Consider the following 72,089-nt stretch of genomic DNA (forward strand, 5'->3'; position numbering starts at 1 on the left):
AAAATATATGTTACACATGAAAGCAGAAGTGAAGAATATATATAGAAGATGAGACTGGAGGATGATGATCAACAAGAAGAAAATATATATAAAAATATAATTGGTCCTTTCAATATATTACATTATATATGTTTTTATTCAGACAAATCATATGAAGAAATGACCCTAAAGTACAGAAATAAAATAGTTTACATAAAAAATAAGGTATCAGTGTAAGAAGGAGATCAAAGAAACAAAGCACACTGAATTGATTATGGTAAGTGATAGAGATACCTAAGTAACTCACACAAAAGAACTTTAGAATAAAAATAGATTTTACTGTGCTATGTGATTTTTGTCTCTAACAGTCAGGAAGAATGCCCAGCAAATGTATTTCACCAATGCCAGGTCTGATTAGCCCACAATACCCTATGATAACTGGAGGATTTGTTTTGTTTAATGCCTATATTAATGAGGAAGTGATTGTGAGATTTTTGAATGACAGCTTTCAACTAACATTAAGCCATGCTTAATGAATAGTGAGGCTATAATTCATTCTTTGATCATTATTGGCAAACAACTTGGTTTTTCCCAGGAGTTATCAGTATGCTGCAGTGATATTCTCACAAGGAGTTCAAAATTTCTTTCTTGTTAGTGATTTTCTTGTAGAAAAACCACTCTACAATTTGCCGGGTATAATTTAAAGTGTTATGTAAAGAGTCTATAAGTAACTAACAAAATTTTACTTCAGTGTTAATCTTAGGCAATAATTTCTTCTGCTGCCAGGGGAATTTCACACTTCACTGTGTTGTTAGAGATTTCTTTTGTTCAGATCTTTGAAACTCAGCAGAGTTCTAGTCATTATAAAGGTTTTTCATGAGGATATAGAAGTATCTAATAAGGCTCTTTTTCCCACAATATTGCTATCAGAGGGAGTCTAGTTGAAATAGCTCTGTAGTACATCAGATTTTTATGCCTATATTCAGCACCTTTCAGTAGCTAAAGATCAATCACACTATAAAATATCTTTTGTCTTATGCATACTCAAAAATATCTCAGAGAAAAGTATTCACAAAACTGTGTCATAATTGTGTCTACCCATTATGACTTAAAGAGAGATATATATTGTGACAGTTTACGTAATCCTATTTTATTTTTTTCTTTAAAAGAAAAATGTATTTTAGGATAAAAAAATGTGTCCTTCACAAATAAACTGCAATTCATGGTAGCCAAAGTGAAATCTAATTTGCTAATCTCATTAACATAGCATTGTAATTAATTATGTAAGATCATGCATTTGGACCTAAACAGCAACTTAAATTTTGTAATTATATAAAACAATATGAATTAATATTTCCTACAATTTGAATGTCTAGCATGCATGTTACCCTCCCAGATGTATAGGGAAGATACAATAAGAATAAAATAGGGAACTTTAAGAATCAAACACTCCCACCACACTCTTCCTTCCTAAAATAATTGGTGCACAATTTTTCATAATGAGCTCAAAGAGTTTCAAGGCCTTTCTTATCTTGTCTTAAGAATGGAAGAGAACATACATGGTATGTACTCATTGATAAGTAGATATTAGGCAAAAAAAAAAAAAAAAAAAAAAAAACCTCAGAATACCAATGATACAACTCAGAGTGTTTGAAGCCTAGCAAGAAGGAAGGCCAAAGTGTGGGTGCTTCAATCCTACTTAGAAAGGGGAACAAAATAATCATGGGAGGCAAAGGGAGGGAGGGATCTGGAAGTGAGAGGGGAAAGGAAAGTAAAAAGGGAGGCAGGATCAGATTTCAGAAGAGACAGGAGAGAAGTAAAGAGGGCCAGGAGAATAAATAGAAATATGTAGCAGTGGTGATTGGGAGCAGCGGGTCCTCTAGAAAGTCCCAGACACCAGGGATGTGAGAAGTTCCCATGACCCAATGGGTACGCCTTTCATCTAAATACCCAACAAAGGGGAGCTAGAGCCTGCAGAGACCATATCCAGTAGACAATCATGATGGACAGTTGAGGGAAGTGGACACTCACCCATCTCAAAAAATTTAACCCAGAATTGTTCCTCTCTAAAGAAATGCAGGAAAAAAAATAGAGCAGAAACTAAAGAAAAGGCAATCCAGAGACTGCCCTTGTTTGTGAATCATCCTATCCACAGATATCAAACCCTGACATTATTGCTGATGCCAAGAACTGCTTGCTGACAGGAGTCTCATAGGGCTCTCACAGATTCTGATTAAAACAGATGCAGACACATACAGGCAACTATTGGCATGAGCCATAGGACCCCAAATGAAGAGACAGGGAAGGACTCAAGGAGCTGATAAAGATTGCAACTCCATATGAAGAAAAACAATATCAACTAACTGGACCCCTTCAAGCTCCCAGGAACTTAATAACCCACCTGAGAGTATACATGAGTGGGTCCATGGCTATGTTGCAGAGGATTGCCTTATCTGGCATCGGTGGAAGGGGAAGTCCTTGGTCTTGTGGAGGCTTGTTGCCCTAGTGAAAGGGGATGCTAGAGGGGTAAGTTGGGAGTGAGTGGGTGGGTGTGTCAGTACTTTTTTAGAGACAAAGGGGAGGATGAATGGGAAGGGGATTTGCAGAGAGGACACCTGGAATGGGGGCTACATTTAAAATGTAAATGAATATAATAATAATAATAATAATAATAATAATAATAATAATAATAATAATAATAATAAAAAAGAAATAATGGAAGGAAGCCTTGGGTTACACTTTCTTTTCTTAGTTTTATCTTGAACAAGTCCCAGGTTTTTCAAGTATACTTTTCTGTCATTGTTTGTCTGCCTAAAATGTGAAGTAGGATCAGGACAAATAGGTTCCCATGGGCTTGGGTAAAAGAGGTTTGGGTGACCTGTGCAAGGCTGGTAGCTGTGGTCCTGGGTCTCTCATATACACCAGCAGTGGTGGAGGAGGTTGCTGTATGAGCCTGACCAGCCAGGGAACTCCATGTTCCAGCAATAAAAACTTCAGGAGAGAGAACACTTCTCCAAGTGCTACATCTCAGTAAAAACAGCCACTCTCAGAGGATTCTTCCTGAAATAACTTGTGTTCTTTATTGCATGTGGGTAGGAACTTTGAGAAATTGGGTGAATTTTAGGGTTCGGTGCTTCTTATTGGCTCAGTTTGGGATGTTAGTGAGGCTCTGTTTCCATGTGGAAGGACTCCAGGTATTTTCATTACATAATTGATTTCTAAGGTCCTATCAGTGGGGTGTCATGGTTATGTGTTCCAGACAGGTACAGAAATGGATAGGGAGCAGCTCAACTCTTGCTAATCTCAAGTCTCAGAGATTACTGGGGTCTGAGGTCACTCAACCTTACCAATTCTTTTGCCTCTGTAGTTACATTCTCTGCCACGTCTCTACGTTTGAGAAATAATAGTCTATGGTCCAGTAACAATAATATTGAATTTGGAGAAACTGTAGTATCAATTTAAATTAGCAAACAAAGGTATCTGGACACTTTTATTTCTGATATATATTTTCACGATTTTTTTTTTTTTTTACTTCACTCATGAGAGAAAATGGCAAGTATTTCATAATGGTTAAGGACATGGACTCTGGAGATTGAGTTTTATTAAGCTCTCTACTACTTCAGTGATTTTTCTATACCACAGTGGAACAATTTAACAATTGTAAGTGATGATGTGCCCATAAAGAACATAATATTGGGAAGTAAATGGTGTGAAATTACTAAGGAGCACCAGTGGGAGATAGAAATTGATGGATATGATCAAATGCATTGTATGAATAGATGCAAATTTGACATAATAAAATTATTATTTTTATGAAGTGGATACCCAAATAAGTTCAATAGCATATGTGTGAATGAAATTAAATGAGGGCTAAAGAAAGAACTTAAAAATTTGAATAGCCCAACTTTCCCATTTCTATTTGATGGAAAACATAATGCACACATACAAGATCAGTGAGCTTAAATAAAAAGAACTCATGGAGATTCACCTTTAGGTAAATTGTAGTCAAATTATTGAAAGTAAAAGACAATGACAAAGAGAAACTTGAAAGTATTTTTAAAAAATCTTGTCATAAGTGGAATCCTAAAGTAAACAGACAATTCAAGTACCAAGGCAACTAGAAGACAGTGAATTGATATATTCAAAATTGTGGCAGGAAAAAAGAAAAGAATACCTTAATCTTATATAATATTAGTTTAAAAATCGAACTGTATTGTGGTGATTTGGTTAAGATTGCCTCCCAAAGGACGATATACTTGCATCCTTGGTTCACAGTTGTTGGACTTTTGGGAAGGATCAGGGGGTTTGCCCTTCTTGGAGGACTTGTGTCCTGGGGGAGTGGAGGGGGTTTTGAGGTTTCATAAGCCTTCACTATGTCTGTTCTCTCTCTCCCTCCCTACTCTCTCTCTCTCTCTCTCTCTCTCTCTCTCTCTCTCTCTCTCTCTCTCTCTCTCTCTCTCCCCTCTGTCTCTCTCCCTCTCTTTCTCTCTCCCTGTCTGTGCTTTAATGCTTCCTTGCCCTGATGATAATGGACTAACCTTCTGAAACTGCAAGAAAGCCCCATATTGAGTACTTTTATGTAGCATGTAATATTAAGGAACAACACATGCTAACATCAGCTAGGACTGTGCCAGTGGTCTCGGTCTGTTCCCAGCCTGGCACATAGGCTGAGACTGCCTGTTTTCCCTTTTGCCCAAGCCTGTTCCACCAAAGTTTGCTCAGCCTCTTCACAGCCCCAAAATTGCCTTCTTCTTCCCAAAGCTGGCTGCTGCCAAACCCCCTCAGTACCCCCAATTTACTGCAGCTAGCTGTGGCATGCTCTTGCTGTGATTACCTTTACTTGAAGCTCAGTAGAATTGCTGCAAGAAAGAAAATCCCAGACAATCTACATTTAGAATCAACAGATAATACTATTACAGAATCCTAATTTTACCAGCTATTCTAAGTTAGAAATCTTCCAGTGGAATCCTGGTGGATCGACCACCTAAACTAACAGCTTCTGGCCCATGTTTGTCTCCTTGCTCCTGAAGTCCAAACAAACCATCCCCTCCCCTTTCTCTCTCGGGACAGGAAGTCCTAACTTCTCCCCCAGTTATTGGATTCTTGTATTTACTATTTTAATCAATTAGGGTAAAATTCCACTACACTTTCTTTTATAAAAGTTTCTGTGGTCATAGACATTTTTATAGCAATATAACACTAAGACAAGTAATTACATTGTATCTATCTTACATATAATACTGAAGCCAGTTCTTCACTCAGAAATGAATGGATACAGGGATAAAGATATTGGGCACAGCTTAAGTAGGCTTGTTGTCATCCAAGAAGAGCTGAACTTGGTTCCCAGAATCCATATCAGATGTATCACTACTGCCTGTAAGTACAGCTCCAAAGTTAACTGATTTCTACTCTGGACTCTGTGGACAGCTATCCATGTGTGTATTCTCACATAAATACTAGTGAAGAAAATAAAGTAAATATTACAAAGTAAATTTGTGAAAAATAATGGATATTTAGAAATAAATAAACAAAAGAAACTAGTAAACATAATTTCATAAGCACATTTAAAGAACTACTAAAGAAATGTTCCCTTAGTCACATTTTTACTATTTAAATTAAGATAGCACTGCAGAAAAAAAAAAACTCACTGCTTATAAATATTCAATAATAGGTAAAACATGCATAGATATTTAGTTTCTGATAATAGCACACAGAATCAAGAGGTAAAGCTAAATTAAATCATACTTTTAACTTTTAAACTATTTTAGTAACATTAAATGATTGATATGAACAAATACGTTAAATATACATCCCATGACAACTACAAATGCAATACATATAAAATGTATAGTACAGAGGAAACTTTTTTTTGTTTGTTTGTTTGTTTTTTTGTCCTGGAACTCACTTTGTAGAGCATGCTGGCCTCAAACTCAGAAATCTGCCTGCCTCTGCCTCTCAAGTGCTGGGATTAAAGGCATGAGCCACCACTGCCCGGCGAGGAAAAGGTTTTTAAAAATGCACAATATATTTATCTAATACAAAGTATAACAACAATAATGGAATGGAGGAAAAACAAGGATTATAGTCTAAAAAAACTTAATAAGTTTGCCTTATGAGTCACTTTATTTAATATAAATAGCATTTGCCCTCTAACAGAAAAGTTTCACTTAGTGGACAGAAGGATAAGCAAGTAGAGATGATACAACAATTTGGAGTCAAGGCACATTTAGGTTGATCATAATATTATTGGAATGGTTTATCATGCAAATAATAAACAGGAAAGATAAAATAGAATTCCATACAAATGCTCTTCAGCTAAATTAATATATAAAAGATAGGAGAACTTTATAAGGATAAAAATATTGCTTTCTGTTAGAAAAAGTTTATCCATATGCTATGACAATCAATATGATTGTCTCTTTACAATTTCAAAATGCATAGATTGTGACATTGAAAACTGGGTAAAGGAACTTGATGCAAATCCTGACAATATAAGTTAGGTCCCTGGAATCTACATAAGGTTGGAAGTAGATAATTTCTAGTAAAAGTATCCTTGGAACTATACACCATAACTATACCATATGCCACCCCATAATAATAAGCTAAAAAAAAATTGAAACCTAAAATGTAGTAAAAACTACAAATACCACAAGATCTAGCTATATTAATACACACCATGTAAGTGAATATCTTTAAGATATTTTCACATAAGATTTACTTTTGCAGTCTTCATAACAGCTTTGGAATGGAAAAGGCACACATAAACTGCTTAATGTATATGGAGCATTTGATTAAGTCATTAAAATAAAAGCACAAAATTTGCAAGACTCTCAGTCAAAACTGTAAAATACAAATGCCACATGGTTTCTGCTATCTGTAAAATTTGGTTGATATTTGTATATATAATCCTGGATTATGGTATGTGTGTGTGTGATAAAAAAGAAAGTGTAATATGAGAGTAGGAAGAGATTTGTGGAAGAGAGGGCAATGGGATATATGTCATAATTCCTCCTTTTCCTTTCTTTCTATCTCCTTCCCTATTTAACATCTTTGTTCTAGTTTTACTTTAGTCTCTCCATAACAATATACTCTATATGCCTTTCCTTGAGAGATCCTCCATCATTTTTTTTTTCTTTTAAGAACTGTTCTCATCTTTATGAGTGTGGTCTCAAACTCACTGGGGGTAGAAACAAGGACATCATACATCCTAGCCAGAAATTCTACCTGATGAACTTCACCTGTAGCACTGTAGTTTCTTTTTTATTTGTACTTTTTAACACTTTAGAATTTTATTTACTTTTACACGATCTTGAGTTTATTTTCCATAAAAGTATTAGAATATATTTTACATGTTTGCACCCACACACACAAACATACATACATACATACATACACACACACACACACACACACACACACACACACACACACACACACACACGGATGCCACAGAACAATTTACAGATCATTATTCTTTCCACCATGTGGGCTTCATAGATTATACAGGTTGTGATATTGCCACCTAGAAACAAATACCTACTTAGCCATCTCTCCATGACAAGGGCTTTGTTTGTTTTGTTTTGTTTGTTTGTTTGTTTGAATCAAATATTTTTCTATATCATCATAAGATCATGTGTTTTTAAATTTGCAAGAGCTTGGAAAGGTATACAACACTAATTGTTATAAAAGAACCAAAACCAACCCTCAAATTCTTGAAAGATGTCATTATTTTAAGGACATGTACAATCAAACAAATGTGTTCATAGATCCAAAAAATAAAATTAAGATGATTTATTTAGTCATATTTTAGAAATACATTGCTGTGTAATATATTCATTCTCTTGATACTTTTAGCATATGTCTAAAATCAAATAATGGTGCAATACACTTTCTTTCCTACTTGGATTTTGGAAGCATTTGTGGGTTATTGGTAAAAAGGCAATATTAAAACATTTTTCCTGGGCCTCTGCTTTTTTACTATACTTTTGAGTTTAGAACACCCTTAATAAACACTATTCATATATTAAGGGTTTCTATATTTTTAATTATTTTGATAGGTTTTATACACTCTTCTCAATGATACCTTGGTCAAGGAAGGAATAAAGAAAGAAATTAAAGACTTTTTAGAGTTTAATGAAAATGAAGCCACAACGTACCCAAACCTATGGGACACAATGAAAGCATTTCTAAGAGGGAAACTCATAGCTCTGAGTGCCTCCAAGAAGAAACGGGAGAGAGCACATACTAGCAGCTTGACAACACATCTAAAAGCTCTAGAAAAAAAGGAAGCAAATTCACCCAAGAGGAGTAGACGGCAGGAAATAATCAAACTCAGGGGTGAAATCAACCAAGTGGAAACAAAAAGAACTATTCAAAGAATTAACCAAACGAGGAGTTGGTTCTTTGAGAAAATCAACAAGATAGATAAACCCTTAGCTAGACTCACTAGAGGGCACAGGGACAAAATCCTAATTAACAAAATCAGAACTGAAAAGGGAGACATAACAACAGATCCTGAAGAAATCCAAAACACCATCAGATCCTTCTACAAAAGGCTATACTCAACAAAACTGAAAAACCTGGACGAAATGGACAAATTTCTGGACAGATACCAGCTATCAAAGTTGAATCAGGATCAAGTTGACCATCTAAACAGTCCCATATCCCCTAAAGAAATAGAAGCAGTTATTAATAGTCTCCCAGCCAAAAAAAGCCCAGGACCAGATGGGTTTAGTGCAGAGTTCTATCAGACCTTCAAAGAAGACCTAATTCCAGTTCTTCACAAACTATTCCACAAAATAGAAACGGCAGGTACTCTACCCAACTCATTCTATGAAGCCACAATTACTCTGATACCTAAATCACAAAAAGACCCAACAAAGATAGAGAACTTCAGAACAATTTCCCTTATGAATATCGATGCAAAAATCCTCAATAAAGTTCTTGCTAACCGAATCCAAGAACACATCAAAACAATCATCCATCCTGGCCAAGTAGGTTTCATCCCAGGGATCCAGGAATGGTTTAATATATGGAAATCCATCAATATAATCCAGTATATAAGCAAACTCAAAGACAAAAAAACACATGATCATCTCATTAGATGCATAAAAAACATTTGAAAAGATCCAACACCCATTCATGATAAAAGTCTTTGAAAGATCAGGAATTCAAGGCCCATACCTAAACATGATAAAAGCAATCTACAGCAAACCAGTAGCCAACATCAAAGTAAATGGAGAGAAGCTGGAAGCAATCCCACTAAAATCAGGGACTAGACAAGGCTGCCCACTTTCTCCCTACCTTTTCAACATAGTACTTGAAGTATTAGCCAGAGCAATTCGACAACAAAACGAGATCAAGGGGATACAAATTGGAAAAGAGGAAGTCAAAATATCACTTTTTGCAGATGATATGATAGTATATATAAGTGACCCTAAAAATTCCACCAGAGAACTCCTAAACCTGATAAACAGCTTCGGTGAAGTAGCTGGATATAAAATAAACTCAAAGTCAATGGTCTTTCTCTATACAAAGAATAAACAGGCTGAGAAAGAAATTAGGGAAACAACACCCTTCTCAATAGTCACAAATAATATAAAATATCTCGGCGTGACTCTAACTAAGGAAGTGAAAGATCTGTATGGTAAAAACTTCAAATCTCTGAAGAAAGAAATTAAAGAAGATCTCAGAAGATGGAAAGATCTCCCATGCTCATGGATTGGCAGGATCAACATTGTAAAAATGGCTATCTTGCCAAAAGCAATCTACAGATTCAATGCAATCCCCATCAAAATTCCAACTCAATTCTTCAACGAATTAGAAGGAGAAATTTGCAAATTTATCTGGAATAACAAAAAACCTAGGATAGCAAAAACTCTTCTCAAGGATAAAAGAACCTTTGCTGGAATCACCATGCCTGTCCTAAAGCTTTACTACAGAGCAATTGTGATAAAAACTGCATGGTACTGGTATAGAGACAGACAAGTAGACCAATGGAACAGAATTGAAGACCCAGAAATGAACCCACACACCTATGGTCACTTGATCTTCGACAAGGGAGCTAAAACCATCCAGTGGAAGAAAGACAGCATTTTCAACAGCAGGGATGGTTTAATATACAAAAATCCATCAATGTAATCCATTATGTAAACAAACTCAAAGACAAAAAAACACATGATCATCTCATTAGATGCAGAAAAAGCATTTGAAAAGATCCAACACCCATTCATGATAACAGTCTTGGAAAGATCAAGAATTCAAGGCCCATACCTAAACATGATAAAAGCAATCTACAGCAAACCAGTAGCCAACATCAAAGTAAACGGAGAGAAGCTGGAAGCAATCCCACTAAAATCAGGACTAGACAAGGCTGCCCACTTTCTCCCTACCTTTTCAACATAGTACTTGAAGTATTAGCCAGAGCAATTTGACAACAAAAGGAGATCAAGGGGATACAAATTGGAAAAGAGGAAGTCAAAATATCACTTTTTGCAGATGATATGATAGTATATATAAGTGACCCTAAAAATTCCACCAGAGAACTCCTAAACCTGATAAACAGCTTCGGTGAAGTAGCTGGATATAAAATAAACTCAAACAAGTCAATGGCCTTTCTCTATACAAAGAATAAACAGGCTGAGAAAGAAATTAGGGAAACAACACCCTTCTCAATAGTCACAAATAATATAAAATATCTCGGCGTGACTCTAACTAAGGAAGTGAAAGATCTGTATGATAAAAACTTCAAGTCTCTGAAGAAAGAAATTAAAGAAGATCTCAGAAGATGGAAAGATCTCCCATGCTCATGGATTGGCAGGATCAACATTGTAAAAATGGCTATCTTGCCAAAAGCAATCTACAGATTCAAAGCTTCTCTCCATTTACTTTGATGTTGGCTACTGGTTTGCTGTAGATTGCTTTTATCATGTTTAGGTATGGGCTGGCACAACTGGTAACTGCGAATCGATCCATACTTATCTCTTTCTACTAAGGTCAAATCTAAGTGGATCAAGGAACTTCACTTAAAACCAGAGACACTGAAACTTATAGAGGAGAAAGTGGGGAAAAGCCTTGAAGATATGGGCACAGGGGAAAAATTCCTGAACAGAACAGCAATGGCTTGTGCTGTAAGATTGAGAATTGACAAATGGGACCTAATGAAACTCCAAAGTTTCTGCAAGGCAAAAGACTCCGTCAGTAAGACAAAAAGGCCACCAACAGATTGGGAAAGGATCTTTACCTATCCTAAATCAGATAGGGGACTAATATCCAACATATATAAAGAACTCAAGAAGGTGGACTTCAGAAAAGCAAATAACCCCATTAAAAAATGGGGCTCAGAACTGAACAAAGAATTCTTACCTGAGGAATACCGAATGGCAGAGAAGCACCTGAAAAAATGTTCAACATCCTTAATCATCAGGGAAATGCAAATCAAAACAACCCTGAGATTCCACCTCACACCAGTCAGAATGGCTAAGATCAAAAATTCAGGTGACAGCAGATGCTGGCGTGGATGTGGAGAAAGAGGAACACTCCTCCATCATTGGTGGGATTGCAGGCTTGTACAACCACTCTGGAAATCAGTCTGACGGTTCCTCAGAAAATTGGACATAGTACTACCGGAGGATCCAGCAATACCTCTCCTGGGCATATATTCAGAAGCTGCCCCAAGTGGTAAGAAGGACACATGCTCCACTATGTTCATAGCAGCCTTATTTATAATATCCAGAAGCTGGAAAGAACCTAGATGCCCCTCAACAGAGGAATGGATACAGAAAATGTGGTACATCTACACAATGGAGTACTACTCAGCTATTAAAAAGAATGAATTTATGAAATTCCTAGCCAAATGGATGAACCTGGAGGACATCATCCTGAGTGAGGTAACACATTCACAAAGGAACTCACACAATATGTACTCACTGATAAGTGGATATTAGCCCAAAACCTAGGATACCCAAGATATAAGATACAATTTCCTAAACACATGAAACTCAAGAAAAATGAAGACTGCAGTGTGGACACTATGCCCCTCCTTAGAAGTGGGAACAAAACACCCATGGAAGGAGTTACAGAGACAAAGTTTGGAGCTGAGATGAAAGGATGGACCATGTAGAGACTGCCATATCCAGGGATCCACCCCATAATCAGTATCCAAACGCTGACACCATTGCATACACTAGCAAGATTTTATCGAAAGCAACCAGATGTAGCTGTCACTTGTGAGACTATACCGGGGCCTAGCAAACACAGAAGTCAATGCTCACAGTCAGCTAATGGATGGATCACAGGGCTCCCAATGGAGGAGCTAGAGAAAGTACCCAAGGAGCTAAAGGGATCTGCAACCCTAAAGGTGGAACAACATTATGAACTAACCAGTACCCCGGAGCTCTTGACTCTAGCTGCATATGTATCAAAAGATGGCCTAGTCGGCCATCACTGGAAAGAGAGGCCCATTGGATACACAAACTTTATATGCCCCAGTACAGGGGAATGCCAGGGCCAAAAAGGGGAAGTGGGTGGGTAGGGGAGTGGGGGTGGGTGGGTATGGTGGACTTTTGGTATAGCATTAGAAATGTAAATGAGCTAAATACCTAATAAAAATGGAAAAAAAATAATAGGGTAAGATAATTTTTTTTTTTTTTTATGTATCTCCTCCACTTCTGTTCTCATGTCTCCCTTTTCATTTCTGATTTCATTAATTTGATACTGCCTCTTGGCCCTTTGCTTAGTTTTGGTAGGGGGTTTATCTATCTTGTTGATTCTCTCAAAGAATCAGCTTTTTTGTTTTGCTGATTCTTTTACTGCTTTCTTTGTTCCTATTTAGTTGATTTCAGTACTAAGTTTAATTATTTCCTGTCTTTCACTCCTCTTGGCTGAGTTTGCTTCTTTTTGTTCTAGAGTTCTCAGGTGTATTGTTACGTTGTTAGTATAAGGTCTCTCCAGTTTCTTTACCAGGGTGCATAGTGATATGAACTTTCCTCTTAGCACTGCTTTCATTGTGTCACATAAGTTTTGGTATGATGTGCTAACATTTTCACTAAATTCTAGGAAGTCTTTACTTTCTTTATTTCTTTTGTGATCAAGGTGTCACTGAGTAGAGAATTGTTCACTTTCCAGGGGTATGTGGACTTTCTGTAGGTTTTGCTGTTATTGAAAGCCAGCCTTTGGTCATGGTGATCTGATAGGATGCATGGTATTAATTCAATCTTCTTGTATCTGTTCAGGATAGTTTTTTGACAAATTGTATGGTTGATTTTGGAGAAAGTAGCATGAGGTGCTGAGAAGAAGGTATATTCTTTCCTTTTACAGTGAAATGTTCTGTAGATATATGTTAACTCCATTTGCTGCATATCCTCTCTTAGTTTCACTAAGTCTTTGTTTATTTTCGGTTTCGATGACCTGTCCAATGGTGAGTGTGGAGTGTTGATATCACCCACTATTATTGTGTGGGTGTCAATGTGGGTTTTTTTTGTTTGTTTTTGTTTTTGCTTGTTTGTTTGTTTGTTTGTTTGTTTTTTATTGAGTTTTAGTAAAGTTTCTTTTATGGATTTAGGTGCTTTTACATTTGGGGCATAGATGTTCAGAATTGAGATTTTCTTTTGGTAGATTTTCCCCTTGATGGATATGAAGTGTCTTTCATCATGTTTGATAACATTTTGTTTCAAGTCTATTTTATTTGATATTAGAATGACAACTCCTGCTTGTTTCCTGAGGCCATTTGCTTGGAATAACTTTTCCCGTATTTTCCTCTGAGATAGTGTCTGTCTTTGTTATTGAGGTGTGTTTCTTGTATGCAGCAAAATGCTGGATCTTGTTTGTGTATCCAGTTAGCTTGTGTCTTTTTTTAGATGAGTTGAGTTCATCATTGTTGAGAGATATTAAAGAAAGATGACTATTGGTTCCTGATGTTTGTTTTTATAGGTGGCTTTATGTGCTTGTGACTCTCTGCTTTTGACTTTGTTATGAGATGCTTAATATCTTGTCTTTTCTTTGGTGCAGATATATTCCTTGTGTTGGAGTTTTCCTTCCAGGATCTTCTGTATGGCTGGGTTGGTAGATAGATACTGTTTGAATTTAGTTTTCTCCTGGAATATTGTGGTTTCTCCATCTATGTTGATTGAGAGATTAGCTGGGTAAAATAGGCTGGGCTGGCATTTGTGTTCTCTTAGTGTCTGCATAAACTCTGACTAGTCTCTTCTGCTTTCATAGTCTTTTGAGATGTCTGGATTAATTTTGATAGGTCTACCTTCTACCTTTGTATGTTACTTGACATTTTTCCCTGGAAGCTTTTAACATTTTTTTCTTTTCTCTGTGTATTTAGTGTTTTGATAATTATATGATGAGAAGATTTTCTTTTCTGATTCCATTTATTTGGTGTTCTATAGGTTTTGTGAGGAGCGGGTGTGGCCGCGGCCCCAAGATGGTGCTCCAGGACTGCTGCCAAGTCTTATGACTGGCACCTGACTTCCTCATATCCCTCAAGATAGCCATGTACCTTGAGCTGCATTGCACAGATTCAACATGACACAACATCAGATGATGTGACAAATGTAGTCCTGAGCCAATGAACTGTGCCTACGTGGACTGGGGTGATGGGGAGTGGACGAGAGGGGATAAAGGGGGATGGCTGAGAGAGGTCAGGCATTCTTTTTTCCTGCACATTGAAAAGTTCCTGAATAAACTGCCTTGAGAAGGACATCAGTTTCGTCGCTTCTTTTCTGCTGGTCGGAGATGGTAGCAACAAGTTGTGGAACCCATACAGGGACATGACAAGTCCAGAACTCTAGGCAGTCAGGGTAAGCTCCCAGGTAAGTGGGATGATTCAAGTTCTCGGTTAGAGACTATTAGGTTCCCAGATTAGGGACTAGTCTCTTCTGCTTTCATAGTCTTTTGAGATGTCTGGATTAATTTTCTCTGTGTATTTAGCGCAGGGCTAGACCTCAGTTCTGCTACCCAACTCGTATTAACCTCCCATGGGGGTCCAACTGGTGGATTCAGATTTCAAAGGCTCTCTACCAACAGATACAGTAGGGTTGATATTAGGAAGGAGCTCTGTAACAATGCAGGGCCTGATAGTCCATCCTGGAGTTATAGATTCAGATTATACAGGACAAGTCAAGATCATGGTCTCTTCACCTAGGGGCATAGTAGCCATCTCCCCTGGAGATCACATAGCTCAGTTGCTTTTATTACCTAGTTGTCATTCTCCATTCCCAGCTGAGGAGGAAGAAAGAGGAGACAAGGGATTTGGCTCTACTGGCACTTCTGCCATTTTTTGCTCCCTAGATTAGATGAAAGACCTTTATTGCAGATTATAATAGAGGGAAAATCTATTTCTCGGCTGTTGGACACTGGTGCAGTCTTAATAGCGTTCTCACGCGACCGGCCAGGAAAGACGCAACAAACCAAAATCTTTTGCGGCAAAACTTTATTGCTTACATCTTTGGGAGCCAGGAGGGCAAGCGCCCAGCGCCCAGCCCCAAAAACGAAAGCCCCTTCAATAATGAAACCGAAACCCCTTCCCTATTTAGGAGAGTTATATTTCGCCTAGGACGCATCACTCCCTGATTGGCTGCAGCCCATGGCCGAGCTGACGTTCACGGGAAAGGCAGAGTACAAGTAGTCATAAAATACCCTTGGCACATGCGCAGATTATTTGTTTACCACTTAGAACACAGGATGTCAGCGCCATCTTGTGACGGCGAATGTGGGGGCGGCTCCCAACATCTCCCCCTTTTCTTTTAATAAGAGAAAATAGGCCACCCATATTAATGAGAGTGGAGATAGAGGTCAAATCCCCAGTGTGTAGGTAAAGGAGCCGTACACATAACCTCCTCCCAGGCTCATCACCCAGAGGGGTCCTGGTCTGGTCCCGTGTTGTTTTTCCTGGGGGAAGGACACTTGAACACTCAACCTTCTTGAAAGATGACATGTCTCCCTAGAATAGGCTCATATATGCCGCAGAGCCTTTCTACTGCAGTGCTTAGCCGTGCAACTCTCTCGGGCTGCTGAAGCACACTCACTCTATCCCGTGCAATGAGTCTAGCCTCGTGAGATGTAAGAGCTGAGTGGCCAGCGACCTATTGCCTAAGCATAGATATATCAGGGGAAGCTCCATGTTCTAGTCCTGCAAGCGCCTGGGCAATAACCACCTTGTCTCTCCTAGTTTGGGCCTTAAGCTTACAGACCAATCAAAGAAGCAACACTAATCCACAGCAAAGTGTATCTCCAAATAATATCAATCCCACCCATTCTTTAAAGAAAGAAAATGCTGAGGAGATCCAATTGGGTAATCCTTTGGTCAGGGACAGGTCCAAGCGCGTGGAGTTGACCTGAAGTCTCAATTCCCGAAGGATCTGTTCAAATTCAGCCGTCCAATTCTGTAACATATACTGAAAAAGACTTTTTGACAAATTAGCTGCTCTAGTAAATTTAACATACTGAATGGAAATAACACACAATCCCGGAAACTTTTGTTCACATCCCTGCTGAGTTATTTGTCATAATACATCTAGTTGTATCTGGACAAGATCTATGAGTTGATTAACCAGCATGAGACCTCTCTGTATCTTGACATTAGCTGAGGCCTGTTTATCTATGACTGTAGTCACTGAGGCTGACAAAGTGTTAATGGTGTCAGTCATCTGGACCTGTCCAGACAGAGCCAAGGCTGTCTGAATTAAGGCCAAACCCAGTTCCCAGTTAGTGGTAAAAAAGCAGGAGAATACTTGAGCATTATACATCACCGTCATTGGGAGTGGAAATGTCGACATTATCCCCCAACGCTGCTCTCTTTTTATTATTGACGCCCTGGACATCACCAAGACGAGGGACATTAGTATTCTCTTGGTCAGTCTGGATTTTTCGGGTGAGTCTTTCTGGTATCCAAAATGGGTTGTCTTCATTCTGTGGGAAAACACAGATAGCTCCCCTGGATCTTATCAAAATAGGATTCGGGCCATACCATTTATTATCAAGGACATTTTTCCATTTAACCATCTCATTGGGCCTATCTGGCTCTGTACAATGACGTTCAGCCGCAGTATGGCCGTGAGCATCAATATTTAAAAAATTGAGTGTAAAGAGTGTCAAAGACACAGACACTCTTGGTGCTCGGGGTAAAATCTCTTCAATTCCCCTCTTCTGTTTTATAAGATAGGTTTTGAGGGTGCGATGCGCACGCTCAACAATACCCTGTCCTTGAGGGTTGTATGGAAGTCCAGTCAGGTGGGTCACGTCCATCTGACGGCAGAACTGTTGGAATTTTTGAGACGTATAAGCTGGTCCATTATCAGTCTTAAGGAGTCTGGGTTTCTCCCAAGCACTCCATGCCTCAAGACAATGTTGAATCACATGTGAGGCTTTTTCTCCGGTTAACGGAGAAGCAAACATGATGCCAGAACATGTGTCAATGGACACATGGAGATATTGAAGTTTTCCAAAGGAAGAAACATGTGTAACATCCATTTGCCAGACCTGTAGAGGTCGAATACCACGTGGGTTAATTCCCACATGAGGAACTGGCAAGAACTCACAGCAGCTTTGACATTGAGTAACAATGTCACGGGCTTCTTTTCTTGTCAAGGAGAAACGACTGCGTAATGTTTCAGCCGTCACATGAAAATTGTTATGAAAATTTCTTGCAGCCTCTACCGGGGATGATAGGGCAGCAGCCACCACTTTAGTGGCCTTATCTGCCAAATCATTTCCCAGAGCCATGGGGCCAGGTAGGCCTGAATGGGCTCTAACATGAGTAATATAAACAGGAAATCTTCTAGATAACAAAACTAATTGTATTTGCTGAAAAATATTGGCAACTCTACTGGAAGGCTTAATCACTCCAGCCACTTCTAAAAGATTTACTGCATTAACCACATAACAGGAATCTGACACAATATTAAGGGGTTCTAAAAAGGTTTTTAAAACTTCTAAGACCACTAAACATTCTACCACTTGAGGTGAATTTTCATTATATTGTTTGGATACCACTTTACCATTAGCCACATAGGCACCTATGCCAGTTTTTGATCCATCAGTATATACCACAATCCCATTTTTAAGTGGGTTTCTTACTGTTATTTGTGGAAAAACAACAGATTGATTTTGGGCAAACTGTAAAATTGGATGTTTTGGATAATGGTTATCTATTTGTCCTGAAAAGGAGGTAACTAAAACTGCCCAATCATTAGATGTGGCTGCCAAGGTTTGAACCTGTGTAGCGGTATAAGGTACAATTAAAAGATATGGACTTCGCCCAAAGTGGGTGATTGCTGCTTTTAGGCCTTTAAGGGCAAGCTGTGCAATTGCATCAGGATACCAATCTATTATTTTAGCTGGGGATACGTTTGGATGGATCCACAACAATGGCCCATTCTGCCACAAAACTGCGGTTGGCAATTGTGCTGTCTTAAAGACACACAAACTGAAAGGCTGCGAATCCTCAATACGTTGTAATTGTGCATTCTGTAAGGCTTTTTCCACCTTTTGTAAGGCCTGGTTAGCAGCTAGAGTAAGAGTCCTAGGGGAGGAGATATGAGGATCTCCTTCTAAAATACCAAACAAAGGCCTTAACTCAGCAGAAGGAATCTTTAAAAAAGGTCTGAGCCAATTAATATCTCCCAACAGCTTTTGAAAATCATTTAAGGTATGGAGGTGATCTCTTCTTATATCTACCTTTTGGGGCACAATCTTATCTGGGGACACCACAGAGCCCAAGAATTGTCCTGTATCAGAAATTTGGACCTTTTCTGTGGCTATCTGTAAACCCCACTGACTTAAAGTTTTAAGTAGAAAAGGATATGCCTTTTGTAGCATGGTAAGGTCTTTATGGCACAGGAGGATGTCATCCATGTAAAGGAGCAAAATTAAAGAGGGGAATTGTTCCCTTACTGGCAAAAGAGCTTCTTGTACATAAAGTTGACACATAGTAGGACTATTGGACATTCCCTGTGGTAAGACCTTTCATTGATACCTCTTATCAGGTTCCATGTGATTAATAGAGGGGATGGTAAAGGCAAATCTGGGCCTATCCCTTGGACACAAAGGTATAGAAAAGAAACAATCTTTAATATCTATAATAATTAAATTCCAGCCACGTGGTAAGGTGGAAAGTACAGGGAGACCCCTCTGTACTGGGCCAAATAAGTTCATTTGCTCATTAATGGCTCTGAGGTCATGGAGCAGTCTCCACTTTCCTGACTTTTTCTTAATTACAAAAATTGGAGTATTCCAAGGTGAGGTAGAGGGTTCAATATGGCCTAGTTTTAATTGTTCCTCTACCAGTTGAATCACAGCTTCTAGTTTTTCAGAGGATAGGGGCCATTGAGGAACCCACACTGGGTCCCCTGTTTTCTATGGTATGGGCCGTACTGCCCCAATGGCCACTAAGGAAAACCCAGACCCTGTCTGTCTTGGTTTCCATTAGGTGAGATGGGCTCTATCCTTCCCTGTTCTTGATGTCCTAACCCTTTTTCTTCTTTATAACCCATCTTTGCCATGATATTTTTTGCTTTAGCTGAATACCCTCCCGATGGGGCGTTTTCATTGGACAAAATAAGGCCCAAATGCTGCATAATATCCCTTTCCCAGAGGTTAACCGGGAGTGGGAGCACATAAGGTATGAATTTCCCTTGCTGCCCTTCAGAGGATTCCCACGTCAAGGCAATGGAGCTTATAGTGGGACATGATTGATAACCTAGGCCCTGTAATGAATGAGATGACTCTGTGGTGGGCCATGCTTTGGGCCACCAATGTGTAGAAATTATACTTTTATCTGCTCCAGTATCAAGGATGCCTTCAAACTCTTTTCCGTTGATCTTAAGGCGGAGCTTAGGTCTATCATTCAAAGATACAACCAAATAGGCAGAATCATTTCCTGAGGAGCCCATTTTCTTTATCTCAGGTCCTGCAAATTTCTCCCTGGTATTATCAGGGAGGAGCAGCAGCTGAGCTATCCTATCTCCTTTACTAATAGAAAAAACGCCTTTAGGGCTTGAGCACAGGACCTGTATTTCAGGGGAATGTTGACAATCCATAACTCCAGGGTGGACTACTAAGCCCTGTAAGGTGAGTGAACCCCGGCCGAGAATAAGGCCCATGGTTCCCGGGGGCAAGGATGGTATAGGCTCCACTGGCACCGGCTGAATACTCATTTGAGGCATTAATAGGAAGTCGGAGGCGGCACGCAGGTCCACCCTTGTGGGTCTTCCTGGGTCGCCTCTCTGACTGCTTCCTGGGTCCTGACAAACCGGTTCCCATATCTTTGAGGGCCCTGGGACCGAGGGCCCGATGACCCGTTTTTTGGCACATAAGCTGATTGACTATCAGGTGGGGGAAGAATTCTGCCCTTTATATCCCTCACAGAGCGACACTGGTCGGCTCTATGATAACCCTTGCCACACTTAGAGCAAAGAGTGAGAGTCCCTCCCTGTTTATCTGGAGCTCTGCAATCTTTCTTAAAATGCCCAGGCTTTCCACAGTTAAAACATGTCCTCTGATTATTTCTGCCCATGGAGCGGTTTTGGGATTGAAGGATGGCAGCCGCTAAACCTGCATTGCTGAGAGGTCCCCCAAGCTCTCGACAAACCCTGAGCCAGTCTTGTAAGCCTTTGTTCTTTCTTGGGGCTATGGCCGCTCGGCACTCCTTTGTGGCTTGCTCATAGATGAGCTGTTCTACTAGAGGCGCAGCTTGCTCTGACTCTCCAAAAATACGCTCTGCTGCCTCTGTCATTTTGGCCACAAAATCTGAGAAGGATTCCTGAGGTCCCTGGATTATCTTTGTTAACTGCCCAGTGGCTTCCCCTGCTAGGGAGAGCGCCTTCCAGGCCCTAATAGCCGTGGAGGAAATTTGGGCATAAGCTCCCCAATGGTAGTTTGTCTGATCAGCAGAATAAGCTCCCTGACCCGTTAACAAGTCAAAAGTCCAATCTCTCTGCTCTGGAGTCAAAGCAGCTGCGTTTGTTCGGGCCTGCGCTTGTGCAGCTTCGTGCCAAAGCGCTCTCCATTCCATATATTTGCCCATACTAGGGAGAGCGGCTTTTACAATCGTTTGCCAGTCAGCAGGAGTTAGTGCCATGCCGGCGAGCCTGTCTAACTGCACCAAGGTAAAATTAGCATTGGTTCCGTATTTACGGACCGACTCGGCGAGTTCTTTAATCTGTACGTATTCTACCGGAGCGTGGACACGCCCACCCTCGGCTCCTTCAAAGACTGGAAATGCCTGTTGTATTTTCCTTTGTTCCTCTCTGGGAATGAATGAGTCTGCGCACTGCCTCTCTGCGCACTGCCTCTCTGCGCATTGCCTCTCTGCGCATCTCTCTGCGCATTGCCTCTCTGCGCATCTCTCTGCGCATTGCCTCTCTGCGCATTGCCTCTCTGCGCATCTCTCTGCGCATTGCCTCTCTGCGCATCTCTCTGCGCATTGCTGACGCACTACGCAGGGCGGGGGCTCCGCATAGGGCGGACCTTGAAACCGACTGCCCGGAGGTTGAACAGTACGCTGGCTTTCGCCAGCCGCTTTTGGCTTTTTTCTTGACCAATTAGCTGGCTGGTAATGGGCTGCTTCTTCCTCCCAGTCTGTTTCCTCAGAGGAGAATTCTTCATCTGCTTCAGAGCTACTAAGAGCTGGCTTCCTGAGCTCATCTAGTGACGAGTATCTCCTAGAGACCTCCGCTAATCGATCTTTTTTCTTTTCTTTTTTCTTTTCCTTCCTTCTAATCTCTCCCCAGGTATTCTTACCTGACCTAAACTTTTCCTCGGGTTCAAGACCCTTGGAAAGGCCTGTATACTTATTTTGTGTACCATATTTTCTCTTTGCTCCTACTCTCTCTCCCCGCTTTACTTCTGATAGATTGCCCTGAATTTCATCCAGAATTTTCAGCCCTATCTTAATCACCTGATAACATGTGAAAAGGAACAAAAGGGCTCCTAACATTAGAAAAAAATCAAGGCCAAACATTTTCCACTTTACTTCTGATAGACTGTCTTGAATTTCCTTAGAAAGTTCAAGGCCAGGCGTACCTCGTAAAGCTGTACTCACTGGTACTCTCGTTCCCCAGCTGAAAAGTTCTGAATTCATACAGTTGAATCCTTCTTAACAGTCTGCTTTACGGGAACCTTTATTACCGCGACCCGCAGTTCTGGTTCTGGAATGAGGGATCTTCCTTGCGCCAGTCCCGAGTTTTCTTGTATTTTTTTGTCCCAGGATTTTCTCGTCCCGGAATTTCTCGTCCCGGGTTTCGGCACCAATTCTTAATAGCGTTCTCACGCGACCGGCCAGGAAAGACGCAACAAACCAAAATCTTTTGCGGCAAAACTTTATTGCTTACATCTTTGGGAGCCAGGAGGGCAAGCGCCCAGCGCCCAGCCCCAAAAACGAAAGCCCCTTCAATAATGAAACCGAAACCCCTTCCCTATTTAGGAGAGTTATATTTCGCCTAGGACGCATCACTCCCTGATTGGCTGCAGCCCATGGCCGAGCTGACGTTCACGGGAAAGGCAGAGTACAAGTAGTCATAAAATACCCTTGGCACATGCGCAGATTATTTGTTTACCACTTAGAACACAGGATGTCAGCGCCATCTTGTGACGGCGAATGTGGGGGCGGCTCCCAACAGTGCAGTATCATCAGTGTCAACAATTGACCTTCTGGTTGGCCACGTCAGTGATCAGAGCAAACCCTGAGAGTACTTGGATATGCTCAGATGCCAGATATGAGTACTCACAATCTAAGTTGGCGTGATGAGGAAGAGCATTCGGGGCATGTCCAGCCCTATGTGCTGCCCATCCCTATTTCATTATGGGGGTGTGATTTGATGAAAATGATGGGTTTTAAACTGACCAATGAAGGACCATATAGCACCCAAGCCCAGCAAATGATGCTGCATTCGGGATATAAGCCTGGTAAAGGTTTGAGTCGCTATTTACAAGGTAGACTGCCCCCGATACTGGTTGAGAGGAAGAATGACCGAGCCAGTTTGGATTTTTCCTAGGAGCCACTAAGGGAGCTCTATCCATTACTTAGAAGACTGAGGAACTAGTGTGGGTTCCTCAGTGGCCACTACCCTCAGAGAAATTAACAGCAGGACAAGAGCTGTTTAGGGAACAGTTGAACCTAGGCCATATCAGACACTCTAATTCCCCCTGGAATACTCCAATTTTTCTTATCAAGAAAAAGTCAGGAAAATGGAGGTTATTACATGATTTGAGAGAAAATAATAAACAAATGGTAATTATGGGACCTGTACAGAGGGCATTACCCCATCCTTCTGCCTTACCTAGAAATTGGCCTTTAATTATTTTAGATATTAAGGATTTTTTTCCCATTCCATTGCATCCCCAGGATGCAGTCAGATTTGCTTTTACAGTGCCCTCTATTAATCATGTTGAGCCTGATGAGAGATTTGAATGGGTTGTTTTGCCTCAAGGCAAGGCTAATAGCCCCACTATGTGTCAACTTCATGTAGATTCTGCTCTTAAAGGGGTAAGAGATCAATTTCATAGGTTGAAGTGTTATCACTCTATGGATGATATACTTCTTGCTGCACCCACAGAGGAGATGTTGGAACATGCATATAGTGTAATGATCCAAAAAGTAAAAGAAAAGCATTCTGTTGTAGCCCTGAAAAAGGTTCAGAAAGGAAAAGTGGTGAATTATTTAGGAACAAAAATGTTGATAGTCAAGTATCTCCCCAGAAAATACAGATTCAGACGGATAATCTGAGGACATTGAATGATTTTCAAAAGCTATTGGAGGATATACAGTGGGTACGTCCCTATTTGGGCCAACCAAGAAACAATTACAACCATTATATGATATTTTACCAGGAGTTACAAGATTAAATTCTCCCAGGCAGCTTACTGATTCTGCCCACGTAGTGTTAAGTTTGGTCGAAAAGGGTATTCAAACAGCAGCATTAAAGAGAAGAGATCTATTCAGTCCTATTATTTTGTGCATCCTGCCCTCGGAGACCCAGCCTACTGGAGTCCTCTGGTAGGGCACCCCTTTGCTATGGATACATCCCAAGATTTTATCCTCAAAAACCTTGTCTTATTACCCTGTCTCGGTAGCACAACTGGCCTTGATTGGCCTACAACAATGTATTCAATATTTTGGCAATCCCCCTCAGGAATTGATTGTTCCATATAATATGAAGCAAATAGAAGTATTATCACCTACTGTTGATGATTGGGCAATTTTGAGATGTAGCTTTATGGGGAAGATGGATAATCATTTCCCTAAGGATCCCATTTTGCAGCTGATTAAAGCATCCAGTTGTTTTTCCAGGAATTACTTCTCGAGTGCCATTGCCTGATGCCCTTTTAATTTTTACAGATGGGTCTAAGACAGGCTGTGGAGCATATTTGGTTCATGGCTCCATGCCAGTAACTTTACAGTTTCTCTCTTCTCCCCAAGTTATTGAGTTGCACATTGTTATAAAAGTTTTTGAATTGTATTCTGAATCTTTTAATTTAATTTCAGATAGTCAGTATGTGGTTAATTCATTAGCAGTGCTGGAAGTGGTGGGGAAGGTAAATTTTCAATCCACTATAGGGGATTTGTTAAATAAATTGCAATCCTTAACTTTAAATAGAAGTTCTCCATTTTTTGTCCAACACAATCGAGCTCATACAGTTTTGCCTGGCCCTTTAGCAGAGGGCAATGATTTGGTTGATAAAGCTGCTAGAGCTGCTTCTGCCTTTTTGACTCAAACACCTGTAGAACTGGCTCCTGAATTTCATTCACAGTTTCATGTGAATTCCAAAACACTTTCTTCTCAATTTCATATTACTAGAGCAGAGCAGGGATATTAAGGCTTGCAAAGCCTGTGCACCCCTATTGCCTCAGGAGAGTGTGGGAGTAAACCCTCACAGCCTGCTTCTCCTCTACATTTGGCAAATGAATGTGACTCATTTTTCAGAATTTGGGAAACTGTAATTTGTTCATGTTTCTCTAGATACAGCCTGTGGGGTGTTGTTTGCCTCCCTGCATACTGGTGAAAAGGCACACCATGTCATGGCCCATTGCTTTGAGGCATGAAGTGCATGGGGTCAGCCCAGAGAGCTTAAGACTGATAATGGACCTGCCTACACTTCATCTTCTTTTGTTTCCTTTTGTAAAATGATGGGTGTCCACTTGGTGCATGGTATACCCTACAATCCTCAGGGCCAGGGCATCATTGAAAGAGCCCATCACACTCTGAAAGAGTGTCTAATAAAACAGAAAGGGAGAGTAGCCTCTGGCACTACTCCTAGGGAGAGATTAGCCATTGCTCTCTTTACCTTTAAGATTTGAATAAAGATAAAAATGATTTGACTGCTGCAGAATGGTTTGCCAATCCCGAGGCATCCTACAAAGGCATAGTCATGTGGAAGGATGTTCTGAGTGGATGATGGCATGGGCCCGATCCTGTGTTGGTCTGGGCGAGAGGGTCTGTTTGTGTGTTTCCACAGGATCATCGCCAGCCGCTGTGGGTTCCAGAGCAATTGACGAGGGTAGTTCAAGATGGACGGAGATGCCCTGATGAAGCTGCTCCTGGGCGTGATGATGCTGCCTGCAGTGATGACTGAAGATCTATGATGGGTCCCCTTTTGAAGGGGTATTCGAGATTTGCTGCCCCCAAGGACCAGCTGCCATTCCAAGAAAGCTGTGTGGGGTGTGAAAAAATATTTTACCTTTTCTCCTTATATTAGTACCAGTCACAATCAAAGTTTTTAGGGTTTAATTGGATGTATCAAAATCCAGCCCAGAGAGGGGCAAGCAATCCCTTTAATGTTTGGCTGTTGTGTGGAATAAATTGGGAGTTGTACAGATCTTTCTCCTGTGAGTATGTTGATGGGGGGGGGGGTATGGGGAAATGCTAGCTTTTATTGGAATGTATCTGTATTATTTGAGTCTTCTGTTATTCAATTTGCTTATGGGAAGACTGTATTCTTTAAAGCCACACCTGTATGCTTTTGGCCTCCTTTTGTATTTTCAGTTTATAATGGTAGTTATTTTGATGATCTTGTAGAATGTAAGGAGGATAGTTGTTTTTATAGTATGTGTTGGTTGGAATGCTTCTATATTTTCTTTAGCTATTGTGACCAGAATGCCTAGATTGTTACCATGGCCCATGAAGGCCCCTTCGCTTATGACCTTGTTTAGACCCAAAAGAGATTTTGGGATAGTCCATATCAATTCCACTCAGGTGGATGTATCCATGGCTGAAGGACTTGCAAATTGGATTGCCACCGCTATGTCACACCTAAAGGAATGGGCCGGTATTGGTGGATTGGCACTGTGCTGCATACTCATCAGTGTCCTGGCCTTTTGGTGCATCTGCCGCATGCAACATCGGCATCGCAGGGCTCAAGCTCTGTTGATATAAGCCTTTGCAGCTATGGAAATGTGACAATCTCCTCAAGTGTGGCTTGGCATGCTAGAGAAGTAGTCAGTGACAAGTAAGACTCCCTGGACGTGTTACCAACCTAAGACAGGGATCAGACCACTGCTGTCTGTCTCCCGCTGATGGGTAAGGAGCATTATTGCAGGGGGGCAACGTAAGACAGGCATTCTCTCTGCCAATTTAAAGAATAAGGGGGAGATGTGAGGAACGGTTATGGCCACGGCCCCAAGATGGCACCCGGGACTGCTGCCAAGTCTTATGACTGGCACCTGACTTCCTCATATCCCTCAAGATAGCCACGTACCTTGAGCTGCATTGTGCAGATGCACCATGACATAAGATCTCTTCCACCGTATCTTCTATACCTGAGATTCTCTCTTCTGTCTTTCGCATTCTGTTGGTAATACACACATCTGTAATTCCTGACCTCTTTCCTCGGTTTTCCATTTCCAGGTTTGCTCCCATTTGTGTTTTCTAGAACTGTTTCTACTTCCACGTTTAGGTCTTGGATCACTTTATTCAATTTCTTCACCTGTTTACCTGTGTTTTCCTGAATTTCTTTCAGTGACTTATTGATATCCTCCTTAAAGGACTCTATTATCTTCATGAGATAGCATTTTAGGACAGATTTCTTACTTTCAGGTATGTTGGTGTATTCAGGGCTTGTTGTGGTTTGAGAACTGGGTTCTGGTGATGCCCAGGTATTTTGGCTTCTGTTGCTTATGGTCTTCAGTTTACCTTTCACCATCTGGATATCCTTGGTGTTTGTTGGTCTCGATGACAGTATGGCCTCTTTTGTACTAGGGTTGCTTCAGGTCTCCTGATAGGCCTGTGGCCCTGGCTGTATCAGACCACCTGCTTGCCCTTCCAACTTGGGGCTCTTCTTAGGGGCAGATAAGCTGCTGATCTGTTTCCCTGGCTGCAGTATATCTCCTGGGAGTCCTTGAGACTTTTGGGTCTTCTGTGGATCAGTCAATCTGTTATTCAACTACCCTTGTTGTGCCCTGAGTCCATGGGAAACCCAGAGGAGTCCAAAAATTGAGAAGTCAGTTGCAACTTACAAAAGAGTTTTTATAGTTTCAAGTTCAAACTCAGGTCGCCCACTTAGCACTCACTGCATGAATGCTAGCAGGCAATCCTGAGTCCAGAGAACATTGGGTTTATAGCAGTATATTTAGGAATAGTGTGAATGTTCGTAGAAATGGGGAGTAAAGGGTGGAATATTAATGAAGTGGGAGGAGGGTTAATGGGTGTCTGTTCAAGGACTAATTTTATGGTCAGTTGTAACTGTCTGTGATCTTACCTCTGTTTCCCTTTTTTTCCATGGTCTTCCTTGAGCTTTTTATTTCTCTAAGGTCTCAAGGACAGGCAGTAGAGTTTTGCTGCTTCCCAGAGGAATGTTGTTTTTGTAGACACAGAGGTGGGACATCCTCTTTAAGGGGAATTATATGGGTTATGACATTCTAATGCTAGGGGAGGGGAAGGGAGCCCTGGGCTGCTGTAGGAGTATGCAGCACAGGGACAAGCTATCTGTATATTGTTGAGGGGATGGGGGGTTGAGAATGGTAGCCTCTGAAAGGGAACACAGAGGCAAAACATCGGTACAACACTGAAGTATTTCTAGTATCAGCAATCCAGGGCTGAGTGCAGCTGGTCCTCAACTGCACTGAGAGTAGAGGATCCTCACTGCTCTGAGTGCAGAGGATCCTCTCCTTAACTGCTCAACTGCTCTGAGTGTAGTGGGTCCAACTGCTCTGAATGCAGTGGGTCCTCTAAGATGGATCAGGATATGGAGTCTTCATGGGAGCAGACCAAGTTGGGGTCTGCCTCACCAGCAAGGACTTAGCAGAAATATTTTCTTCTTAAGGTAATAGATTTATTTCACTTTCTATAGTAAAACTTTCCCCCAATGTGCTTATAATAATCAAGTGATGTTTTTAAATAATGATATAACCAGCTCCTTTTGTCATTATTGCATCAACACACAAAAATCTTAATTTGTTATATGTGTACACATCTCATCACTCAATAACATTTTTTTTTGTCTCTTCTTGAACCATGACAGCTTAGAGGTGTTGTTGCCAAAATAGGCTACTAGCTTCTGATATTCAAAATTCTCTTTTAATGCAGGGAAATCAGCCTAGAGAGATATTTCTGTGGTTAAGAACATGAACTGCTATTGCAAAAAAAAAAAAAAAAAAAAAAAAAAACCAAAAACAAAACAACAACAAAAAAAACAACAGGTTTGATTTCTGAGAGCTACATCAAGTGTTTTACAATGCCCTTTAACTCCAGCTCCAGGGACATCCAATGCCTTCTTTCTTCCATGAAGACTTCACTTACATGGACATTACACACTCATATATATATGCACACACAATTTTTTAAAGAAGTGAAAATGAAAGAAACAAAGAAAGACAGGAGGAAGGAAAGGAAGAAACAAAGAGAAAAAGAACAGAAAATAAGTTTGCCACACTTACCTTTGACAATCCTTGAAATAAAGTTTACCTGTAATGGAAAAGCTTTTGAGTCTTATGTACAGATTTCCATTTATTTATCCTTATATGAATAATGCCCTTCACTATCAATATCTAGCAAGATAGTGGTATTGTTACTGTAACAGATAAGCATACACTACCAATTGATATAAAACAGAGAAAATAAACATCATGATTGATGTTGCATATCCTGTAAATTAAGACAAAAGCATTAAAGACTTGTATCTTATTCCATTTAGGAGAATTAATTATGTTATTTTTTATTTACCCATTAAGGAATTAGAAAGCAGGAAGAAAAGTTTCAGGAAACAGCAGTTGAAAACAGGTAACAAAGCTTATTACAAATAAAGAAAAACAAATATACAGTAAAATGCATAGGACTCTCATATTGCAGAGAGAGAGAGAGTTCTTGAAACTAAAGTCCATTTTCCTGGAGAGCTTGTGGTTGTAAGTAGTTTGAGTGGCATGGGGGTGTGTCTTAATTTTCTAATTTTAGATTGTTTACCTTATAAAATAATAATGAAGTTGATAGCTTATAGCTTTGTAGCAAATATGTTTATTGCATACAGGGTCCATCTCTTCATTAAAGTTTTGATTGATTTACTTAGAGAAAGGAGAGCTGATAGGTCCATGGATTCAGTTAAACTAATTTAGTACTGACTTGAAGATATGTGGCCAATCTGTCAGAAAAATGGGTGGGATCTGACAGTTGGAAAAAGAGAGAACGAGTTTGGCATGGGCTTTTAACGCCTCAAAAATCCTTTCCAAGTAATATACTATTTCTAACAATGTCACAAGTTCTTCAATAAGGCCATACCTACTAATCCTTTCTTTACCATTCAGCTAACTGGGTAATAAAAATTCAAATATATGAGCCTATGTGATCATTCTCCTTAAACTGCTAAAGTTACCCCAGCCAAAATTTTATAAAAGAATAAATTATCTCAATGAACAATTTAAAAATATACATGCACTGGCAAAAAAAAAAGAAAAAGAAAGAGAAAGTTTATTCTTGTTTGTTTGAGAAAGTGTCAGAAAGTGTCAATTATACTCATGTTTAAAGTGTAATTTTGTAGTGCTTATAATTCTAGACTGACATTTTGCCCTTATCATTGTGTTTCTCTCTATACTCTTCAGACTTACATCATTTATAAAAAAAAATTTCATTGTCATCTTTGCTTTTGTATAAATACAGTGCCTTTTCCTCTATCATTTTTCAAAGTTCTTTCTCCCTCTTTATATCAATTTTGGTTATATTGTTTTCTTTAACTTTGATTGTTTTGTACTTTGAACATGGCATGTAATACATGTAAGACATTTCTTTATACTTTGTAGTTTTTTTCTAGACCTATAAACTTTAAAAATATTTTTTGATTATAATGTAATTACATAATTTCCCCCTCCTTTTCCTATTGCCAAGTCCTCCCATATATGCATATCTCTTTTAAATTCATTTTATCATATTTAATTTAATTCCTGTTGCATGTATGTATATTCCTTCATACATAAATATATCTCACTGAATCTACCCAATGTCTCTCTCTCTCTCTCTCTCTCTCTCTCTCTCTCTCTCTCTCTCTCTCTCTCTCTCTCTCTCTCTTTTTTCTCCCAAGGGTGATCCTTCATTATTGGATAAACAGCTAGTATTCTCTTTCTTCATGAATGCTAGTTCTCATAGTCTCAGTATTTCATGGTACCTGAAGTTCTTTGTCTAGGATTGATGCCCCATGAGATTTTGTCCTTCCTTGTTCACATATGTATTGGCTTTGTCTTGCTTAGGTAAGTGTTGATAAGGTGCTATGGGTGTTGTTTCTGACATTTCTAGGAGAGTTAAACTCATAGTAAACTTCCCCATCCTTTGGCTCATATTATTTTTCCACTCACCTTTTATGTGATAGAAGTGTTTGATCGAGGAAAAGAAGAAAGCAATTTATTTATTTCTACTTTCATATTTTAAGGTTATAATATAATTACATCATTTCCTTCTTGATTTGCTCCCTTCTAAGCTGTCTATATACCCCTCCAAGATCTCTTACAAATTCATAGCCTCTTTTTTCGTTATCCATTTTTGTTGGTGGTGGTGGTCATGGTGGTGTATCTGTATGTGTTGTGTGTGTGTTTCTCTATATATAAATATAACTGATTCATTTCATATACTGTTACTTGTATGTATATGTTTTCAGAATTCCCTACTAGGTGACAGATAACTAATGAATGTGATCTTTCTTATAGTTGATATTTTTTTGGGATAATTCTAAATCTGCGTGTCTTTAAATAGTCCCATTTTTTTCTTTATCTTTTTTGTTTGTTTGTTTGTTCGTTTTTTGAGACAGGGTTTCTCTGTATAGCCCTGGATGTACTGGGACTCACTCTGTAGACCAGGCTTGCCTTGAACTCATAAATCCACCTGCCTTTGCTTCCCAAGTGTTGGGATTAAAGGTGTGTACCACCACAGCCCTTTATTTTCTTTTTGCCATCTAATATAATATGCCTGATTGTCTTATAATTATTGCAACTGATGCAATAATTCCATATGCATTTGATTAATGCAATGTGGAAGTGTTTGCTGCAATATTCTTAACAAAATTTCTTGCCTTAACCATATCCACATAATTACTGAATCTTTTCAAATCATTCTATATTATATTTCTGTTTCCCATATGTTTTTGTTTCTTTTTTCTGATGATTTGATAAGTATGCATACATTAGCAATATATTTGATTTTTTGTTTACATTTGCATTAATAAAACTGGCATATTTATACAGTTTTCTTTTTAGTCTAAAATTTTTAAAGTTCCTACCCTATCAAACTTGATATCTGATTATTGATTATTTTCAAAATATGGCTTTAGCTTTAAATATACCTTGAACTTTCAATTGAAAGGTGGATATGAGAGACCAAATCTTTTAAGTTCAGACTCCATTTTAGAGAACTTGAACTCAGGTAAACTAGCAGGCCGTGATCTAATATTAGCTTCCAAGTTGCACCCCTCCCCAAGAATACCAGGGCCAAGCTCCAGGTTTTAGGTTAACCCCAACAAGGACAGCATTTCCATGTTAATCACCAAGAAGCCCACCCCCTGCCTAACAATCACTAAAGCAGAGTTAAGCAAAAGTTAAGTTTATAGTTTTACTCCCAGCACCAGATAATTATGCTAAAAGCCACAGTAGCTCTCCAATTTTAAGCTTGCCAGGGTATTAACCCTCACACACACCTGCCTCCCATCCCCACTCCTGCTTGCTGCTTTCTATAAAACCTTACCTCAGTAGATGTTCAGGCTCCTCGCTCCACCAAAACCATCCTGTGTGTTGGACACTGAGGGGCCCAAGTTAGGTAAAATAAAGGTCTTGGTGTGACTCCATCAGATAAGTTCCTGTCTGGTCTTTTGCGGTTCACTATCACTTCCCTGGCACTACAGATATAATAATATATTTGGTAAAAGAAGACAGGCAAATTGCTCTGCCTATCCTTTCAACTTTCAGTGAACATGTGACACTCAATTGTAGAACCAACAAGCGTTTATTGGAGTTTCACCTTTAGATAAAATGAGGCACTTGGATACAACTGAATTTTGTTCCTGTCTACAGTGTAATAACCTGAGCCAGGTTATTAATGGCTAGATTTTGGTATTTTCCTCTGATAATCTCATTTCTCTAGGGCACAGATATTTAGAAACAAAGGGTGTTTTGTCGTGCGTAGGAGAAACCAAACGTTCAGTTTATTCTGCTTCTTTTTTTCATCATGAAGATATATAACTTTTCTGATCCTTATATGTCAATCCAGAGCTATTTCTCCAGTGACAAATTTAAGGAGAAGACATTTATTTAAGTGACAACAAGAGTCAAGGAAAAAATTTGATGAAGACAAACCTGTCAAATGCTCCCAAACACAACACTATTTGTTACAGCTGAAAACAAACAAACAAAAAATGAAACCAAACAAACAAACAAAAAACTCACAAATGTTGTCTGTGGAAATATTCAGGGAGTATAACCTATACTTATGCTTAATACTCTTAAAAGAAATAATAATAATTTTAGCTTCCATCTTATTATTGAAAAAGGCAGCTTTTCACAAACAAACAAACAAACAAATAGGAATCTTGATTTTTAATCCAAGCACCTCTCCATAAAAAAAATATATATAGATAGATTATCAGTAGTACCATTTGGAAAATTGGAAGAAATGATGTAAGTGTTATATAAAATTATCCTATATTAAACTATTCAGACAAACAATAATCAAAGATTTTTAAACTATAGCATATTTTGAAGTATAATACAACCTTCAAATGTAGTCATTTTACCAACAGAACCAAACTTAAACAGATTAAAATCTTTATAGTCTAAAAAATATATATGCATTGTTTGGGGAACTCAAATAGAAAATTTTATTTATCCCCCAGGACAGAAAATACTCAAGTCCTCTCCTAATATCTCTTTTCCTGAGTTATCACAAATTTCCCTAAAGTTGAAAAGATGAGTATCAATAAGTTCTATAACTATTCAACCTATCTCTCTTCATTGAAGTTGTAATAAATAGGAAACAGTAACTAAGAGATTAAACTTTGTCTTAAAACTGAAGTGTATTCATGTGGTTTTACTTAAATGTATGGTAAAAATACATGCAAATTTGAAAACACATATTGTTAATTGAGGAATTAAGATGACAAATAATGCTTCATGAAATAGATGAAGAAGACAAACTCACATTAACAAGATATTTCTTCACAAAGAATGTAATAAATACCAGCTAAAATAATGACTGTCCTTGAATCCTGTGCACAGAAAGTATTGGGAATAGAATGAAAATTGATTATGGAAGTAAACCCAGGTGTTTTTGTTTTGGTGTTTTACTTACTCAACTAGTAACTAATGATCTATTAAATTATTTTTTAATCCTTAAGTATATGATGAATAATTTGTAATACATCTTTTCAGTCACTTGCAAAATACTACAATCAGTAATGATTTGAAAAATATTAATTTCACTTTCAGGCAGTATTATACCATAACCACACAAGTCAATAAGTTTCTTACACATTTTGTGGATATCAAATATATTGGATATTTATTTATAGTGGCTATCAATTAATATGGTCAGTGGCAGTTATAAAATATTCAATGAACCCTCTCTACCCTGAAGGTTATTGCTTTTTTTCTAATAGTTTTAGAACTTTGCTTTTTCAATGGCAATTGCTCTGTTAAGATAAGGATATGCTGAAATAAAAACTTTCATGAGAGAACTATATAAAGTTATGAGAAAAATTTAATTGGATTTTTAAAAATATGAAAGGATTTGCTTTGTATTATCACATTATTACCAGCAGTTGAGTTAAAAGGAATCCACAAAATGCATGTCATTTGTATGAAAGCCCACTTTAGCTGAAAAAAGTGTTTCTAGTTCATTTTTAGGCCAATGCGTTCCAAAGTAGATAAGCAGCAATGTTTTCTTTACAATATAAATAAACACATTTGAGAAAGTTCATTCAAGAATCAAGTTTTCAATAATAAGTTCAGTTTTTAAAAACTGTACATTGGTGAATAAAAGGATATTTACATAAAGAATCAGAATGAATTCATGGGTGACTTTAAATATGTGGCAGAAGAAAAGTATATCATCTAATTTGATCCTCATAAACACTTTCATATTTCACCATTACAATCTTACAACATTCTAGTTTGACATATTTTGTGGCTACTAGGAATGTGTTGTGGATAGCCCTGGGGCTAATTATATTTTATGTTAATTCTCTTCTCCTGTGAGTGGTTGTGAAAAAGGAATGAGTCAGCACTCAGGTGATTTCCTGTAAACCTGCATCCCACTTTAATTTGTAAAATAAAGGAGAGCTGAAGATTGGGCAGATAAAATAGAAGGTGAAGCAGGAGGTGGAAAAAAGAAAAAAGACAGAGAAAATGGAAGAGGGAGAGGATGCAGAAGAGGAAGAAGAAGAAAAGCTGAGCATAAGCACATGGCCTGGAGAAACCGCAAGTTCTAAGGGGTCTCATAGATGTGGAAGATGGTAGTGTAGGAGTAGATCTGCCCATTTTCTGTATTTACATTTGAAATGTTATAAATATTATTTGGGGGGATTTCTGTTATCCCCTTTCCTAGATTCCCCACCAAAAATCCACTATCCCCTCTCCCTCCCCTGTTTCCCAACCCACCCACTCCCATTCCTGGTCCTGGCATTCCCCTATTCTGGGGTATAGAGCCTTCACAGGACCAAGAGCCTCTCTTCCCATTGATGACCTACTAAGCCATCCTCTGCTATGTATACAGCAGGAGTCACAAGTTCCACCATGTATTTTCTTTCATTGGTGGTATAGCTCAAAGGAGCTCTGGGGGTACTGGTTAGTTCATACTGATGTTCCTCCTATCGGGCTTCCGACTACTACTAATATATTTATTAAACAAAATTTATTATCTAAGTTTCACATAGGTATTCAGGAACTAATCTCATGCTAACTTGAAAAAATATAAAAAGAATAAATTAAATTTCTGTTGACTAGATTGTACTGTGAAAAGGCAAAATATGAGATAAAAATTATGATTCATTGACAATGCATTCACCAAATACCAAATTCACCTAAATAATATTAATATGGTTGGGGTTCTTCTCATATAGTAATTTTAGTTTGAAAAATCCATTATGGCATGTTTTATTACTTTGCCTTCTGAGCATTTTTTTTTTTTTGGTATTTTTTTCTGGCATGTTTTGAAGTACATAAATTACAGGTAAATGTTTTGTTACTGAATCTTATCAAATTATCATGCCAAATAGCTAATTCTTATTTAATCTACTTTGTTCATAGCAAAGCCTTTATGAAAGAAGAGTATGATGGTGTAGTATGAAGCAGTCACCTTCTTTCATTAGAAACTTTGGATGAATGATAAAATTTCAGTATTTCTATATATTCATATATCATGCAAACTACCTCTAGTGGTCATTCAGAACATGTTCAGTCAGAGTAGGTTGATAGAAATTGGGATGACTATCAAACTGTCAAATTTTCATTTACTCAATTTTTTTCAATGCTTAATATAAATTAGTAAATATGAAGATGTAGTTTGATTTCCTAACAAATCTGTCATTTGCAATCATGTAAGTTTCACTGATTTTTTGAGTCAGGTGTGTTTATAATTCTCTCTCTCTCTCTCTCTCTCACACACACACACACACACACACACACACGTGTGTGTGTGTGTGTATGTATGCACGTGTGAATGTGTATGTGTTGTGTCTGTGTATATTTCAAATTCTTAATTGTCCTGAGAATTTTTTTATTTTTGTTTTTCTTTGTTATCCATGTGTATATGATTTCAGTGCTGGTCATTTTGAATTGTATAACCAATAAAGAAACACGTCCCTGGGAATTGCTGATTTTCAATCTGTTAGTAGTCATATTATTTGCCGGTATTTAATAGCCATATTTTAAGGATAAATGCCTATGTGGGCTGTAAATGGCTCAGTGGGTAAGACTGGTAAGACTGTTCTTCCAATAGACCCCATAATCATCAGGTCTAGGAATTGGTCTCTCTGTTCAGGAGGCATTCATGTAGCACATAAGTGCTAGCATGTACATACAAAATAATTTTTAAAATATTTTTATTACATATTTTCCTCAATTACATTTCCAATGCTATCCCAAAAGTCCCCCATACCCTCCCCCCCACTTCCTTTTTTAAAAATCTAAAAATATATATTAAAATAAATAAACATACATGTAAAAGACATTTTATTCATTGTACCTGAAGGAACTTGGGCATTAGTTTTCTTGGTAACAAAACCAAAATAGTAAATACAGCACAACTTCCTTTGAGAAGAATGCAGTAACCATACAAAATTGTTATTAAGGAAAAAATATTAAAAATTCCAGTTACAGTGCACTTTACTTGATACTAAGATAAACAATATAGCCCTATATTTGTGGATGAAAAAAATCAAAGAACTCCCAACGTAGTACATATTCATATTCCTCCTTTTGTTTTTCTATACTCAATTTGACTTAGCCTGTGACATTAAAAATAGCTGTGAAGATAATAATGTGGCATAGTTGCAGGACATGAATGTTGGGCTTTAGTATCTAATTGACACAAATTTGCATATTGGCTTCCCCTGCTGACTGGCTATGTGACCTTATACAAGATAGATATTCTGTTTTAGCAATAAATTAATAAAGGAAATGGGTAGGTGGTCAGTATTTGTTATTTGCATTCATAGAGATTCCTATTACTGTGACAGAAGAGTAGAATATTTTTTTAAGCAATATGTATTGGTTGCAATATAATTATGTACTTAGCTTACAATTAAGGATATGTACAGTTCATAGATAATGAATCTAGAAAACTTTAAATGCAAAAATAAATAAGATAGAACAATGCTCAGTTACAAAATGTCTCATTTGCATATGAGGAAAGAAATGCAATTTAAAAAAAAGAGATATCTTTGCATCTCACTAATTAAGCTCAATAGAATTTTTAAAGAAAGAAAGGAATGAAAAGATTTTCTTTCAATAAATAATCTTGAAACTTGAATGTTATTAATTTAATGTAAGTGCTGCCTGTATTTGACATTTTCATGACCCCAATGAATACAGTTGGGAATCATTATAATTTAATATCACAGAACATTTGTAGAAATGATTGTTTCTTTCCATTTAAAATAATCACATGATGTCTCTTGGGAGTACTATGTAAGATGTATTCATGATATACCTTAAAATATATTTTTCCTATAATTTGGCAGTTTAATTTAATTTAATTTAGCTGAATATACATGCTGGTAACATAATGGAGGTTTACTTGTTTCATAGTATACACTGAGTATGTTTCTGAAATATCAAAACGCTTTCAATGAATCTGTTAGTTTAACATATATATCAGCTGTTATCCATCTCTTCCTCCAAACCAAAGGAATATTAGAGTCTACTTAGTTTTTGTCCTCTACCAAATTGAAATGATTACTCAGAAAATTAGAGTTAATGAGGCAAGGTTAAACCAGGTGCAGCCTCTTTTCAAGTCACTTTTCTCCAAACGTGTGAATTTAGAATTTGAAAGCTGCACATACTGTGAATGTGGCAGATGACTTGCCTAAAATGATGGTTTTTCCATCTGGACTGTGGAGTTTTGAGTATCGGGGAAGAAGAACGGATTCATGACTTTTCTTAAAAAGGAATTTCTTTTAGAATATAGACTATTTTGATTTATAGAGCATTACAAATTTTCAAGTTCCACACAAACAACAATATCCCAAATAATAAATTCAATATGAACACAGACAATAGAAGAACAGGTAGGGTGGTGATTATTAATCTTAAAAATCATAGTAAAAAATTCCAATTTAATAAGTGCTAATAGTTATACATTTATACACAATATCTAATATATTTAACTGCTGTCAAACACTTAAGAAATTCTTTATCCATACCAGAAAGTAAATCACAAAACACTATCCCAGAACTGAGCAAAGGAAGAAAAGGTTTGGATCAACACTGGTAAGTCCAGATATTTTTGAAATGGCTAGGCTTGGTCTGCCTTCCAACCTGGAGAATGTACTTATTTTCTGCCTCTGTGTTATCACATGTCAAAGTAAATCTTAATAACTTGATTTCTCTACCTTTGCTTTGCTGTGGATCTTTGAGTCAAGTAGTACTGCCAATACTGCTGTGTTTGAATCAAAGTGAATGTGTTATTAAATGTTATTGATTCTATATAATTGGATAATTAAATGTTATATTTATATATGGCAATAGAACTTATACATAACAGATTTTTTTCTTATGTCATAAAACAAAGGCAGATACTGTTTTATATTTTAACTATTCTTAGTTTGTGTTCATGTATACATGGGTGTATGACATAAATACATGTAAAGATCTAAGGACAAGTTTGTAGAGTCAGAGATCTTCATCTACAATATATGTACCAGAGATCAAACTGTACTCATCAGTACTGATGGAAAGCACCATTTTGACAGAACCTTCATACCATTTCTTATATTTGGTTTTTGATTAACAAATATAATAAATGGAGTAGTTATTTACTACCAGCTAGCAAACTGAGATTTTTTTGATAGCTACAATAAAAGTTTGAATATTGCAGCTCTTCTTTAGAGATTTAGTCTACCCCCACAGAGCAAAGTACCCTTTCTTCTTGAATTTAAAAAAAATCTAACACAGAGACATAAAGGATGCTATATTATTTCTAAGCATTAAAGGTAGATTTCTATTTCCTAGTGAAGGATGAAAATGTTTGCATACGAAATTCTGTTCTGCTGACGATCTTTATTATTCGGAAAAATTTTGATCTTTTTTACTGCCACAGTAATGCTGCCCTCACTTATCCAACTTGCTTTGAATTTTAAATTTGTCTATATGTAGACAGTGTTCATGGTCAATACAAAATTTCCTAATAGTCATTAGTGAAACCTTAGCATAAGTGTCATCTCCCAGAAACATTTCTGCCCATCTTTTCTGTGTATTTCCACTGACAAGTACACAGTATCATCACCATATTTAATTCAATTATAGTTCCCATCAAACTTTTTGTTGATTTGTGGATTTTATATAGAGAATGCAGGTGCAAAAGTTGGTCTTGCTTTCTATAATCATTTTTACCTGTTTACTTATTTTGACTTAAATTACTCTAAAGGCTAGAAGCTGCAGGTCTCTTTGTAAATTAACTCCTACTGCTTATCAAGTGGGGATTGAAAAAATAAACACATGAGCAAATACAGAGACAAAGTGTGATTCCACCAGAGGTTCTTTTATCCTTGAGAAGACTTTTTGCTATCATAGGTTTTTTGTTATTCCAGATGAATTTGCAAAGTGTGGAGCGGAGACTGAAGGAAAGGCCATCCAGAGACTGCCCCACCTGGGGATCCATTCCATATACAGTCCTCAAACTCAGACACTATTGTGTATGCCAAGAAATGCATGCTGACAGGAGCCTGATATAGCTGTGTTTTGAGAGGCTCTGCCAGATCCTTATATATACAGAGGCAGAGATGCTCACAGCCAACCATTGAACAGATCACAAGGTCCCCAATGAAGAAGTTAGAAAGAACAACACTATCAACCAACCAGAGCTCCCAGGGTCTTAACCACCAACCAAGGAGTACACATGGAGGGACCCATTGCTTCAGCCATATATGTAGCAGAGGATGGTCTTGCTGGACTTCAATGGGGGAAGAGGTCCTTGGTCCCATGAAGGCTCGATGCCCCCCACCTCCTAACTGTAGGGGAATGTGAGGGGCATAGAGGAAGTAGTAGGTCGGTGGGTGTGGGCACACATTCATAGAAGCAGGAGGAAGGGGAATGGGATAGGGGGTTTCTGGGGAGGTGAAATTAGGGAAGGAGATAACATTTGAAATGTAAATAACTAAAATATCCAATTAAAAATGACTAAGCATAAAAAACAAAAACAAAAACAAACAAACAAAAACAAGTGGGGATTAAGCAAAGAGGTCCTTTGTTCTTTTCTTCACAGGTCCTTAACCCTAAGGATGAGAGTTTATTTAAGTCCTTGTGAGGTAAGGAAAATTACTCAAAGGAAGAGAGAGAGAGAGAGAGAGAGAGAGAGAGAGAGAGAGAGAGAGAGAGAGAGAGAGAGAGAGAGAGAGAATCACAAAACAAAAAACAAATATAAAAATATACAAATGATTTCTAATATTAGGGTTTTATTTTTAGTATGTACTGTCTACAGTGATAGTTTAACTCCTAAAATATGTTAACTCGGTTTAAATTTCTTTTTTTTTCCACACTCCATATTTTATACCTTGCCCGCCCCCCCCCAATCCAGCCTCCAACTGTTCCACATCTCATACCTCCTCCCCACTCCCCTGTCTCCATGTGGATGTCCCCACCCCACCTGACATCTAAATACCCTGGGTCCTCTAGTCTCTTGAGGGTGTGGTACATCATCCCTGAATGAGCACAGAACCAGCAGTCTTTTACTGTATGTGTGTTGGGGCCTTCATATCAACTGTTATATGCTGTCTGTTTGGTGGTCCAGCATTTGAGAGATCTCAGGGGTACAGATTAATTGTGACTGCTGGTACTCCTACAGGATCGCTTTTCTTCTCAGCTTCTTCCATCCTTCCCTAATTCGACAATAGGGGTCAGCAGCTTCTCTCCATTTGTTGGGTGCAAATATCTGCATGTGACTGTTTCAACTGCTTGTTGGGTCGTTCAGAGGACAGTCATGATAGATCCCTTTTTTGTGAGTGTTCCATAACCTCAGTAATAGTGTCAAACCTTGGGACCTCCCTTTGAGCTGGATACCACTTTGGGCCTGTCACTGGACCTTTCTTTCCTCAGGCTCCTCTCCATTTCTATCCCTGTAATTCTTTCAGACAGGAACAATTATGGGTTAGAGATGTGAGTGTTGGGTGGCAACCCCATCCCTCACTTGAAATCCTGTCTTCCTGCTGGAGGTGGGCTCTAAAAGTTCCTTCTCCCTACTGTTGGACATTTCATCTAAGGTACCCATCCATTCCCTTTGTGTCCTGGGAGTCTCTAACCTCCGAGGTCTCTGGTGCATCCCAGGGGGTTCCCCCAAACCTCCTTATTTCCTGAGGTTGCATCTTTCCTTTCTTTCTGCTAGCCCTCAGGTCTTTAGTCCTTTTCTTTCACCCAATTCCAAATCAGGGTCCCCTCTCTCCCCTGTCCTTCCTCTTCCCCTTCTCCCCCCTCAACCCCATCCACTTAGCCGACCAGTTCCCTCCCTCCCTCCCTCCCTCTCTCCCTCCCTCCCTCCCTCCCTCCCTCTCTCCCTCCCTTCGCACTTGTGTTTGCTTTCTTCTCTCTCCCAAGTTGGACAGCATCGTCACTTGGGCACTTCAGCTTGTTGACCTTTTTGAGTTCTGTGGACTGCATGGTTTTTGTTTGTTTGTTTGTTTGTTTGTTGTTGTTGTTGTTGTTTTGCTAATATCCACTTTTTATTGAGTATGTATCATGCATGTCCTCTTGGGAATGAGTTACCTCACTCAGGATGATATTTTCTAGTTCCATCGAATTACTTTCAAAACTTAGGATGTCCTTGTTCTTAATAGCTGAGTAGTATTTCATTGTGTAAATGGAACCCATTTTCTGTATCTATTCTTCTGTTGTAGGATATCTAGTTTGTTTCCAGCTTCTGCCTATCACAAATAAGGCCACTATGAACATAGTGGAACAAGTTCCCCTGTGGCATGGTAGGGCATCTATTGGGTATGCTTCCAACAGTGGTATAGCTGTGTCTTCAGGTTACTCTGTTTCCAATTTTCTGAGGACACTCCAGATTGATTTCAGGAGTGGTTATTCCAGTTTGCAATCACATCAGCAATGAAGGAGTGTTCCTCTTTCCGCACAGCACATCCTCTTCAACATGTGTTTTTACTTCAGGATTTAATCTTAGCCATTCTGTTTGGTGTAAGGTAGAATCTCATGGTCGTTTTGAATTGCATTTCTCTGATCAATAATGACTCTGAACATTTCCTTAGGTGCTTCCCAGCCATTCGAGATTCCTCAGCTATGAATTCTCAGTTCAGTTCTATACCCAATTTTTGGATTGGGTTGTTCAGGTTTTTTGGTGATTAATTTCTTGAGTTCTTTATATATTTTGGATATTAGCCCTCTATCTGTGTGGGGTTAGTGAAGAATTTTTTCCAATCTGTAGGTTGCTGATTTGTTTTATTGACTATATCCTTTTCGTTACAGAATTTTCCAGTTTCATGAGGTCCCATTTATCAATTCTTTATCTTAGAGCATGAGCCACTGGAGTTCTGTTTAGGAAATTTACCCTTGTGCTAATGAGTGCAAAGCTCTTTCCCGCTTTCTCTTCTATTAGATTCAGTGTATCTGGTATTATGTTGAGGTACTTGATCATCTTGTGCTTGAATTTTATACAAGATGACAAAAAATGTTGGTCTATTTTCATTTTTCTCCATATAAAGAGCCAGTTAGTCCAACAATATTTGTTGAAGATGCCTTCTTTCTTTCCATTGTTTATATTTGGCTTCTTTGTCAAAGATTCAGTGCCCTTAAGTGTGTGGTTTTACATCTGGGTCTTCAATTCAGTACCATTAACCAAAGTGTCTGTCTCTGTACAAATACCATGCAGTTTTTATGACTATTGCTCTGTAGGAAAGCTTGAGATCAAGGATGGTGATTCCCCAAGACGCCTTTTCTTGTTAAGTATTATTTTCAGTATTTTGGCTGTTTTCCTTTTCCAGAAAAATTTGAGAATTTCTGTTTCCATGTCTTTGAAGAATTGAGTTGGGATTTTGATGGTGATTTCATTGAATATGTAGATAGTTTTTGGTAGGTTGGCAATTATTACTATGCAGCTTCTGCAAATTCCTGAGCAAGGGAGATCTCTGTTTTCTGAGATTTTCTTCAATTCCTTTCTTGAGAGACTTGAAGTTATTGTCACACAGGTCATTCACTTATTTGGTTAGAGTTACCCCCAAGATATTTTATATTATATGTGGCCATTATGAAGGGAGATGTTTCTCTAACTTCTTTCTTAGCTTGTTTATCCTTTGTATAAAGGAAGGCTACTGATTTATTTGAGTTACTTTTCTATCCAGCCACTTTGCTGAAGTTGTTCATAAGTTGGTGAAGTCCTCTGGTAGAATTTTTGTGATCACTTATATGTGCTATGATATCATCTGCAAATAGTGATATCTTTATTTCTTCTTTACCAATTTGTATTCCCTTGATCTCTTTTTGTTGTCTTATTGTTCTAGCTAACACTTTGAATACTATATTGAATAGATATGGGGAGAGTGAGCATCCATCTCTTGTCCCTGATTTCAGTGGGATTACTTCAAGTATATCTGCATTTAATTTGATATTTGCTGTTGGTTTGCAATAAATTGCTTTTATTATGTTTAGGTATGGGGCTTGAATTCCTGAACTCCCCCATACTTTTAATATGAAAGAGTTTTGGTTTTTGTCAAATGCTTTTTTAGCATCTAAAGAGATGATCATGTGATTTTTTTCCTTAGGTAGTTTATAGAGCAGATTATGTTAATGGATTTCATATATTAAATCAATCTTGCATCCCTGGGATGAAGCCTATGTGATTGTGGTAAATACTAGTTTTGATGTGTTCTTGGATTAGGTTTGCAAGAATTTTATTGAGTATTTTTGCATTGATATTCATAATAGAGATTGGTCTGAAGTTCAGTTTTGGTTGAGTCCTTGTATGGTTTAGTTATCAGAGTAATTGTGCCTTCATAAAAAATGTTAAGTAGTGTTCCTTCTGTTTCTATTTTACTGAGTATTTTTAGGAAAATTCATATCAGTTCTTCTTTGAAAGACTGGAAGAATTCTGCACTGAATCTATCTGGCCCTTTGCTTTTTTCTTTGGGGGAATTTCATGACTTCTATTTCTTTATGCAATATGGGCCCGTTTAGATAGTTTACCTTCTCTTGATTTAACTTTGATATTTGGTATCTATCTAGAAAACCATCCATTTCATCTAACTTTTATAGTTTTAAGGATTCTATCAAGGTAAAAGAAGGGCTCTGCCAGTGCAAATACAGAAGTGGATGCTCACAATCATGCATTGGATGGAGCACAAGGTCCCCAATGAAGGAGCTAGAGAAAGTTCCCAAGGAGCTGAAGGAATTTTAAGCCCCATGGGAGGAACCTCAATATGAGCTAACTAGTACCCCCAGAGCTTCTTTAAACTAAACCGCCAATCAAAGAAAACACATGGTGGAACTTGTGGCTCTAGCTGTATATGTGGCAGAGGATGACGTAGGCGGCCATCCAAAGGAGCAGAGGTGCTTGGTCCTGTGAAGTTTCTATGCCCCAATATAATGGAATACTAGGACCAGGAATGAGAGTGGCTGGGTTGGGGAGCAGGGGAGGGGGGAGGGCATAGGGGATTTTCAGAAAGAAAACTAGGAAAGGGGATAGCATTTGAAATGTAAATAAAGAAAAAATTTAATTAAAAAAAAGGAATTACAAATAATATCATCCGGATACCTTTTATCAGTTTCATTTCTGCTTGTTGGTGCTTTAAAGGAAGCAGCATAGAAAAGTCACATCTCTCTGTTGTCATATTTAAACTCCTTTACAAAGGTGCCTGAATATTTATGGATGATTTTCATCAGGGCTTTGAATTTCAAAATGATTGCTGATCTTGGAGCAGTTGGAGGAAGACAAAAAGTAAGACCAAAATATATTATATAGAAAAAAAGAAAATTGTTGAATTAAAGAGAAAGAAAATAAAACACACTGAGTAAAATCTGAGGAGCCATTCTGAGCAATAAAAAATAATCACAATCAGTCTGGCGGTTCCTCAAAAAATTGGACATAGTACTACAGGAGGATCCCGTAATACCTCTCCTGGGCATATATCCAGAAGATGTCCCAACCGGTAAGAAGGACACATGCTCCACTATGTTCATAGCAGCCTTATTTATAATAGTCAGAAGCTGGAAAGAACCCAGATGTTCCTCAACAGAGGAATGGATACAGAAAATGTGGTACATTTACACAATGGAGTACTACTCAGCTATTAAAAAGAATGAATTTATGAAATTCCTAGGCAAATGGATGGACCTGGAGGGCATCATCCTGAGTGAGGTAACTCAATCCCAAAAGTACTCACAAGATATGTACTCACTGATAAGTGGATATTAGTCCTGAAACTTAGAATACCCAAGGTATAAGATACAATTTGTGAAACACATGAAGCTCGGGAAGAACGAAGACCAAGGTGTGGATACTTTGCCCCTTCTTGGAATTCGAAGCAAGGCACACATGGAAGGAGCTACAAAGACAGAGTTTGGAACTGAGACTAAAGGATGGACAATCTAGAGGCTGCCATACCCTGGGATCTATCCCATAATCAGCCTCCAAACGCTGACACCATTGTAGTATACACTAGCAAGATTTTGCTGAAAGGACGCTGATATAGCTGTCTCTTGTGAGATTATGCCAGGGCCTAGCAAACACAGAAGTGGATGCTCATAGTCAGCTATTGGTTGGATCACAGGACCTCCAATGGAGGAGCTGGAGGAAGTACCCAGGGATCTGGGGGTATCTGCAACCCTATAGGTGGAACAACAATATGAACTAACCAGTACCCCCCCACCCCCGCCGGAGCTCATATCTCTAGGTGCATATGTATCAGAAGATGGCCTAGTCAGACATCAGTGGAAAGACAGGCCCATTGGTCGTGCAGACATCATATGCTTCAGTACAGGGGAATTCCAGGGCCAAGAGGTGCAAGTGGGTGGTTGGGGGAGTGGGTGTGGGGGACTTTTGGGATAGCATTGGAAATGTAAATGAAATAAATACCCAATAATAAAAAATAAAAAATAAAAAAAGAATAATCACTAACTGTAGTAATGAGAAATCAAATAGTTTGTGGTAGGCATTGATACTTTCTTGGAGGAGATAGATGTAGTTATTTATGGCTGCTGGGCCAGTGGTAGTCAGTGGAGTTGTGGAACAAAGAACAACTACATGAAGAGAAATTTCTCAGAGACCACATGCCCACTTATCTGTGAAAAAAATATCTTTTTGTTGGTTTTAAAGAAGACACCAAAAAAATTCATTTATGAGATTATTTTGAATAGTATGGGAAATTGTAAATTACTTAAATCATGACCGATTGAGGCAGGGAAGAGGAGGTCTATACTTTTTCTTTGTAATATGATGACTTAAGGTCTTATGAATGATATTGTTATTACAGAAATATAATAATGTAAATTGCTGTACCTGTGAATAAAAGTACTATGAAAGTAAGATGTCTCATGTGTCATCTACCTAAAATGATTCTGAAAATTGTTGTTATTGTGAAGGTCACTTTAGTAATAATGGTAATTTGTTAAAGAAGAAAACTTCAATGGTCTTGGTAGCTTAGTGGCAGCCATGATAGTAATAGATATATTAGCTGTGGGGAAGGATACAATTAATTAGGTAATGAGGCATATAGTTTTCAAGAGCTTAGATGATGTGTTTTCTAAAGACAAGATTATGTTTTGTAGAGAATGACATGGTGTGGTTGTAGGAGTGTGTGGGCGGGGGCTCTTCATTGGGGCCATGTCAAGTTATCCCTACCCCCAATGTACCAGCCATTCTGTGGGCCTAGTATAGAATAGTGCTTGTTTGGAGGCATGAGAAGGGGAGTTGAAAAGGGAGTACAGGCAGAGACAGCAAAGGGAGAGAAACAAAGAGAAATAGAGAAACAGAAAGAGAGAAGCATAGAGAAAAGGACAGCTGGGAACACATGGAGGAGGAAGAAATGGGTCAGAGAGAGAGAAAGAGAGAAAGTGGGGGGGGCAGAGAAAGAACAAATGGCCAAATGGTTCCCGTTATAGAAAGCCAGGTCTATCTGTTCTTTGCTATGTAAAGGTTGAGTGGAGCCTAGAAGGATGCTAAAATTCCTCCATTTAGGTTTTATTTTTTTTAACTTTCTTTTTTTTTAAATGAGGTATTTCCTTCATTTACATTCCAATTAGAATGGCTACTCCAGCTTGTTTCTTCAGACCATTTGCTTGGTATATTTTTTCCAGCCTTTCATTCTGAGGTAATATCTGTCTTTTTCCCTGAGATGGGTTTCCTGTAAGCAGCAAAATGTTGGGTCATGTTTGTGTAGCCAGTCTGTTACTCTATGTCTTTTTAGTGGGAAATTGAGTCCATTGATATTAAGAGATATTAAGGAAAAGTACTTGTTGCTTCCTATTATTTTCGTTGTTAGAGTTGGCATTCTCTTCTTGAGGCTCGCTTCTTTAAGGTTTTTTGAAAGATTACTTTCTTGCATTTTCTAGGACATGGTTTCTGTCCTTGTATTTGTTTTTGTTTGTTTGTTTGTTTGTTTCTTGTTTTTTTTTTCTGTTATTATCCTTTGAGGGTTGTATTCATGGAAAGATAATGTGTGAATTTGATTTTGCCATGGGATACTTTGGTTTCTTCATCTATGGAAATTGAAAGTTTGGCTGGGAATATTAGCCTGGGCTGGCATTTGTGTTCTCTTAGTGTCTGTATAACATCTGTCCAGGATCTTCTGACTTTCATAGTCTCTGGTGAAAAATCTGGTGTAATTCTGATAGACCTGCCTTTATATGTTACTTGACCCTTTTCTCTTACTGCTTTTAATAGTCTATCTGTATTTAGTGCATTTGTTGTTCTGATTGTTATGTGTCAGGAGGAATTTCTTTTCTGGTCCAGTCTATTTGGAGTTCTGTAGGCTTCTTATATGTTCATGGGCATCTCTTTCTTTAGGTTTTGGAAGTTTTCTTCTATAATTTTGTTGAAGATATTTGCTGGCCCTTTAAGTTGAAAATCTTCATTTTCATCTACTGGTATTATCCATAGGTTTGGTCTTCTGATTGTGTCCTGGATTTCCTGGATGTTTTGAGTTAAGATCTTTCTACATTTTGTATTTTCTTTGATTGTTGTGCCGATGTTCTCTATGGAATCTTCTGCACCTGAGATTCTCTCTCCCATGTCCTGTATTCTGTTGCTGATGTTCACATCTATGGTTCCAGATTTCTTTCCTTGTGTTTCTATCTCCAGTATTGCCTCATTTTGTGTTTTCTTTATTGTGTCTACTTCCCTTTTTAGGTCTTGTATGGTTTTGTTCATTTCTGTCACCTCTTTGGATGGGTTTTCCTGTTTTTCTTTAAAGACTTCTACCTGTTTGGTTGTGTTTTTCTTTTTTTTTTTTTTTTTTTCTTTAAGGACTGGTAGCTCTTTCGCTGTGTTCTCCTATATTTCTTTAACTGAGTTATTAAAGTCCTTCTTGATGTCCTCTACCATCATCATGAGATATGCTTTTAAATCCGGGTCTAGATTTTCAGGTGTGTTGGGGTGCCCAGGACAGGCTAAGGTGGGAGTGCTGGGTTCTGATAATGGTGAGTGGTCTTGGTTTCTGTTAGTAATATTCTTATGTTTGCCTTTCACCATCTGGTAATCTCTGATGTTAGTTGTTATAGTTGTCTGGTTAGAGCTTGTTCCTCTCTTGATTCTGTTAGCCTCTATCAGCCAACCTGAGAGACTAGATCTCTCCTAATTTTCAGTGGTTAGAGCACTGTTGCAGGCAAGCTCTCCCCTTGCAGATAAGGTGCACAGATATCAGGTGTTCAGACCTGCCTCCCGGCAGAAGATGAAGGCCCAAAATGGGGCTTGTCCCAGAAGCTGTTAGCTTATGTAGTCCACACTCTCACCTGTGCAGACTAGTCTTGGTGGGGTTCGGGAACCAAGATGGCTCCCCCAGGTGCTCCTGCAAAACCTTCCCAGGTGGGGCAGACACCTCTCCTCTGGCAGAGATGGTGCCTGGATGTCTGGAGCCCAAAATGGTGTCTGCCTCAGCAGCTCTGTGGCCTCAGCCTGTCCCAGAAGGTGTTAGCTTCTGTAGTCCATGCTCTCACCTGTGCAGACTAGTCTAGGTGGGATTTGTGAACCGAGATGGCTCCCCCAGGTATTCTGGAAAAGCCTTCCAGGGCAGGGCAGAAACCTCTCCTCTTGGCAGGGAAGATCCCCAGATATCTGGAGCCCAAAACGGGGTCTGCCTCAGAAGCTCTGTGCCTTCTGCCTGTCCTGCTAGCTTCTGTAGTTCACACTCTCACCTGTGCAAACTAATCTTGGCGGGATCTGGGAAACAAGGTGAGTCCCCCAGGGGCTACAGCAAAGCCATCCCGGGCAGAGCAGACACCTCTCCTCTGGCCCCATTTAGGTTTTTATTAGTTTAACAAAAATGAAAAACTAGAAAGAGTTGATGGTGAAACAGGATCAGGGTCATCATGATTTTTAGCCTCTTCGTGCTGATTTTGGGAGGATGTGTCTCTGGGAAATGTAAGAAAATGGGAATGAGGATGTTGATCAAGTCTTAGGAGAGTTTGCTATTTCTTTCTTTCCTGTACAGTGTCTGTGGAACTCTCTGTGAATAGTAAGATGCAGGTCTAGAAGGAGCATCTGTGTTTGTGAGAATAGGCTGGCGCATCTGTGGGTTGTTCCTCTGGAGTTGTCCTGGTTGTAGATTTTGAACAAACACCTGGACTTGGTAAGATGCTTGAAACACATACATACACACATTGGAGGTAAAAAAAAAATAAGGTTAAGTAGGTTTGCAAGAAAACCTTTTTCTTAGGTATACATTTGAAATCCTTAGGTCTTGTTGAGATGAGGGGAGTCCCAAAACCAGGGAAAAGGAAAGGAATCCCACCCTCTAAAATAGGTAACAGGTAGAAGCTTAGACTATTGATTTTCAGGTGTACTTATCCAGAGGGAGTCTGTTTAGTTCATGAGAGGCAGATCTGAGTATGTTTCCTAAAGCTTATGGTTACAAAAGTCATAAATTTGTTAATAGCATAAACAATATTTAAGGTGAGCTTAGGGAAGACAAAACCTTTTGTGGAGCAGAAGGTATAAGAAAGGCTTTTTTTTTTCTTCTGTCTAGAAGACTGAACATACATAAATTTAGTATAATGAGAAACATTTTAAAATTTACATTTAAAGACAATAAAAAACTCACTTTTATCATTAGAAGCATGGCTATGTATTAGTAGAGACAAACAATGAAACAAGTAGACAAATATTGACTGGCAGAGATTAAAATTTCCCAGGAAGGTCGCCATCTTGGTCCGAGACCCGCCGAACTTAGGAAATTAGTCTGAACAGGTGAGAGGGTGCGCCAGAGAACCTGACAGCCTCTGGAACAGGCAGAAGCACAGAGGGGCTGAGGCAGCACCCTGTGTGGGCCGGGGACAGCCGGCCACCTTCCGGACCGGAGGACAGGTGCCCGCCCGGCTGGGGAGGTGACCTAAGCCACAGCAGCAGCGGTCGCCATCTTGGTCCGGGACCCGCCGAACTTAGGAAATTAGTCTGAACAGGTGAGAGGGTGCGCCAGAGAACCTGACAGCTTCTGGAACAGGCGGAAGCACAGAGGCGCTGAGGCAGCACCCTGCGTGGGCCGGGGACAGCCGGCCACCTTCCGGACCAGAGGACAGGTGCCCACCCGGCTGGGGAGGCGGCCTAAGCCACAGCAGCAGCGGTCGCCATCTTGGTCCGGGACCCGCCGAACTTAGGAAATTAGTCTGAACAGGTGAGAGGGTGCGCCAGAGAACCTGACAGCTTCTGGAACAGGCGGAAGCACAGAGGCGCTGAGGCAGCACCCTGTGTGGGCCGGGGACAGCCGGCCACCTTCCGGACCAGAGGACAGGTGCCCGCCCGGCTGGGGAGGCGACCTAAGCCACAGCAGCAGCGGTCACCATCTTGGTCCCGGGACTCCAAGGAACTTAGGAATTTAGTCTGCTTAGGTGAGAGTCTGTACCACCTGGGAACTGCCAAAGCAACACAGTGTCTGAGAAAGGTCCTGTTTTGGGCCTTCTTCTTCGGCCAGGAGGAGGTCCAAATACAAGATATCTGCGCACCTTCCCTGTAAGAGAGCTTGCCAGCAGAGAGTGCTCTGAGCACTGAAACTCAGAGGAGAGAATCTGTCTCCCAGGTCTGCTGATAGACGGTAACAGAATCACCAGAAGAACAATCTCTAAACAGAGTCAACTATAACTACTAACTCCAGAGATTACCAGATGGCGAAAGGTAAACGGAGGAATCTTACTAACAGGAACCAAGACCACTCACCATCACCAGAACCCAGCACACCCACTTCGCCCAGTCCAGGGAACCCCAACACACCTGAGAACCTAGACCTAGATTTAAAAGCATATCTCATGATGATGGTAGAGGACATCAAGAAGGACTTTAATAAATCACTTAAAGAAATACAGGAGAACACTGCTAAAGAGTTACAAGTCCTTAAAGAAAAACAGGAAAACACAATCAAACAGGTAGAAGTCCTTACAGAAAAAGAGGAAAAAACATACAAACAGGTGATGGAAATGAACAAAACCATACTAGACCTAAAAAGGGAAGTAGACACAATAAAGAAAACTCAAAGCGAGGCAACACTAGAGATAGAAACCCTAGGAAAGAAATCTGGAACCATAGATTTGAGCATCAGCAACAGAATACAAGAGATGGAAGAGAGAATCTCAGGTGCAGAAGATTCCATAGAGAACATCGGCACAACAATCAAAGAAAATGGAAAATGCAAAAAGATCCTAACTCAAAATATCCAGGAAATCCAGGACACAATAAGAAGACCAAACGTACGGATAATAGGAGTGGATGAGAATGAAGATTTTCAACTCAAAGGTCCAGCAAACATCTTCAACAAAATTATTGAAGAAAACTTCCCAAATCTAAAGAATGAGATGCATATGAACATACAAGAAGCCTACAGAACTCCAAATAGACTGGACCAGAAAAGAAATTCCTCCCGACACATAATAATCAGAACATCAAATGCACTAAATAAAGATAGAATACTAAAAGCAGTAAGGGAAAAAGGTCAAGTAACATATAAAGGCAAGCCTATCAGAATTACACCAGATTTTTCACCAGAGACTATGAAAGCCAGAAGAGCCTGGACAGATGTTATACAGACACTAAGAGAACACAAACTGCAGCCCAGGCTACTATACCCAGCCAAACTCTCAATTATCATAGAGGGAGAAACCAAAGTATTCCACGACAAAACCAAATTCACGCATTATCTCTCCACGAATCCAGCCCTTCAAAGGATAATAACAGAAAAAAACCAATACAAGAACGGGAACAACGCCCTAGAAAAAACAAGAAGGTAATCCCTCAACAAACCTAAAAGAAGACAGCCACAAGAACAGAATGCCACCTTTAACAACTAAAATAACAGGAAGCAACAATTACTTTTCCTTAATATCTCTTAACATCAATGGTCTCAACTCGCCAATAAAAAGACATAGACTAACAAACTGGCTACACAAACAAGACCCAACATTTTGCTGCTTACAGGAAACTCATCTCAGAGAAAAAGATAGACACTACCTCAGAATGAAAGGCTGGAAAACAATTTTCCAAGCAAATGGTATGAAGAAACAAGCAGGAGTAGCCATCCTAATATCTGATAAGATTGACTTCCAACCCAAAGTCATCAAAAAAGACAAGGAGGGACACTTCATTCTCATCAAAGGTAAAATCCTCCAAGAGGAACTCTCAATTCTGAATATCTATGCTCCAAATACAAGAGCAGCCACATTCACTAAAGAAACTTTAGTAAAGCTCAAAGCACACATTGCGCCTCACACAATAATAGTGGGAGACTTCAACACACCACTTTCACCAATGGACAGATCATGGAAACAGAAACTAAACAGGGACACACTGAAACTAACAGAAGTGATGAAACAAATGGATCTGACAGATATCTACAGAACATTTTTCCCTAAAACAAAAGGATATACCTTCTTCTCAGCACCTCATGGTACCTTCTCCAAAATTGACCACATAATAGGTCACAAATCAGGCCTCAACAGATTCAAAAATATTGAAATTGTCCCATGTATCCTATCAGATCACCATGCACTAAGGCTGATCTTCAATAACAAAACAAATAACAGAAAGCCAACATTCACATGGAAACTGAACAACACTCTTCTCAATGATACCTTGGTCAAGGAAGGAATAAAGAAAGAAATTAAAGACTTTTTAGAGTTTAATGAAAATGAAGCCACAACGTACCCAAACCTTTGGGACACAATGAAAGCATTTCTAAGAGGGAAACTCATAGCTATGAGTGCCTTCAAGAAAAAACGGGAGAGAGCACATACTAGCAGCTTGACAACACATCTAAAAGCTCTAGAAAAAAAGGAAGCAAATTCACCCAAGAGGAGTAGACGGCAGGAAATAATCAAACTCAGGGGTGAAATCAACCAAGTGGAAACAAGAAGAACTATTCAAAGAATTAACCAAACGAGGAGTTGGTTCTTTGAGAAAATCAACAAGATAGATAAACCCTTAGCTAGACTCACTAAAGGGCACAGGGACAAAATCCTAATTAACAAAATCAGAAATGAAAAGGGAGACATAACAACAGATCCTGAAGAAATCCAAAACACCATCAGATCCTTCTACCAAAGGCTATACTCAACAAAACTGGAAAACCTGGACGAAATGGACAAATTTCTGGACAGATACCAGGTACCAAAGTTGAATCAGGATCAAGTTGACCTTCTAAACAGTCCCATATCCCCTAAAGAAATAGAAGCAGTTATTAATAGTCTCCCAGCCAAAAAAAGCCCAGGACCAGACGGGTTTAGTGCAGAGTTCTATCAGACCTTCAAAGAAGATCTAACTCCAGTTCTGCACAAACTTTTTCACAAGATAGAAGTAGAAGGTATTCTACCCAACTCATTTTATGAAGCCACTATTACTCTGATACCTAAACCACAGAAAGATCCAACAAAGATAGAGAACTTCAGACCAATTTCTCTTATGAACATCGATGCAAAAATCCTTAATAAAATTCTCGCTAACCGAATCCAAGAACACATTAAAGCAATCATCCATCCTGACCAAGTAGGTTTTATTCCAGGGATGCAGGGATGGTTTAATATACGAAAATCCATCAATGTAATCCATTATATGAACAAACTCAAAGACAAAAACCACATGATCATCTCGTTAGATGCAGAAAAAGCATTTGACAAGATCCAACACCCATTCATGATAAAAGTTCTGGAAAGATCAGGAATTCAAGGCCAATACCTAAACATGATAAAAGCAATCTACAGCAAACCAGTAGCCAACATCAAAGTAAATGGAGAGAAGCTGGAAGCAATCCCACTAAAATCAGGGACTAGACAAGGCTGCCCACTTTCTCCCTACCTTTTCAACATAGTACTTGAAGTATTAGCCAGAGCAATTCGACAACAAAAGGAGATCAAGGGGATACAAATTGGAAAAGAGGAAGTCAAAATATCACTTTTTGCAGATGATATGATAGTATATATAAGTGACCCTAAAAATTCCAACAGAGAACTCCTAAACCTGATAAACAGCTTCGGTGAAGTAGCTGGATATAAAATTAACTCAAACAAGTCAATGGCCTTTCTCTACACAAAGAATAAACAGGCTGAGAAAGAAATTAGGGAAACAACACCCTTCTCAATAGCCACAAATAATATAAAATATCTCGGCGTGACTCTAACGAAGGAAGTGAAAGATCTGTATGATAAAAACTTCAAGTCCCTGAAGAAAGAAATTAAAGAAGATCTCAGAAGATGGAAAGATCTCCCATGCTCATGGATTGGCAGGACCAACATTGTAAAAATGGCTATCTTGCCAAAAGCAATCTACAGATTCAATGCAATCCCCATTAAAATTCCAACTCAATTCTTCAACGAATTAGAAGGAGCAATTTGCAAATTCATCTGGAATAACAAAAAACCGAGGATAGCAAAAACTCTTCTCAAGGATAAAAGAACCTCTGGTGGAATCACCATGCCTGACCTAAAGCTTTACTACAGAGCAATTGTGATAAAAACTGCATGGTACTGGTATAGAGACAGACAAGTGGACCAATGGAATAGAATTGAAGACCCAGAAATGAACCCACACACCTATGGTCACTTGATCTTCGACAAGGGAGCCAAAACCATCCAGTGGAAGAAAGACAGCATTTTCAACAATTGGTGCTGGCACAACTGGTTGTTATCATGTAGAAGAATGCGAATCGATCCATACTTATCTCCTTGTACTAAGGTCAAATCTAAGTGGATCAAGGAACTTCACATAAAACCAGAGACACTGAAACTTATAGAGGAGAAAGTGGGGAAAAGCCTTGAAGATATGGGCACAGGGGAAAAATTCCTGAACAGAACAGCAATGGCTTGTGCTGTAAGATCGAGAATTGACAAATGGGACCTAATGAAACTCCAAAGTTTCTGCAAGGCAAAAGACACTGTCTATAAGACAAAAAGACCACCAACAGACTGGGAAAGGATCTTTACCTATCCTAAATCAGATAGGGGACTAATATCCAACATATATAAAGAACTCAAGAAGGTGGACCTCAGAAAATCAAATAACCCCCTTAAAAAATGGGGCTCAGAACTGAACAAAGAATTCTCACCTGAGGAATACCGAATGGCAGAGAAGCACCTGAAAAAATGTTCAACATCCTTAATCATCAGGGAAATGCAAATCAAAACAACCCTGAGATTCCACCTCACACCAGTGAGAATGGCTAAGATCAAAAATTCAGGTGACAGCAGATGCTGGCGAGGATGTGGAGAAAGAGGAACACTCCTCCATTGTTGGTGGGATTGCAGGCTTATACAACCACTCTGGAAATCAGTCTGGCGGTTCCTCAGAAAATTGGACATAGTACTACCGGAGGATCCAGCAATACCTCTCCTGGGCATATATCCAGAAGAAGCCCCAACTGGTAAGAAGGACACATGCTCCACTATGTTCATAGCAGCCTTATTTATAATAGCCAGAAACTGGAAAGAACCCAGATGCCCCTCAACAGAGGAATGGATACAGAAAATGTGGTACATCTACACAATGGAGTACTACTCAGCTATTAAAAAGAATGAATTTATGAAATTCCTAGCCAAATGGATGGACCTGGAGAGCATCATCCTGAGTGAGGTAACACAATCACAAAGGAACTCACACAATATGTACTCACTGATAAGTGGATACTAGCCCAAAACCTAGGATACCCACGATATAAGATACAATTTCCTAAACACATGAAACTCAAGAAAAATGAAGACTGAAGTGTGGACACTATGCCCCTCCTTAGAAGTGGGAACAAAACACCCATGGAAGGAGTTACAGAAACAAAGTTTTGAGCTGAGATGAAAGGATGGACCATGTAGAGACTGCCATATCCAGGGATCCACCCCATAATCAGCATCCAAACGCTGACACCATTGCATATACTAGCAAGATTTTATCGAAAGGACCCAGATGTAGCTGTCTCTTGTGAGACTATGCCGGGGCCTAGCAAACACAGAAGTGGATGCTCACAGTCAGCTAATGGATGGATCACAGGGCTCCCAATGGAGGAGCTAGAGAAAGTACCCAAGGAGCTAAAGGGATCTTCAACCCTATAGGTGGAACAACATTATGAACTAACCAGTACCCCTGAGCTCTTGACTCTAGCTGCATATGTATCAAAAGATGGCCTAGTCGGCCATCACTGGAAAGAGAGGCCCATTGGACACGCAGACTTTGTGTGCCCCGGTACAGGGGAACGCCAGGGCCAAAGGGGGGGAGTGGGTGGGTAGGGGAGTGGGGGTGGGTGGGTAAGGGGGACTTTTGGTATAGCATTGGAAATGTAAATGAGCTAAATACCTAATAAAAAATGGAAAAAAAAAATTTCCCAGGAAGTAGATATTTAAGACAGCAAACTGCTGACATTGGTAGTTAAGCACAACAGGTTGCGGGGGGGAGTGGGAGAGTGGGTTAAATCAGAAGTAGCTGGAAGACAGCAGCGGAGAACAGGGAGTGGAGAGAGGAGAGTGGAGAGCAAGCTAGTTGAATCAAGGAATAAAGAGGTTGGGAGTGAAGGTGGGGGAAAGTGGCTATTTAGAGTTATTTTCTACTGGATATTGGAGCCAAATTTAGTGTGTGAATTTTGAAGCCTTTAAGACCAAGAGGCATGCCAGTAGGGAGCCTGGAAGTAGCAGCAAAGAAATTTCCTTTTATAAGAGTAGAAGTTGTTAATCTTATCACTTGCGGTACCTGGAGGGTAAATTAATAACAAGGAGAGGACAGTCAGCTCAGATAACCAGGTCATCATGAGGTGAACTAGGTGCTGAATTTTGGGGGCAAGTGCTCAAGCTGCAGGAGAGTGCTTTATATAGGCCTAGAATTTTCCAGCAATGAGAGAGAAAGCATATCTTGGAGAGAGAGAAAGCTCACACAAGGGTAGAGTTCCTAAGACAAGGAGTCAGAGAGAAGGACCAGACAAAAAGACTGGATCCCTTCAGCCCCAATGACACTAGAGTGTCCTAGCCCACTCTTGAGAGCAGGGGCCTTTTACACTGACTAGTGGATGTGGGAGAAGCTTACAAATTCGTCAGTGATTGGATAGAGAGATCTAGTGATCTGATGGCTATAAAGTTCATGGGGCAGCAGTAGAAAATGTGAACGTGACAGTTTGTAAATCTGAGTCACAGCTTCAAATCATGTTTTGTAAAACCAGAGATATGTTTTGTAGACCTTCCTATGGTGAGGTGGGAGGGGGTACGTTAGCAGGCCCATGCTAAGGCATCCCTCCCCTCATGATATACCAGCCATATGATGGGTGAAAAATAGTATAGAGTTTATATGGGAGTATGGGAAAGGGAGTTTAGAAGGGTGAAGAGGCAGAAAAATAGAGGGGGGGAGAGAGAGAGAGAGAGAGAGAGAGAGAGAGAGAGAGAGAGAGAGAGAGAATAGCATATCAAGACAGCAGGGCAAGGTGAAGGGGAGAGGGAGAAAGTAGTCAGAGAGAGTGAAGGGGGTGAGAGTAGAGAAAAGGGGCAGAGAGAGGTAGAGTCCAAACAGTTCCTTTATTGCAAGCCAGGTCTATGTGGCTGTTGCTAGGTAAATGTTTGGCAGGGCCTAGAAGGAATTCTAACAGTAGATGTCACAATGGTTTTGGCAACTACAATTAATTTTCAAATTTTGAACCTAAAAAAAGAGGAACCTTTTGATGTAGAACCTCTATTCTTGTAATAGTAGTGGTCAAAATCTTGCTAAATGAGGAAAAATTAAATGATGTGATGGTTTCATCATTATTAACAGTCACAGAAGGTTCTAATTACTGCCAGGAAACAAAGATTAGCAGAAGAGTCGGAAAACTGAGATGGAAGCTACGAATGACAGCAAGATTTGTAGACTCAGCACAGCACATGATAATGTGGCCTAGCTGCTTCAAAGAAGACATGCTTTAGCCCATATACATATTATATGGATAAAAATTGTTAGACTCTATTTGTGATTAATGATATAACATACATTAATTTGTATCATGGGAAAATACAAAGCATCCCAAGAAAGTGATTTTATACAGAATTTTTTCACCCATGATTTTGATTACTAAATGTAGTAGCATGAGCATGATACACAGAGACTTATTTATTTTTCCAGGGCTTATGACCTTAGCTTCAGCTTGCTCTCCACCTAGCTGATAACTTATATTAACCCATTCATACTAATCTAAGTTCTGGAACATGGCAAATTACCTCTCTTGAGTTTCATATATCCAATTTTCTTCTTACCTCGGTGACAAATCTTCTTGTGCTTAACACTTTCGAAGAGTTCTCTTTCCCCAGATATCCCACTTTCTATTCTGACTTTTGCTGTAATCCATATGCTTTTAATTTTAACCAATCAGAAGGGGGCTTATTCAGGCAAAGCTTGGCAAAGACATATCTTCACACAGTGCATATATTATCATTAAAGTTATCCACCCCAAAAGACAGTTTTAATTATATTTTATACTTATTCTGCATTTAAAAAAATGAGAAACTCCATTTCAGATCCCATAAGCCCAAGTGTAAGAGTTGAGAGGATAGAAATGTTATTTGAAAAAGTCATTTCAGAACTTACTACAACTGTGACCACAAGAGTAAAGCCCTCCCTATTTTCAATTGCAATTGTCATATATTTGTTCTCAAAAAATGTTGAAACAATAACTGTACAACAAGGAAAAAACTCAAAAAAATGTTGAAAAAGTGTACAACAACAAAACATACTTGTACAATACAGAAAAATAACTACACAACAAGAAAAAAAAATTGATTTGACAATACAAAGATTTGAGAGACAAGAGATAGAGGAAGTAAGAGAATAGGAAATGGCAATTTGGGAACTTATGGTACTTAGTGGAATGAAGGACCATGATAGACATCCATTGAACCTATTCTGCCACTTCTTAACAAAATTGAGGAAAAAACAAAACAAAACAAAACAAAAGAAAAAACAACCACCCCCTTTAGCATTCCCAGTTACTCAGTAACAATGCCAGAAAAGAGTAAAAATTCACAAAATGGCCAACTAGACCAGAATTCTGTTAAAATACAGGATTTTAATGTTTCAAGGAATCAATAATAACAATTATAGACAGCACTCACCCTATGTGAAAAATATGTTAAATACCTGGGTTACCCTAAGCAGGATTATCCCTTAAGGCTATAAAGATTTAACTGCAGCTGTACTGGAAGCTGGTTCTCAATTACAGTGGCTGATATGGTGGTATAACATTGCAATTATAGAAACTAATAATAGGTCTCAAAGTGTTAATATCATAAAATACCAATTGTCATGGTCAGTTTCCTGACTTAAGAAAGCATATAAATTTGATGACTTTATTATTATCTAGTATACTTTAGTTGCTTTAAGAGTCTCAGATAAGATGGAGAAACAAGGAAAAATGTCTATGTCATTCAAAAAGATTATGGAAATCCCCAGAGAGATGTTTACTGACTTCTTACGTGGATTATCTTCTGTTATAAACATGGTAATATCATATCCAGAAGAAAGGTGAGTATTCATTGTAACTTTAACCTTTGGAAAGGTAGATACAAACTGTCAAAACAGTTCTCAGTCCTTTAAAAACTTGATCAGAATTCATGGATGAATGAATAAGAACTACTGCTGTTATTGACTTTATTGACTAAGTAACTAGATAAGCAATTGGCCAATAATCCAAGACCTCCTTCCACACTTCTGTGCTACACCACTATCTCACCACTTACCCAGATCAACTCTACCTCCGTTCCCCTTCAGAAAAGAACAGACCTTCAAGAGACAACAATGAAATAAAAAACAAACACAAAAACAACAACAACCAAGATACAATAAGACAAGCCAAAGCCCTTATATTGAGGTTAAACAAGATAATTCAATAAGAGGAAAATAGTTCCAAGATCATGCAAAGAGTCATAGACACAACTACTCCCACCTTTAGGAATACCAGAGAATACCAAGGTAACAGCCACAACATATAAGCAAAGGACCTGGTTGTACAGACCCTTAGAGGTCCAGTGCTTGCTGCTTCTGTCTCTGAAAGAAAATTTGAGCCAAACTTAATTGATTCTGTTGGTCATGTTCTGCATGCCTTCAGACTTCTGTAGTATTCCCTCCCCAACTTTTGTAGGGTTCCTTTATCTCATAAGGGACCTGATGGGGATTTGCAATTTAAACTGTATCTCCTTGTAATGTATTGATGTCGGTTTCTGCATCTGCTGCTGAAGTAAGCCTCTTTGATGATGACTGATTTTTTTTGGGGGGGGGGGCGGTATATTTGTACCTTGTGAGTATACATAGATTGTAGGCTTAGCATTTTTAATTCTTAAATATAAAATATCTGGGATTTTGACAAGGATTTTAAAATATTTTCTGTATATTTCAAAATGTTCTAATTTTAACATTATGTCTTTCCTTGTGTTATCATTGAATATATTTAGATTTAAATTGATCTGTTTCAATCTCCTTTAGTAATGTAAGTAGGTATCTTTCTAAAAGTCTTGTCCCTATATAATAAATTTATAAATCATTTTTATAATGATCATAGCTTTACTTTATTTTTTAACATATATAAGAAATAAATATAATAAACCAAATACATGGACAAAAATTATAATAATCATATGTTCATCTCAATAGAAGAAAAAAAAACAAGAAGAAAAATACTTAGATAAGATTCAGCATACCTTATTAATAAAAGCCCTAGAACAAGTAGGATTGCAGTTAAAAATATTCCAATATAATAAAGGTTATGTATGACAAACCCATGGCCAATATCTTCATAAATGAATAAAGCCATTAATAAGCCCCATTAAAATCAGGAATGGGAGAGGACTGCCCACTATTCCTACCGTTCATCCATAATGTGATTGAAGCATTAGCTGTAGCAATATGGCAAGAGAAGGGATACAAATGTGAAAATGTTAAGTCAAATTGCATTCAATTGAAGATTTTTATTATCTTTACCCAATGTTCAGAACACGTGATAGAAAACTTGTAAACATTATCAATAATTTAAGCAAAGTGTTATGATATATAATTGATTTATAAAATTTACCAGTCTTGATACATATGAGTAAGAAGCATGCTGAGAAAGAGCGCATGGAAAGCTTCTCTTCTAAGTTTCTCAAATAAAATGAAATATCTAGAATATACATAACAAAAGAGGTAAACATCCTCTATAATGAAATATTTAAATGTGTGAAGAAAGAGATTAAGAAACATACTGAATTTAAAGACCTCCTTAGCCTGGTAGAATTAACATTGTGAAAAAAGATTTTCCTACCATTTAGTGATTAAATGAAATCACAATCAACATTCTCATATCATTCTTCACATAGAAAGAAAATCCTCAAATTTATATGGAACAACAAAAGACTCAAAATATCCAATTAGGCCTAAATAAGTGTTTGTTTCTATGCCTTCTGCTTGTTTTAAATGCTAAGTGCATCTGTCTAAAACCCCGACTTAAATACATCTGTTTCTATTGTATCATTGATTTCATGTCAGCCTTACTTTCAATCCTCCATTGTATCCATTTGTTCTCTTCTTCCACCATTATGAATCTCAGAACTAACTCTTATAAATTTTTGGTTCTTAATGTATTCAACCATAGAATGGGTATTGGAAGTATATGATTGTCTTAGAATGGGTGAAGGAGTTGGAGGAGAAACAAATCCAAACTTTATGAATGCTTTGGAAATTTGATGTAATTTGATAAGTATGAATAGTTCTATAATGTTGCTATTTGCTTTTCTTCTCTAGATTTCAGCATCTAACAAAGAAGTTCCAATGTGTTTACATCAGTCAATTCCAGGGTAGATACCATAGATATTCCAAATTAGTTTGGGATGCATGGGTAACTTGAAGACTGTCCTCATTCTATCCCAGGACTGCAAACATCTTGGAGAATATTATATACTAAGGTATCCAAAATTACATGAGAAAGTTTTGACTAAAATCTGTTGCACCTAAATGCAGATTGATATTATGTTTTTTCCACTTGAACTCCATTATGTAGAGGGGTCATTTGACATATTGAGGAGAATAGTCTGGAGTATATTGTTTTCATTTCTTCAGGTTCCCTATGTTACTGGTACTTTGTTCATGGGAATCTTCTTGGCTTCTTCTTTAAAAATATTTATTTGTTATAACCATGAATCTCTTGCCAAATCAAAGTTTCTTTTCATATAAACCATAGTTGTGTGTGTTATTTTAGTTGAGAGTCAATTTTGTTTTGCTTGGAAAATTGTTTTCCAACCATTTACTCTGAGGTAGTGTCTGTCTTTGTCACTGAGGCATGTTTCCTGTATGTAGAAAAATGCTGAGTCCTGTTTACATATCCAGTCTGTTAGTCTATGTCTTTTTACTGGGGAGTTAAGACCATTCATGTTAAGCGATATTAAGGAAAAGTGATTGTTACTTCCTGTTATTTTTCTTGGTAGAGGTGGAATTATCTTTGTGTGGCTATCTTCTTTGGGGTTTGTTGAAATATTACACTCTTGATTTTTCTAGGGAGTAGTTTCCCTCCTTGTGTTGGTGTTTTGCATCTATTATCCTTTCTAGGGCTTAATTTGTGGAAGGATATGTGTAATTTTGTTTTTGTTATGGAATATCTTGTTTTCTCCATCTATTGTAATTGAGAATTTTGCTGGGTATAGTAGCCTGGGCTGGCATTTGTGTTCTCTTAGGGTCTGTATGACATCTGCCCAGGATCTTCTGACTTTTGTAGTCTCTGTTGATAAGTCTGATATAATTCTGATAGGTCTGCTTTAGTATGTTATTGGACTTTTTTCCTTTAGTGCTTTTCATATTCTTTATTTGTTGAGTGCATTTGGTGTTTTGATTATTATGTGGCAGGAAGAATTTCTTTTCTTGTCCACTCTATTTGAAGTTCTGTAGGTTTAATGTATGCTCATGTGCATCTCTTTCTTTAGGTTAGGGAAGTTTTCTTCTAAAACTTTGTTGAAGATATTTACTGGCCCTTTAAGTTGGGAATCTTCACTCTCTTCTAAACCTATTATCCATAGGTTTGATCTTCTCATTGTGTCCTGGATTTCCTGGATGTTTTGGTTAGAAACTTTATGACTTTTGCATTACTTTGACTTTTCTGTCAATGTTTTCTGTGATATCTTCTTCAGTTGAGATTCTCTCTTCTATCACTTGTATTCTGATGGTGATATTCCTGTGGTATATATATATATATATATACCATTGATTGTGTTAGCTAACTATTCAATGATGGTGTTTTTTCTACAAAATCCCTTATTTCCTTCAGGTCTTATTTATCTCTCTCTATATATATATTTTCTTTTTACTGTGTATTTTTGGTAACAAACTAAGTGGGTTCTGTCTTACTGAAGGTCACAAAGAATTATTACTGCATTTTTATCTGAGACTTAAAGTTGTGTTTCATGTACAGTTTGTATTCATTTATTGTTATCTTTTGTATACAATGTCAGTGAGGTGTACAACTTCATTCTTTAGCATGTGGAAATCTAGTTGATGCTGAAGTGTTTGTTGAGGACTCTCTATCTCCCAATGAATTATCTGGATGTTCCTATAGAAAACAAAGTATTGAACATAAATCTAAGAACATATTTTCAGACATTCAATTGATCTTTAAGAACATTCTTATATAGAGTTCCATATCCTATTTTTTTTCATTTCAATGTTTAATAATTATTGAAGTAAGAAAGCATGAGCCCTCTAAAATTGCTCTTCATTATCAAGATGGTTTTTATTATCCATGGCATTTAAATATTCTATATAAGTGAATTAGCTTTCCAATTGCCATTCAAACTGTCAGCTGGTATTTTCACAAGAAATGTAAGAAATATGTAAATAAAGTTGCATTATGTCTTCCTTACGAGTTTATTGCTGTGAAGACACCATGTCCACAGTAATTCTTACAAAGGAAAGGCTTTAATTGCAGCTTCCTTACAGTTTCAGATCTTTAGTCCATTATCAGCATGGGGAGAAGCACAGTGCCACAGAGGTGACATGGTGCTGAAGAAGGAGTTGAGTGTTCTACACATGGATTTGAAAGAAACAAGAAGAGAAAGAGAGCCACTATGCCTGATTTGAGTTTTTGAAACCTCAAAGCTCACTCTTCAGTGACATACTTCCTCTAACATCCACAACTACTGCAGCAAGGCTATATATCCTAATTGTTTGAAATGATCCAATTCCCTATGAGCTTGTGGCTGGGAGGAATTTTCATTCAAACTACCACACAATATATAGTCACAATTATGACAATAATTACTAATCATGTTATGAAACTTGCATATTAGATATTCTTAAATTTTCATCAACTTTGCAATTTTCCAGCCATAGTTTAATTTATGTACTTCCTGTGTTATTTTAATTTCTAAATATTTAATATTTAGCAGTTATAAAAATGAATCTCATGATCACTGGCATGGTAGGCATGTGCTATGCTAAAATATATATGTCCTACATCCAATATAGCTTTTCTTTGATTCTTTTTTTTTAAACTACATTGTTTTCTTGCTTTCATATTGATGGTAGCTATACACTTTTATGCATTCCATTTTTATATTGGTATCTCACCTATAGTTTGTTTCAAAATATTAATTCAATTGCTTTCTACTATTTTTAAATGAAGCAATGTTACCTTTTTTCCAAATGTTTCCAAAATCTGTTCAGCTGTTCATATAATTCAATGATCTTGACTAATACTACATAAAGAGATGTTGTATTTCTTTTTTCTTTTTTCTTTCTTTCTTAAATAATCATTTTATTTGATTACTTTTCAAATGTTACTCCCCTTCCTGGCTACCACTTCACAGACCCATCAACCTATCTGCCTCTCCCCCTCCACTTTGCCTCTATGAGGTTGCTCCTCCACCCACTTACCCACTCATGTCTAACAGATCTAGCATCCTCTTATGCTGGGGCTTCAACCTTCCACAGAAACAAGGGCACCCCCTCACATTTATGGCAAGTAAGATCATCCTCTGCTACATGTGTATCTGGAGTCATGGATCTCTCCATGTATACATGGTTTAGTCCTTTGGAGTTCTGGGTAGTCCTGTTTGTTGATATTGTTCTTTCTATGGGGCTGCAATCCCCTTCAGCGCCTTCAGTCCTTCACTTAGAACTTCCATTGGGGCAACCTGGCTCAGTCCAATGATTAGAAGTGAGAATCTATATTTGTATTAGTTAGGTGCTGGTATAACCCCCCGTGGAACAGATATACCAGGCTTCTGTTGGAAAGATCTTGGCTTCAGCAATAGGGTGTTTGTTTAATGTCTGCAGAGCAGATGGGTCCCTACGGGGGACAGTTTCTGGAGGACATTTCAATCAGTGTTTGTCTCATTTTTTTTGTGTCCATCTTCTTTTAGTAAAGAACATTTCTGGGTTAAAAGTTTTTAGATATGTTGGTGGGTCCATCCATAAATTTCAGGCCTTGCTTATTTATTATAGTTGCTCTCTAAAACTTTTCTCTCTCCTTTGTTGGTTATTTTGGCTAATGTCATTCCCATTGGGTCTTGGAGCCTCTCACTTCCCTAGAGTATGGGACTTATTAGTGGCTATCCCTAGTTCCTTTTCTGCCACTGCTACCTGTTTCTATTCAATTTCATGACCGTCTATACTTCTCTCATATCTCTTCCAATGCCTGATCCTGCTCTGCTTTTCCCCACGCTCTCTGTTCTCAATCCCAGGTCCCTCCTTTCCTCTACCTCCTGGGATTATTTTGTTCAACATTCTATGTAAGATTTAATCGTCTACACTTCGGTCTTTACTCTTCTAAAGTTCCATATAGTTTATCATGGGTATTCTGAGCTTTTGGGCTATATCCACTTATCAGTAAGTACATACAATGTGTGTTCATTTTTAATCTGTGTTACCACACTAAGGATATTTTTCAGTTCCATTCATTTGCTTGGAAATTTCATGAAGGTATCCAATCTCTCCATATCTAGTAAGCATAGTACTTGAAGTCTTATATAGAGTAATAAGACAATTAAAGGAGATCAACATGATTTATGTGAGTGAACATAAAAATTACAATGGGGAGCTCCTATAGTAGATAAACACTTTCAGCAAAAAGATTGGTTACAAGATTAACTCAAGAAATCAGGACCCTCCTATATGAAAATTACAAATGGAATGAGAAAAAATCAGGGAAACAAAACCTCTTGCAGTTGAATCAAATATTATGAACTATCTTAACATAACACTAACCAACCAAATGAAAGACATGAATAACAAAAAAATTAAATATTTTAAGAAAAAAATGAAAAAGATATCAGAAGATGAAAAGATCACCCTTGTTCATGGATTGGTAGGATGAACATAGTAAAAATAGCCATCCTAAATAAAACAATCTACAGATTCAAGGCAATCCCCCCACTAACTTCTAACACAATTCTTTATAGTCTTTGAAAGGACAATTTTCAACTATATATGGGAAATACCTAAAAGCCAGGATAATAAAACAATCCTGAACAACAAAGGAACTGATATAGGTCTCAATATTCCTTATTTCAGGTTGGGCTACCTGAAATAAGAGTCATAAAATGATACATGGTATTACCAGAAAAACATATGTATCAATCAATAGAATTGAACTGAAGTTCCAATCTAAAGTCCACAGACATGCATAGCTGATTTTTGATAAACAAACCAGAATTACACAATTAACCTAAACACAGCAATTTAATAAATGGTGCTGGTGATGTAGTAGAATGAAAATAGATCTGTATTTATCTCCTGCACAAAACTCAATCCCAAATATATTGAAGGCCTCTACATAAAATCAGATACAATGAACCTGATTAGAAATATTGTATAGCCTGGATGCATTGACACTAGAGATACTTCTAAAAAGAACACCAATAGTGTAGGCATTATTATCAATAATTAATGAATGGAACCTCATGAAACTCTACACTTGATCTTAGCTGAAAGCCAAGATGTGATACCTCATGAAACTCTAAGGCTTTTGTAAGACAAAAGATGTCATTGATGAGACAATTCATCAACTTAGAGAATAGGACAGGGTTCTTTCCAACTCTACATCAGATAGAGAACTAATATTCAAAATATATAATAACTCAATAAACTAAATATTAAAATATAAAGTCTCTCTTCAATTAATTATTTATTTATGTCCCAAATGCCCCCTATTCTGCTCCCCCTCCCAGAGTTCTTTCCCATATCTGTCCCCTTTACCCTTCCCTGGAGCATCAAGTCTCAATTGGATTAGGCGCATCCTCTCCCACTGACACTAGACAAGATGGTCCTCTGCTACTTATGTGCTAAGAGCCTTGGACCAGCCCTGTATGCTCTTTGGTTGTGGCTTAGTCTCCGGGAACTCCAAGGGGTCAAGGTTAGTTGATACTATTGGTCTGCCTATGAGTTTGCCATTCCTTTCAATTCCTTTAGTCCTTCTTCTAACTCTTCCACAGAGGTCATTCACTTCAGTCCAGTGGTTGGCTGTAATTATTTTCATCTGTCTCAGTCAGCATCTCAGAGGACAACCATGCTAGGCTCCTGTCTACAAAAAGAAAACCAGAGCATTAGTAGTAGTGTCAGGATTTGGTGCCTGCCCATGGGATGGATTCAAAATTGGGCCAGTCAATTTTTGGCCATTCCTTTAGTCTCTGCTAATTTTTTCCCTGCCTTTCCTTTGGACAGGAAGAATTTGGGGTCAAAATTTTTGAAGGTGGGTTTATATTGCCATCCCTCTATTGGGAGTTCTGTCTAACTACTGGAAGTGGTCGCTCCAGGTTCTGTTTCCACACTGTTGGCTATTTTCAATAAGATCACCCACATAGAGTCCTGGGTGTCTTCCATATCCCAGGTCTCTGGGACATTCTAGGGGTTCACCCCCCTAAGATCCCCAGTAGCTGCATATTTACATTCATTCTCCTGACCTTCTGGGCCTCTCTCCTGTCTCTCCCCATACTGGATCCTGTTTACCTTTCCCATTCCCCTCTCACACCCAGGTCACTCCTTCCTTTCCCTCCCATGATTCTTTTGTTCCTTCTTCTAAGTGGGATTGAAGCATCCTCACTTGGTTCTTCCTTCTTGTTTTACTTCTTATGTTCCCTGGGATGTATCTTGGGTATTCTGTATTTTGGGTTAATTTACAGTGAGTACATACAATGTGTGTTCTAAGTGGGTTACCTCACTCAGGATGTTATTTTCTAGTTCCATCCATTTGCCTTCAAATTTCAATAGAGAAAACTTAAATGGTTGGAAAACACATAAAGAAATGTTGTGCATATCTAACCATCAGGGAAATCCAAATCAAAACTATTTTGATATTCTATCAAGATAAATAACACTCAATAATGGAAGTAGCATCACATGCTGGCAAAAATCGAGAAAGGGAAACACTACTTCATCATTGATGGAAACGAAAAATTGTACAGCCATTATGAAAATCAATATGGTGATTCAACAGAGAGTTGGTAATTTATCTATGTTAATATCCAGCTATACTATTCTTTGGCAAATTCCCAAAGAATATGCTACTCTATTACAAGGACACTTGATCAACTAGATTTATTCATAATAACAAGAAACTGGAAACAACATAATTGTACCTCAAATGAAGACTGAATAAAGAAAATGTGGTACATTTACATAACGGACTATTCTTCATCTGTTTAAAGATTGATATCATCATAAAAATTTCATGTAAATTAATGAAATTCATCTTGAATGAGGTAACTCAGACCCAGAAAGATAAATAAAGCATGCATTTGTTTACAAGTGGGTATTAGCCATTAAGTAAATGATAGCTAAGCTACATTCTATAGACCAAAATAAGTTAAGTAACAAGAAAGGGTCCAGATAAGACACATAGATCTCCCAGGAAAGAGGAAAGTTAATTTTATGGGTACAATCAGAACAGTTAGGGAAAGGTACTGGGGTACCAGATTGAGGTGGGTAGAAAGGGTGGGTAGAGAGAGTAGGGGGAAAATCTACTGAAGTTGGGGGGCATTTGGAGGTGCAGAGGAAACTGAGTTCAATTTAAACTATCTGGTATATATGAAGGTGATCCTCATAAGGAGTCCTAGTAATGCAGAATGAAGAGTCTCAACTGGCAGTCTCCTGTGGACAGACAGGGTTTCCATGGCCAGACTGGGTTACAGTTAATTGAGTTGTTTGCTAAGGTGGCCCTATAGAAATCCCTAGCATCCAAGGCTTTTGTAAACTAATTGTTGTCCAATGAAAACTGCCAGTGGGGCACTAATATTAGGGCAACATCAACAAAATCCAGAGAACATGACAAAGTCTATTTGGTGCCTAAATGGAGACTTTACATCTATGTTCTAGTGTATTTAGTGTTGGGAGGTATATTTCAGGCTACTGCTAGTGAAAGAGCAACATGCACATCAAACAACAACAAAACTTTTGTCCTACAAAATGTGCTCAGGCAATGGTGGAACAGAATTTGTAGAAGTAGACAAAAAATGTCTGCTTTGCATTAAGGCTTACTCTACAAACAAGAGGGAACCAATACCCTTCAGATAACCAAGAACCAAAGAATAAATAGCCCAAACACATCTGTAAAACCATTTAAAACCAATCTTTATGTTAGACCAGTCTTGTTTGATTTTACCATATGTAAAACCTCTTATACATACATATCAATAAAATAACTCCTAATGATAGTATGCTAAATCCATAAAACAGTGACTTGCCCACTTATCAGAGAAGTTTCTTCAGGCAGCAAATGAAAACAGATATAGAGAACCACACCCATATATTATGTGAAGAGAATATCTAAATGGGAGGCTCAGAACTTGGAATCACGTGGAAAAGGAGGTATAAAAATTGTAAGAGCAGAGCTGATATGAACTCATAGAGACTGAAGCAGAATGAACATGTCCTAAATGTGTCTACATCAGGGCCTTTGCATGTATATTATAGCTTTAGTTTAGTAATTTTGTATGATTACTGACTTAGTGAAACAGTATACCCCTAACTTTAATATTTACTTTTATATTAGATAATTTATTTACATTTCAAACATTATCCCCATTCCTGGTTTCCATTACCCAAAACCCCTGTCCCATCTCCCCACTCCCTGCTTCTGTAAGAGCATTCCCACAAATACCCACCCACCCCCAATTCCCAGGCCTGGTATTCCCTTACACTGGGGCATTCAGCCTTCACAGAATCAGGGGACTTTCCTTCGATTGTTGTCCAACAAGTCTATCCACTGCTACATATGTAGCTCAAGCTATGGGTATCTTTATGTGTACTCTTTGGTTGGTGTTTTAGTACCTGGGAGGTCTGGAGAATCTGGTTGGTTGCTATTGATGTCCCTCCTATAGGGCTGCAAACACCTTCAGCTCCTTCAGTCCTTTCTTCTACCTCGTCCATTGGAGACACTGTGCTCAGACCAATGGTTGGATGGGAACATGTGCCTCTGGATGTGTCAAGCACTGGCACAGCCTCTCAGGAGACACCTAGGTCAGCCAACGGTCAGCAAGTACTTATTGGCATCCATGATAATATCTGGGTTTGATAACTGTATATAGGATTGATCCTCAGGTGGGACAGTCTCTGGGTGGCCTTTCCTTCAGCTTCTGCTATGAAATTTGTCTCCATATCACCTCCCATGGGTATTTTGCTCCCCCTTCTAAGAAGGACCAAAATATCCTCACTTTGGTGTTCCTTCTTCTTGAGCTTCATGTGGTCTGTGAATTGTATCTTTGATATTCTGAGCTTTTAGGCTAATATCCACTTATCAGTGAGTACATACCATGTGTGTTCTTTAATACTGGGTTACCTCACTCAGGATGCTATTTTCTAGTTCCATCCATTTGCCTAAGAATTTCTTGAAGTCAAGGTTTTATTTTCTGTATCCATCCATTCCTCTGTTGAAGGGCATCTGGGTTCTTTCCAGGTCTGTCTATTATAAATAAGGCTGTTATGACCATAGAGGAGCATGTGTCCCTGTTATAAGATACAGAATCTTCTGGGTATATGCCTGAGTGTTATAGCTGTGTCCTCAGGTGTGTCCAGTTTTCTGAGGAATCTCCAGACTGATTTCCAGAATGGTTGTACCAGCTTGCAATCCCACCAGCAATGAAGGAGTGTTATTCTTTCTCCACATCCTCGCCAACAACAGCTGTTACCTGAGTTTTTGATCATACCAATTCTGATGGTGTTAGAGGGAATCTCAATGTTGCTTTGATTTGCATTTCTCTGATGACTAAGGATGTTGAACAATACTTTAGCTCATTCATGGACATGTGATATTACTCAGTTAAAAATTCTTTGTTTACTTCTGTACCCCAATTTTAATAGGGTTATTTGTTTCCCTAGAGTCTAAATTCTTGAGTTCCTTGTATATATTGGATGTTGGTT

This window comes from Mus musculus, chromosome X (assembly GCF_000001635.26).
Source record: "Mus musculus strain C57BL/6J chromosome X, GRCm38.p6 C57BL/6J".
In the NCBI taxonomy this organism is placed as follows: Eukaryota; Metazoa; Chordata; class Mammalia; order Rodentia; family Muridae; genus Mus; species Mus musculus.